The 68,663-nt window shown below is 41.7% G+C and overlaps 1 protein-coding gene across 1 annotated transcript; it reads left to right on the top strand.

The window, feature by feature from the left end:
* The first annotated feature begins 1,329 nt into the window (after positions 1 to 1,329).
* ASPG (asparaginase) lies at positions 1,330 to 45,998 on the top strand. The gene is made up of 16 exons (XM_066551798.1): positions 1,330 to 1,515; positions 6,345 to 6,474; positions 9,037 to 9,148; positions 11,825 to 11,950; positions 13,428 to 13,511; positions 14,508 to 14,634; positions 20,735 to 20,847; positions 22,337 to 22,522; positions 25,489 to 25,602; positions 28,905 to 29,024; positions 30,073 to 30,168; positions 31,030 to 31,193; positions 37,511 to 37,597; positions 43,507 to 43,606; positions 43,917 to 43,975; positions 45,574 to 45,998. The coding sequence occupies exons 1-15, from the start codon at positions 1,353 to 1,355 to the stop codon at positions 43,968 to 43,970; spliced, it is 1,776 nt and encodes a 591-aa protein (XP_066407895.1). The 5' UTR covers positions 1,330 to 1,352; the 3' UTR covers positions 43,971 to 43,975; positions 45,574 to 45,998.
* The last annotated feature ends 22,665 nt before the right edge of the window (positions 45,999 to 68,663 follow it).

Raw genomic sequence — 68,663 nt, forward strand, 5'->3', positions numbered from 1 at the left:
CTTTGTTTGTTCACTTAGAAAATTTCGTTGTGGATGTGTGAATACACACAGTGTATTCCAGCAGCTGGAGTTACTACACTGTTTGTTTCTGCTTTCAGACACTGTTGGGTTTTGTTCAATAGCCTACAGTACAGGTAAAAAATGTAAGTAGCAGCTGTGCAAAAAGGGTTTGGGGGTCCTATGGACAAGTCATATATGAGGCAGCAAAGGGTCCTTGCAGTGATGAAAGCGAAGGCTGGGCTGCACTAGCAGGACAATTAGAGCCAGCAAACAACAGGGGAATGATCACTGCCCTCTACTCTTCACTTGTGGGACCACATCTGGAATTCTGTGCCACGGTTTGGGCCCCTCAGACCAAGAGAGATATTGACAACGTGGGAGGAGAACATAGAATTTATTCCTTTTGGAGTCACAGGAATTGGAAATAGAAGAAATTGCTCGTACTATCCCACAATCCCTATTTTTACCTTCATTTCATTTAGAAGGTGCAGTGCAGAGTACAAACGACGTTCATATGACCAGGAGCCAAAACAACTCTACCACGTTGCTACAGGAAGTATGTTCTTCCTTTGCCGTACTGAGTAACTCAGGCACTTGAGTGACACGTTTAGCCTCAGGTACTTGTGCAGCAGCTACTTCTCAGCTCATGCAGCTTCCCAGCAGCTACTGCCCCCAGTAACTGGCTCACTGCGTTTTAGCCACTTGCTTTGCTGATTTTGTTTTACAGTTATAACAACAGTAATAACAAATCTTACGACGTCAGAGCTAAAGATTTACCAGATTTCCTTGAAAACAACTTCAGCCTCCTCACAGCTGCTCTCCTACCCGATCCTCAAAGGAATCCATCTGGGTGGAAGCTGAGGGTGCAGATTAAAACGCTGGTATGGAGGGGGCAGGGGTGCTGTTTTGGGAGACGCTGGGTGAGCAGGAGTCGCCTCTGAGGCCAGGTAAGCAGGAGCAGTTCCCACCTTCTTCCCCATGAAGGAAAAAGAGGAAATGAGGAAAAAGAGGGCGACGCAGGTGCTCTGGCCGGGCTGACCCTGAGCCCTGTGTCCCCTCTCTCCTCCCCGGGCCCAGAACGCGCGGCTGCTCTTGGCTTCTCCTTCAAGCATGAAGGGCTTTGCCATCCGCCCGGGCCGGCGCTGCCCGCAGCGCAAAGTGCAGGGGGCGGTGCCGGGGCTGCTTCTCACGGCCGCTGCCCCTCACGGCCGCTCCCCGCGCTCGGGCGGGCCGGCACGGCGGCTCTGCCCGCCCCCGGGGCAGCGGGAAGGGCGGCCCCGCCCCCGCCCTCCCGCCCTCTAAAACTCCCCGTTGTCCGGGCGGCCGGGAGGTAGCGGATCCTGCGACGCGGGATGGAGGTGGCGGCGGGACAGCCGCGCTCCCTGCTCAGAGCCCTGGCCGGGCCCCGGCCCCAGGAGCGCCCCGGCTGCCCCCCGGCCCCCTCCGCCAAGGCCGAGGCGAGGGTGCTGGTCATCAACACGGGCGGCACCATCGGCATGGTGCAGGACGTCAAGGGTGAGGGCCGGCGGCGGGGGTGTCGGGCCGGCCGTGGGGATGCGGCCGGGCCGGCCGTGGGGATGCGGCCGGGCCGGCCGTGGGGAGCGGGGCTGGCGGTGGGGATGCGGCCGGGGCTGCCTCGGCACGGCGCGACCGCGGGCAGCCGGCGCGGTTTGCGGTGCAGCATCGCTGCTGTGAGCGGCTCCCTCTAATCGCCGGCTCCCATCAGCTGGATCACCCGGTAGCTCAGCTGATGGGCATCCTTGTGAGCGTCACAGCGAGCGGCAGCGGCTTTTGGCAGAGGACAACGTGTTTCCTGCAGCGTGAGTCCTTTCTGCTCTACCTTGCGCACTGAAAATGAAACCGACTTCGTCGCACTAATCGTGCAGGCTGTTTTTAGCCCTAAATGAGCCACTGTCACCGGCCGCCCAGAGAGCGTGTGCCTGGCATTCCTGCTGGGAAGAGCGTGGGCCGCTGGAGCTGGCGGCCGTGACGAGGATTTTCCAGTGGTGACCTGGCAGGCGCAGCGGATGCGAGTGTGGCAGCTGCCAGGTGTCAGGATGGGCGAGATCGGATGCAGTGCCAGTCTTGGGACGGGTTTCTGCTGCTCTCCCACCAGCTCTTGGCTTCTTTCATGAAATCACTGAAGAGTTCTGCCTTGCCTTACCTTACCGAGGGAGGGGGAGGCTTGATAGATATGCCAAACTAGATATGCCAAACTCTCTCCCTGCAGCTGGAAAATGTTTACATCCAAAACTGAACACTGAGATGTGTCAGTATAACACCTGCATTTTATCTGAAGGCTTCTTAGGTACCTACAGGTATATGCTGTGTGTTTTTAGGTGCCCCTAAATGTCAGCAGATAGGTGCTCAAACTCAGCTGACACCTCCACAGGCCCCCAGTCCAGCAGCTGGTTGGAGTGGCACCTGAGCACCCCTTGATCATCACTCAGTAGACACAGACCCCAAGGGATAAGAGAAACATCAACCCATTAGTGTGTCTGGGGAAAAAATGGATTTCAGTCTGGTCTGACTTGCTGTAGGGCTGTGTGCATGCCAGCGTTGGATTAAAGGGAAACAAAGTAACATAAGGAGTGGGAGTGAGAGGGAAACAGTCCAATTTTGGTGAAAATCTCTTTAATTTCTTTCCTTGTTTACTTGGAAGGCAGTGGAGCATCCCAGGGCTTCCGCAGCGTGTGTGTCTCTAGATTCAAAAGCACGGGTACTTGTGATCCCTACGACAGAGTTTTGTGCTCCTGTCTGAAATACCCTCTTTGCTTCTTATTGTAGGATTGAAACACTTGGGGCTTCACCTTGGAGCTTCCTAGACTTGATTTTTTTCAAATACATGTCCTTTCTTCTCAGGAGATGGTGATTGGCTGATCCTTATTATTGTAGTAAAGATGCTATAAGGTGTTCTTTGTTTTTTTTATGGCTGTCATCTTTGTTTCTAATCTGTCAAAGTTGTAAAAAAAAAGTCCATATTTCAAAGCCATGTGCTGACTTGCCTTTCTCAGTTTGCATTGTTTATACTAAAACAATTTCCTACTTTTATTTCCTCAGCTTTCTAAATGCCTCTTTTAAGTGAATAAATTATAATTACGTGTCTCATTCTTTTATGAATGAACTTTATAACCTCTTCTCATCTTGTTTTTTTCCTTTTGCTTAACAAGTGTCAATCATTACAGCATGTGCAAACAATCTAACAGTTGTGATCCAATGATGCTGACTTGCTGCATCCTGTGGGGGGGTTTTGACCTGCTTTTCATACCCACATCTAGCTGCAGAGCAGCCAGAATACCTCTTTCAGAATATTTGGCAGTCTTTAGTGTTCAGACAGAAGCTAATGAAAGGGCATGGGAAAGGCAGCATGCTTCAAGGGAAGATACAATAGATGCTCATTTCTTTTATTTATCAGTGGATGGAAAGTGCCTGTTTACAACCCTTCCTAGAACTACAAGTGTTTTACTTCAAGTATGGTGAAGAGAAGTAGCTCATCTGGCAACTCCAGCATGTCTTGGAAATTCCTGTTGGAATTTCTGCACACCTACATTACCTGTGCAGGAGTCATTTTCAGAGGATGAATAGTCTGTTTCAGTTTATGTGACTTGGATGATAACCAGACTCAGGTACAGACTCTCTCATTCATGTTTTTATTCTCAAGCCACTTCAGTGCATTTTAAAAGTTTCTTACTCCTACTTATTTCCTCCTACATTAGTTTCTTTTGGCTTATCAGTAGCTCATTTCAGAAAGAGAACCTTACTGCACTCCAGAGTGAGGTTACTGTGATAGTGATCTTTCCATCAAGTTGCCTTCAGGAAGATCTTTTCCTTGGGCATGTGGGCTAGGTCTCTTTCCTAGCTTTTACCTGTAATAAGGAAAAAAAAAAAACCAAAATCCAAAAATCCAAGTAGAGCTAAGTTAAATACCCTTTAAAAGATTACTTATCTTGGAATAGTCTATTTAGGTAGCTTAGTTATTTGTCTTTTTTAGACATTCTAGATTGCTAAAAGACTGGCTGCTGTAGTCCAAACCTTTTCCTGTTTGAAATCTTTGTACCTCACTTGTGAAAGCTCCAAGTAACATAACTGCTGCAATTAATATTTTTGCTCCCTGTTCTCTGCAGCAGCACAGGTTGCAGGATATCTTGTTTGGCAGGTAGCTATAACTGTGCTATCTATAGCACCAGAGTGAAAAGCAGCGTCCTGGACTGTAGGTGAGACAAAACCATGATTGTACTCCTTGGCCACAGGTGCCTGTTTGCCATTCTGCCTTTGTCCACCTGCTCTGTGATGCCAGGGCTGGCCAGCTGACAAGGGACAGGACAGAAGGTGATGAAAGCTATTTGGACAAGTCACACAGCCTGCCCCTTCTCTGCAGGGGTGAAGTTGTTTCAAATACTTTGTCAACAAGCTTGGCTCACAAAAGCTGTTTTCCATGTGTAGTAAAGTAGAAGTGTTCTTAAAACCATTGCACTTGAGTTCCCCCGTGTTTGCTTCTTGAAGCTGTAAAGCAGAAATCACTGCTAGATGTGGATGCATGTGAGGGGCTGTCTGGGTTGTAAGTGGGTCATTTTGGATACATCTGCAGAATGCCTTAAAAACGTTTACATTCAGTGCAAGCAATTACAGAAAAATCCTGACAGATTTGTGATTAAGAGATGAGGAACTGCTGTTTATAGAGAAGGGATTAAAGAACATTAACGTACATCAGCTCTCCAGTTCCTGTGGCAAATACAAAAAATAAACAGTCTAATCCACTGTCAATATTCAGAGCAAGATGAACACTGGACAAACAGAAGAATAATCAGAAAACACCCAGGAAACACTTGAAACTGGGCTGCATTTCCGAGCCAAAATGACTCAATGCCCAGGCACTGCAGAAGTGGCCATTTGTGACTAAGCTAGGAACATCCTTAATAGGAAAAGCAGGGATTATAGCTGAATGAATGAAACATCCAAGGCTTGAAAGTGTTTTAAGTATATTTTGTAAAACAAAGTATTCTGGCAGAAATCCAAAGAAATCCACTCAAATGCTGTTGCTGTCCTGTGAGGAAGTTGGCTATGAAGAGGCCCCCTTCTTAATTTAAGGCAAGCCAGGAGGGAGATCAGGGAGTTCTTAAGGATTTTTCCATCAGCTTGGAAAGTAAATGGAAAAAGCTAGAAATACTATTGAAAATATTTTCTGGGTTTTGAGTATTTGAAATAAACCACGCTGTTTGAAGGTGAACCAAAAATAATTAGAGGTGCTAACTTGGATGAGAATCATGTTTAAATAATCAGAACTAGGAAATAGGAGAGAATTCAAATAGAAATAACTAGAACTAACAGAAGTAGAATAATGAGGTTTAATGGTTTGTTTTCCATATAAACTGGTGATATAAAACTGAGATTAAACTGAACTTGACAAAATCTTGAAGTCCAGAAGGAAGTACCTCTGTTGGAAGTTCCTTGTAAGAAAACTGTCTCAAGAAGTCAGACTTCAGAAAACCAGGGTGGCTTCTGATTCTGGATGCCAGGACTGTTGCTGTGATTCCTGAAGCAGGGTACTGGGAGATGAGTTGCAGGCTGGCTTCACAGGTGAACTCAGTTCTGTGATGCTGAGGACTGTAACATCACAACATTAGGTGCCTTTCTGGCTAACAGAGAACAACATGCAGATTCCCTTTGAAATATCTGTTTGCAACCAGGACACCTGCAGGTCCACCAAACACCAAACAAGTTCTTAGGTTAGTTTAAACAGCAGCTGTTTTAGGGTCCCTGCCACAGACAGTCCCTATCATGGGCAGGGAGAGGGAGAGCAGAGTTGGAGATGCATCCACGCTTTCAACGTTTTCTATTCAGAGGTTTAGGCACTTTTTAACCTTCTGTCAGTTCAGATGTTCAGTCCTAAACCTGCTAGGGGAAAGTACCTAGTATATATCACAACTGGGTGCTTTTTAAGTCTTTTACTACTATTACTAAGTAATAGCTATGGCAGATGTGAAAGAGAATGGTAGCTTTTTGCTACAGTTGCAAAAATTGGCTTCCTGCCCCTGCTTCTAATAAGTATTTGCAGACAAGCAACAATGAAAAATAGGTCAAAGCACAAATGTTTGATGTGGAGGAGATTTGAAACATTATTTCTCTTAAATAAAGGATTTATCTACTTCAAGTCAAGAAAAGAATAGCTGCATGAATATTTATTAGTTATGTTCATTTTTCATGGTTTTAAACTGGCAATAGACTGTTTAATTTGGAAGGATGGGCAAACTGCTGTGTAACTTGTCTTCTTCCCTCCTTACCATGCCACTCACTTCCTTCCATCCCTGCTCTTTTATTCACTTCCTTCATTCTTTGTTTATAAGGGCTTGCTCCTGAGGCCAATAAATTAGTAAGCAGTTTGAAAACGATGCCGATGCTGCACGACGAGGCGTACGCCCGGGAAACAAAGCTGAACAACTGCCATGGATTCCCAGAGAACACACTGGTGCTCCCGTGAGTACAGAGGGGTTAGCAAATACCTGCTTCTTTTTCAGGTAATTACATCTCTAGGCATTTGACATGAAGAATCTGTAATGAGATTAGCAGAAATGCTTATATTATTTTAAAAGAAAAAAGTCCACCATGTTTGTGTGATAAAAATATGTGTTTGGGTATATTTGCAATGAAGTTCCTTAGAACTGCTTGAGAAATAACTTACAATAGGCAACAAGTAACCATTCTGGGCAATCTATTCCTGGATTTTTTTTTTAATATTAATTTGCTGCTGTGCAAACATACAAATATTCTACATAAACTATGAAAATGATATACAGCTCCATGTGAATCATCTTCAGCATATGTCTGAAAAATGTAATTAATGCATCTGTGAATAGGCCTCATGCTTTAGTTCTGCAGGCCTTCTGTTTTTAAAAGCCCTAAAAGCTGATTGTTTTTCCCAAATTTATGCAACATTATGATAATAAGCAATGGGCTTATAATTAATCTGCACTGCTTCTTAACTGTTGGGCAGTGGTTAATAAGCTTATAGGTTTTATTTAGAGGGCAGTATGATAATATGAAATATTCCCTAGCTGTGATGAATGACTGTACCCCTGTAAACATGGCAACTTTGCACAAACAATGATTTTACACAGTTGTTCAAAAATAAATGGGACCATAGCTGGTTTTCTATATGAGTAAAAATGGATACTCATTAATCTTTGTGGAGAAAACCAGGATATTCAAAGAAAATTAAAGGTTTATGAATTTTTTTCTACTTTGTATTGAGGTCTCTATAAAACTTTTAAAAGTAACCCCTTAAAAGGCAGATAGCAGGAAAAGGAGTAAAGGAAAAAACTAATGGACACCTGGGTGCAGTAGTATTTATATGAATATACAGTTTGTGTTAAATATGATGCTTACATAAGGAAAAACTGAGCTCTATTATGACATGGTGCTTGAATAACTTTTAAATACTTAAGGGATTAGAAACATAACAAAGCTAGACTAATATACCTGTATGAGTCCTGAATATACTTCTCTTGGCACATCTTTCCCTGAAAACCAGAAAAGCTTAAAACAATCATTCACATAAAAAACCCTGAGGTTTAAAAACTAAACTCATCTTGTTTTTCTGGCACTGCTGAGTGCTGTTTCTGGAGGTTAGTTGTGGCAGTTTGCCATCTTGTCTTTTGTGCTAGCCAAGTGATATTTTAACTAGGTGGTTGAGAAATATTGTGACTTCCTGAGGGGAGAAATTTTTGTGAACTTTGTATATCGGTGTGTAACGTCAGTATAAGAGGAATGACATGATCGTTTTTTAGAGAGAGGCATCAGAAGCTGAAGACAGGGCTGGTTTCTGGTATCAGAATGTCATATTTTATTCAAACAGCACATTTTCAGGAGAGCTTTCTTGTCACAGATTTTCAGCTGACTTCCATAGTTACTCTTAGCACGTGTAAATGTGATATCCAGCAAGGAAGTTTTTCATGTGAAGTCTGACTTCATAGGTACAGGATGTCAGTTTAAACACATTGTTTAAATGCTCTCTCTGCTGTATGCAACAGTCTTAGAGGCTTCATAGGGGGAATGAGTCTACAGATTTTATTAGAAGTCTCAGGTGACTCGAAAAAGGGAAATACTGCACCCAACTTCAGAAAAGGATAGAAAAGAAAATCATGGGACCCACTGATCTGTCAACCTCCCCTCTGGGAGGGGAAGGGAAAGTCATGAAACAGATCTTTCTAGAAGCTCTGCTAAGGAACATGGAGGACAGGAAGGTGATTTCAGCTAGCACAGCTTACTGGGACTTCCTGTGAAACTTTGATGTTGTCCCCTACAAGATCCTTTTCTCTAAATTGTAGAGAGATGGGTTTGATGGGTGGACTGTTCAGTGGATGAGGAATTGATTGGATGGTTACAGGCAGAAGGTGGTGGTCAATGGCTCAGAGTCATGATGGACATCAGGGACAAGTGGTATTTCTCAGGGGTCTGTATTGGGACCAGTGTTATTTAATATCTCCATTCATGACAGGGATGGAGGGATTGAGGGCAGCCTCAGCAAACTTGCAGATGACACCAAGCTGAGTGGTGCTGTTGACACACCTGAAGAGTGGGATTCCATCCAGAGGGACCTGGGCAAGCTCAAGAACTGGGCCCATGTGAATCTCATGAGGTTTAACAAGACCAAGTGCTGGTGCTGCACCTGGGTCAGGGGAGCCCTGGTAACCATCCAGGCTGGGATGAACAGATGGAGAGCAGCCCTGCCCAGAAGGACTTGGAAGTGCTGGTGGATGAGAGGCTGGACATGACCCAGAAATGTGCACTCACAGCCCAGAAACCACCCATGTCTGCCTCCCAGGTTGTATTTATTATTAGATTAAATTTAGGCATTTATGCTTTAAACTACATCAAGCCATGAACTTTTAAACTTGGAATTTAATTTCCAGATTTTTCACCTAGATATGGGGGATGGGAAGGAAAAGTGTGAAAACTACTGATTTAAAGAAAAAATCAGAAAGTGATAAGTTGATATTAACACTAAGATTTTTTTTTTTCAATTCTCTTTCTTCATAGTCTCTCCAAGCAAAACAAGAGAATTTTTTACACAATCCTTGAGCTCTCGCCACTGCTTGATTCTTCCAACATGACACCAGATGACTGGGCCAAAATTGCAAAGAAACTTGAGGTTTGGGATATAAATTCATTTTTCACTTAAACAAAACCAGCAGTATATCTAGTATACTTAGGAAGATAAAACAATTCAGTAGCATTTTACATATGTATTTGTTTCTTTAAATGTAAAGTACCTTAATTAGTGACTTGCAAAGTAAGAAGTACTGTGCTTGCAAAGTTTGCAGAATTTTTGTTTCATTTGAAAATGTTGTCAACTCCTTAAAGTTATGTCGTTCTTCCAAGGATGAGCCATGCCATAATTCCATACAATAAAATAAATTTGCAGCTGTGATTGAATAAGACATGTAATATGTAGGTTGATGTGTCCTAAAACATTGACTTAAATTCACTGTCCAAAAATGTTGAATAAAATCCTTAAGTGTGGGTAACTTAGCTGAAGGTTGCTTAGTTACACATCATTTGAGTGTTCAAATAGCTTAATAGTTGGTTATTGACATAGAAAATAATTGAAGGTCTTTATGCAATTCTTACTCTGAGCACACATGGACTGGACTAGCTTTAGCTTTGCAACCAGTAGGAAAAATTGCTACCATGGTTAGGTTTTCCACAGTGGAAAATGTTTAAAGCCCTAGATATTTCTGCACAAATAGATAAACTGATTACATCCTTCTCTAGAATTAAAAAAAAAATAAAAAATCAGCATTTCTGTGCTCCTGTCCCTTGTCTGAACTTAGCTGTGTGCTTTTAAAAAAAGCAAAACTGCAAAACACTTCAAATGCTTCACACCAGGAATTCATACATAGCTGACAGAAATAAATAACTGTGGGGCTAGGAAGATACTGCTCTCCCAGTCTGTGATAGTGAGCTTTATAGTGTAAATTCCCTTCTTCCACCACGCTTAGCAATGCATGAACAGTTCAATAATGCAGGCAATGCTGCTGAAGGTTCAGCATCAGCAAACTTGGGAGGTTGCTTGTGCTATCAAATACAACTTGCCCAGGCACAGAAGAGATGGATCTGGTGTCTTCATGGAAAGTCTCTAGGATGAAGCAGGGGTGCAGTTGGGAAAAGCCCAGGGCCAAGAGAAGGCAGCAATCCTGTGCGGAACAGGAGAGCATTTACCTTTTTCCCCTTACTGGCATATTAGTTTTTATTACAAAAAAGTGGGTTTTTTCCTTGTACCCAGGTTCTCTGTATGCCCAGTTTGTGTAATCCAAATGAAAATTGCTGAGAAGGCCAAAAAAAAGGGACCCTTTTCAACTGTCCAGGTTGTGTACAGACACTGCCACTTTGTGTTCATCTTGGACACTTGCCTGCCACAGCTCTAACATGATGATTTTCCAGACTAAAACATTCCAAGATGTTTCTGTGGGATATCTCCTTAATTGGCAACCTGATCTTTTCTATTATGAACCTTAAACTAAACTATGTTCTTTTGCATCTGATAAGGTTCATAGGACTGAAGGTACTTGTGAGTGTACTGATCTAGAGAGGACAGGTGGCTATTTCTTGGCCATTCTTGCAGCCTCCTTACCTTGTTGCTGCCTTGGTGAATGGCTGCAGCACGGTTTTTGCATCACATTGTAGTTTGGCCTGCAGAAAGACCTTGCAGCACTGGCAGTTGTGTTGGCTCTTTTGTTAGAGATAAGCAGAAACCCCCTGAAACTTCCACTAGGTAGCAACAGGTAGTCAGGCATGAGTATCAGTGAAGAAATAGCAAAAGGACAAGTAGGAACCTACAAATTAGTTTGGAGATGACCTTATTATCAGGAGGTGCCAAGTGTGTGTGCCTAGTGTAACATGAGGAGTGTAATTTAAGAAAAATCTTGTTTAAACTCCTATTTTCCTCTCCATGCTGGCACTTCATATATCTGCTTAGAGTTCTGTGTAATCCTTTACATGTTACCAAGTTACATCAGAGACATCAGTGTCTCTCCCTGCAGTGTTTGTTATGTCCACCATTCTTCAAGTAGCTGAACCAATCCTTTCTCTTCCAAAAGCCAGCAGATAACTATTCTCACAGGATGAGGAGTGTGATTCATGGCTTTGCATTACAAAAAAATCCCACCTCTTGTGTGGAATTGTATGTAGATTAAAATTTTTATAAAATTCATTTTGATAGTGCATGTGCTTGATAGTGTAAGGGCATTCTCAAAAACCAGCAGGTGAATGTCTCCATTAATGAATAAGAAGCCTCTCCCCCAGGTTCTGCTGTGGAAAGGATGGCTTTCCATCAGAAGAGGGCACTCTGACACTGGCGGTTGCCTGTCTGCCATGGATTAAACGGATTGGTTTTTCCCCTATATTATGATAGCCCCGGTTTGCCTAATCTGTTCCTGTAAATGGTGTAATCCCTAAAGTAAAAGCGGCAACAAGACATCAGACTATACGCCTAATTTGCATATGTTAACATTCCTGTTTAAAGCCATTGCTAAGCTTTTCTTAATTAGGAGTCTTCTGGTTTAAAAACGCTGCATTAATATGTATACACAGAAGAATCTCTTTGACTGTTCCATAATCAGAATTACTGACTCTAGTGCTCAGTGTCCGATTAACCCTTAACTGTATTTAAACTGGAAACAGGGTAAGTTTGGGAGAAGTTGTGTGTGCAGTACCCTCTAAGGCATTGTGCTGTTGCCTGAATCAATGAAAGTCATGCCCTGTGTACCTCAGCTGCTGGTGCCAGGGCATTTCTTTAACATTTTGAAAACTGTCTCTCCACCTGCAGGAGCACTACGAGAAGTACGATGGTTTTGTGATCCTGCACGGTACTGATACCATGGCGTACACAGCTTCAGCCCTGTCCTTCATGTGTGAGAACCTGGGCAAAACTATTGTTCTGACAGGATCTCAGGTAATGGAATTAATTTGAACTTGAAGCAGGAATCCTCATTTTTTGTTTTTATACTCAGAACTTGGCTGTATCCTGATTATCACTGTACAGCTTAGCAGTGCAGGCCATGCCCCTGGCCAGGGTGGATGGTCACAGTGCTGACAGAAATGAGTGAGAAATGATTGCTCACCAGCTGAGGATCTGCCCCATAATTTTATCATTAATGACTTCACAACTCTGTACCAAATCAGACCAGGAGTTCATTATGGCTGGGGCCAGATGCTTCAGAGAAAAACATAAGAGGCTGTCATTGGCCATTGTGTACTAATCGGTTTATATGAGAAGCATTTTTCCAGCCTCAGGTGGCCACTGGTTGTCAGCTGTCTTCTTTTCTTTAAAAGCCCTGAAGCTTAGTATTTTTTACTTCATCAGTTGTTATCTCAACTTACAGCACTCATTGTTGCATTCTTTATAATTTAAAAAAATAAACTTAAATCATTAGATGCATTTTTGATCATTTCTGTTCCACAAAGCATCTAATATGGTCTGTTTCCTTTTCTCTAAAGACTACATTTATTAATTTTCATTCTCTTAGTTGGAGATCAGCCCTTTGCATATTGTCTGAGGGGGAGGGGTTGTCTTACTAGAATAGCTTGCTTGAGTGTAAAATACTGCTCTAATCACAAAGGAAAGATGAAACATCACATTGTAAATTTCCCCTCCCCAATCTCATAACTTCCCTTTCACATGTGGTCTATTTGAAGTCAAAATACAAAAGTCTAGGAAGAAGTAGGCTCCCACTTGCTGTCTTGACGTGGAGCAGCCTAGTCGTGATACATCACTCAAGGTTTTGCTTTCTTTTTGGTTTTATTGCTTGGAGATGTATCTGGCATATGATCCAGCAAGGGAGCATGTGATTTTCTTTTTTAATAATTGCTGAAAGAAGCACTCTCTTTTAATAAAGAGGCAGTCTGAAAAGGCATGGAGATCATCACTCAGCAGACTAAATTTCTGTTTTTAATCTTGCCCTTTTCTGTCAGTAATAACCTGCTGGCTCAGTTTTACTATGCTATGAGGAAAGATGGTGCAAGAGAGCTGTTGTGAAGCCCGTAGTGACAGTTCTGTATGTTCTGGGGGTGTTGCTTTTTCTCTCTATCATCACTTCTCCTATGCTCAGTTACTTTTTAACTATGCCTACTTACTAGTTTTTATATTTTTTTTGAACCAGTGTTAATATTCTTAATCACATTAGAAAAATCTCTATATTAGTTTTTAAGCACTTAAATTACATTACACTTAAATTCTGTTAAGTAGAGAGAGAAGTCTCGCCATCTGCTGCAGTCTAAAATAGTTTGGGCGACGAAGGAAAACTTTTTTTGTCATAAATCATTGTTACATAAATTATTCATGTATTTGTATTGCATAAGCTGGACTCATTTTTTCTGCTGTGTAGGCTTTACATAAGGGCCAGGGTGTAATTCCAGTCTCTGCTCTTCAGGTGCCCATTTATGAGCTGCAGAATGACGGCCGAGACAACCTTCTGGGGGCACTGCTGATGGCTGGGCAGTTCGTGATTCCTGAGGTCTGTTAGCTGGGAAGACCATCTAAGAAGCTGCATTTCTCCCTCTAGCCAGGACACAAACACTCACTAAATATCTGGTAGGCAGTAAGGAATTGCACTTAATCAGGAAGATGAATGGATTTCAACTGAGGTAATAGTGCTTGCATGGCAAAGCACGTGCTGGTCTCACATTGGTCATATTCCATTTGCCCATACGCAATCCAGAAAGACTCTCAAGTCTGAAATGTACCTGTAAGTCTGTTTTTTAACTGAATGTTACTTTGAACTTCTCCAGTCACTATAGAACTGGTAGGAGTGTCTTCTAGCTGTGTTCCTGAAGATTGAAGTGTTGAGAGTGATACACCTGGTGAACACGGAGGCACCTCCATAGTCTCAGTACCCTGCTGTGTGTGCTCTGCTGCTCAAAACTCAGAGAGAAAATGGGTCAGGTTACACCTTATTTTACTTCTGCCATGCTTTCAAAGCCAGTTCTTGTAAGACAACAGCAACAGCTGACTGGCCAAGATCTTCATAACTGATAACAGCTTTGAGGTATCTCTTTTCCTTCAAATTGACAAACTTTAATAGACTTGAGAAGGAACATAATGCGTGGTAACTCTTGGAAGTTATCCTCATTTTCACCAGGCCTTTTGTTATGTTTTGGACACTGAATTTATACATAACTGATGAATTTATTAAAAAGCTCACACTATTTCTTTCCTCCATCTCTGAAGTGGACTCAGGCAAATTTGCTGTCTCCTAGAGTAAGCCTCCTGAGAGGATTATGAAACTAGTTAGCTCTTAACTTGAACTTAATTTTGTTCTTAAATTCTTAAACCAATGTGTGACAGAAGTGCCAACACTTTTTGAAAGGGTTAGACTTGTAAACATCTACTAGCCTCTGAGTTGCTTTAAAGATTTAGAAAACACTTTATAAAGGACGGACTACAGTATTTATCTACTGCATCTTTTAATTACTGGCTTATTCATAGACCTGTTTCTTTACTTGTCTTGTAGGTGTGCCTGTATTTTTATAATAAACTGTACAGGGGAAATAGGGTGACTAAGGTGGATGCTGGGAGTTTCAATGCCTTTTCCTCACCTAACCTGCCTCCACTTGCAAATGCTGAGGTTGATATTACAAGTAAGCAACATCATCTCTTAAGCCATGTAATTTATGCTGCATGCAATAGACTGTAGCTGAAAAGAACCTGTGCTTATGTAGTTGAAACATCGTTTTTAAAGTCAAATATCTTTGAAAGTCCTCTAGCTTGACTTCACTTCATCTGCTCTGAATCTGTTTAAATATTAGTAAGGCTGAGACTTTGTGACTCAACTGCATTTATCTGTTGAATATAGATGTGAGCTAGGCTGACTTTGACTAAAGATCCAGATTAACCAGAGGGAAGTTTGCCCCTGTGTCAGAAAAAAGCTGGCTCCAAAGATAAAATGAAGGAGTTTGGACTGAAAGAACAAAGAGTTTCATCTCATTAATGACCATGCTGTGCTCTGAAATCAGGGAAAAAAGTCATTGCAGAGTACTTCCAGCTTCTACAGATTCTCTGTTGCATGTCATTGTGCAAGATGTTTTACTGGATATTTAGGACCTGCCTGAACTGCAAACACTGACAGCAGCAGACCTAAAAAGTGGTTTTTTCCCCAAACTTACTCAGGCTCCCTGTAATTTTTATGTGTCTGTTTCTTAAGAAGGGGAAAAGCTACCTGAGGGTTCAGTACCCATTTACAAAGTTTTTAAATGTTCTTGGATAAATGACACCCTTTCTTTGGAGAAGAGAGACACATTTGGAATCTAGCCAAATGAGGACCTGCCAGAAAACATTAAAAAACATGTGAGCTGCTTTTGTATGGAATAGATATTAAAGAGGAGTAGACTTAGTGACAGTCTCCATTATTAGAAAAAAAAAAATGGGAACAGTTCCTGAATTCTTCAGCCAAGTGCCATTAGTGGCAGTAGGGGACCCAGCCCTGTGCCATGCAGTGTGCCATTCTGAATGGGTTCTACTTCCAGAGAAAGGCACTCTGCAACCTGGAAAAATAAACTTCTCTCTTCCACCTAATGACTGGGACTCACTTAACAACGTTTCAGGATCAAAGTTTGCCACAGCCAGATACAAAGTGAGGAAGCCTGTGAAATACTGTAGTTGCCTGTGAGACATCTCCAGGCAGAGAGTCTGCCACTGTTGTGCTGTGTCAGATGTCTCTGAAATCAGCAGAAGTGCTGTCAGTTGATTGTTGCAGTAAATTGGGGAGAATCTTCTTCCTTGGGTTTTTATGAACTGCATCAAACAGGGTATGAATAAATTCCGTTTACTGACTGATCAATAATGAAATCAAGCTGCAAATTGCATGCTATTCCTCTCTTGGATTTGAATGAATTGTTTTGTGATTTCTTATCTAGAGTAGAAAAATGAGAACGTTATTAAGCACTTCCCTTGGCCCATATTGGGACCTGTTATCTTTTCAGTAAATGCCTCATTGGGATCAGTGGGGATTTCTGATTTAAAAACTGATGGTGTGATAGGCTCTATTTTTATTTGCCTCAGTTGATTACCCAGTTAGAGTAGCATCATTTATCCAAGATGACGGTGTCACTATTGAAGGATTGTTTCATTTTGAAAGAACATAGTTTATAGTAAGGGCAATCTACTGGTGCTGCTTTATTTTGTCCAAAGTAATTGTTTGAAACATCTCTGTCTTGTACAGTCCTTGTATGAAGCTTTCATAGAGACAAGGAACCACTTGGGCTTTTAAAAACAAAGCAAACAAATCTAGCATATTTTAACTTTTTTTTTTTTTTTCCAAATGACTGTATGTAATATGTCTTAATCCTCCTGTAGACAGGGCTGGCTCTGGCTGATTCAGCACTATAGAGAGCAGCCTGAGGATGCCAGGAGGAGTAGGCCATGTGCAGAAACTGTTCCTCAGGCTCCCTGGTTCTAACAAAGCTGGGAATGAAAATTCCAGGGAAGCAGAAGGGGAGAGATGGCAGGATGGAGGAAGTGGGAGCACAGTGGGATCATGGGTTGGTGCACAGGAATAAGACATTCTGTTCGTGGCTCAGCAAAGCATATAAAGTTAACAGTCTACCTCAGAGCTAGAGGGGAGAGGGAGAAGCTTAGTGCTCTTCCCTCCCTTACCCTTCCAGTTCTCTGCTTCATTTATGATATCCATTTCTTATCCTGTTCCCTTTTAAATGAGCCTCCCAGTGGATTTCTGATCCTGTAACTGGCTGTGTTCTCAGCCAGATCCTTAGCTTTGTTAGCACTGCATAGGAGTTGTTACCCAGTTCTAGATGAGCAAGTGTATCAACTTCCTTAGGCTTTCCAACTTAGCACAGGAAAATCCTGTAAGAAATGAAAAAATTCTAGCCCACTCCTGAGTAAGAAACCCAGTGCTGATGGGAAATACTTTTGCAACAGAATCAGAAATCTCTGTATAAAATGGACAGTATGAAAATAATTAGAAATATTTCTAAAATTTCAAAGCTTATCAGATAAAATACATTACCTGATTTCTCCCATATTTTGAAAACAGAAGAGACAAGGAAGACTATTTCTCTTGAGATCTGTAAAGATTCTCAGCATATTTTGTAATTGATTGCTTTATTCTTGATTGTTCTAATGAAGCACACATGAAACTTGCTTTGTTACTGTGGCTGGAATTATTTCATCCCACATGCATGTAACTTCTGGAGTGGTGCATGTGTGTGGGACCACATGATGAAAGACAACCTGTGCAGGGGACAGAGCTTGTGTGAGCAGATGTGGCACAGCAGCAGACAGTTAGAAGGCCCTTTTGGGCTCATCTACCCACAAATCTCATTAGAGAGAAGCTGTTAGTCACTGGCACAGTGTGCATCTTAGTTGGTAATTTATATAGAGAGCCTAGGTCATTTATGTATGAAGGCATATACCAGCTCTCTCCACTGGAGTGCTTTTGGTCCCCATCCCTGCTCCCTTCTAAGGAGGCATCTTGGTTGTTGCAATGACACCAGTCAGTTGAAATATTAATTCCCAAAGATGCATGTTGACTGTTTTATAACAAACTGCCAAGAAAGGGGGTCTGTGCTCATTTGCCTCCTGCAGGAGTTTGCAGCCATGGGTTGGCCTGTGCTCCCCACTCCTCAGCTGCTGCTGCTGTGAATCACAGTGAACTCTGGGGCAGTTTATATAATGGTAGGGCTCACCCATAGCCCTGCAGAGAGAGATGAGAAGAGAGCACTGCTGTTTGTCTGCAGCTCTGCAATCAAGAAAAGCTGTATTTCTTGTTTGATTTCATAACTCGGAATTCAGTCACCACTCCTAAGGGAGGTGTCACTCTGAGTTGCTGCTCTCCTGTTATAAGTTGAAACCTGCACTGTGTTAACAGCAGGGGGATTTTCTGCTTTCTGATCTGTGTAGAGTTACTTTTTTTTTAAAGTCAGGTTGGGAGTTTTTTTTGCACTAACCCAATCACCATATTTTGTGTATGTGTGTGAATAAAGCTGCATAAGATAAGGATGTAATTTTTTGGCAGTAATTTGGCAGTATGATACAACCATCATAAAGTCACCCCAGGATAAGAGGCTGTAGTGTTTGGTATGGAGGGAGAGATTGGAAATATCAGACTATTGTTTATGTGATGGTTTGATTTGGAAGAGTAAACAGAAGGCTTTAATATCTTGAATGCAGTCTCCCTGAATAGAACAATCTATCCCAAGCCATTATGAATATAGTCTGTAAATAGCCATTACTTCTTTATTTCATGTATACTGCTTTAGGAACGTTCTTTCTGCTGTGCCACACCAGTAGCTAGCTTGTCTTTGTTCCTCACTTTTGAATCCCAATTTACATGATGCATTGTGCTGTATCTGTTAAACTCTTCACAAGCACAGGCCACCCAAGTCAGAGCAGGTTACTGTTTTCTGTGCTGTGCCAAAACTGAGTATCCCTAATTAATCACTCTTACCCATAAGATAAAAAAGAGGTGTGAACACCAAGAGATGCAGCTTTTTGCACTTCACTTCCTTGTATATGAATTTCTTACTTAAGAACTGTTAGTTATTCTTATGTTCATGGGCTCTTTGACTTAACAAAAGAAGAAGATTGCTGTGTGACATGACACAGCAAGACAGCTGGTTTATTCAGTACAATGAAGATGCTCGAACTTACCTATGTGACATAAATACTGTTCCTTTTTGGGGATGTAAACTTTGAGATGGAGGATGCAAAGGGTGTGTTCTAATTTCTTTTTTCCCCTGCATGGTGTCCTGCCTCACTTACAGCAGTTCTGAGTAAATCTGAGATGAAATCGGTCTTCTATGTATATTTGTTTGTCTTTGGCTCTTGCATCACATCTGCCTTTTCTGCCTTTTAGATTTGTTTGGCAAATGGAAAACTGACATCTGTGGAGTCTGCAGCACCAAACACGTTATGTAGGCTGATGAGGTTCATGACCAAGTGAATGTTAACTCAGGGGAAGGGCAATCTTTATCTTCTTTTTAATATAATTTGGAATTACATCACTATACTATGTCTGCATGCATTAAATTTATCTTGGAGATGTTATTTGGTAGAGTGTACTCCAAGAGTACAGGTATAGGCCTGGTGTAGGTCTGACTTCTGAACCTGTCCTCTGATCTCTTTCCTTGGTCTTCTGTTTTTGGCAGTGTGTTAGTGCTCCATGCCAAGGCAGGTTTCCTCAGTTCATTCTTCAAGTTGGTTGCAGGCATCAGGGATGCTCACAGTTGCCAAACGTAGTAGAATTCATTTGTGAAGTTTTGGCAGGGACTCCTACCTTATGGAGGATAAAAGAAAAGCAAGCTGTGATACAATTTTATTGCCACCCCTTCTTATAGAGGAGGCTGCTTTTAAAGAATTAACCTATTTTTAGAAGGCTTAAGGAATGGATTTATTGCTAAACAGTGCTGCTTCTTTACAGTGCTCATGTTGAATGTGGTTAGCCAGGCCCATGAACCTCATGCAGAACAAATGCACAGGCTCTGCACTTCCCTGGGTTCCTCCTGCAGGTCTCTAAATGGCTCTGGAAAGCTCTTGGAAGCCTTTGAGAGCTACTTGGATAGCTACTAAGTCCAGCCAGGTGGTTTCAGAATCATGCTGGACATTTATCAGAAAGAAGCTGCAGAAATGGTTTATATTTCTGTTCTCCCGCTCCCAGGGCGGTAGGAATCCATGTGCTGAAGTGTGACTGGATGGATAAAGAAATGCCAGGCCAACTGCTTGTGACCTGGTTAATGGCTTATGGCAGTTTTTAGAAAGAAGAGACTCTAGTTGCTGACAGGGAAGAAAATTTCATAGAGTCTTATAGGAGAATGCTATTTTTTGTCCTGACTTAATGGATTATGTAGTTTTTAGTGTCTCTGGTAGTGTGGCAATAAAGCAGGGCTGAACTGAGGCTTTTAAATTTATTCTTGGTTTTTATATTTTTTTTGGAAGTGGCTGTCTGCTGATTGCAAGAAATTGCAACCGTAATTGGTGTGAGTAACTCTCTGCATGGCTGAGAGCAAGTCGGCATTATGCATGCAGATCTTTTATCTGTCTTGCTGCTTGGGAGTTTCTCCAAAATCTCAAAAGCTTAGCTCATGAAGGGAAAGCAGGCAGCTTTACAGCATGATCTATCTTCATGGAGGCACAATCCTCTGAGCTGTTGGCTGCTGTTTGTTAAAGCTCTTCCACTGCCTTGTAGGAGCCGTCAGCGTTACCAATGCTGCACTCCTACACTGAAGTAGTAAAATTTTGAAATCAATAATGCATGACTTGGCTTCTAATAATGCAACACAAACAAACTATTAGTTAAACAGCTGGCTTCTGGCTCTAAATGTATAATCAGAGTTAATTGAATCCTTGCTATTTTATTTAATCATTAATAACTACCTAATAAACTCTGGAGGTGATCAGCAGCAACAGTAACTGCATTTGTCATCTCTTACATCTGAGAAGATCAAGGTCTATTTTTCAAACATGAATCCAGGCTTGTATCAGGCCAACTACATAACAGTGAAGTTCAGGTCAGTGTATGACAAGTAAATATCTCACCTATGCCAGACCAGCTGCTAATTCTTCTGTCTTAAAAGAGCCTTCATTTCCTCTTTAAAAAGTGTGTTGTCTTTCATGAATTCCCTGCCTAAGAACAATTTTAAAAACAGAGTTGTAAGAATCAAGTACTACAAGTGTACTTAATATGATGTCTTAATATTAAATTAAAAAGGCCACTTCTCTTAACAGTAAACTGGGAAACGGTTTGGAGAGCCAATACCAAAAAGAAATTCCGAGTTCACACCAATATGAACAGGAATGTTGGACTTCTGAGGATCTTCCCAGGAATCACAGCTGCTGCTGTAAGTGTCCCCACTTCACTTTGGAAATGGCTGAAGTGATGTTCAAATATTTGTAGGAAATTTGCATTGTTTGGAGCAGTGGTTGGGGTTTGGAGGGAAGGGAAAGCATATGTCTTCTTCTGATAAGCATCTTTCTGAAATATCAGGGCATTCAAGCCTATTTCCATATGCCATAAATGATAAAAGCTTTTCAAATATCTTTTGCATAAACTGCCTGGGCTCTGGAACTTAAAATTAATTTCTTACCAGGACTCATAAATAGGTCAAGTGTGGTTTTCTAGAGAGGTGCAAGCTACAGTGACTAGGAAAATATTATCCTGGTGCATATTGAGGCCTATTAATAGATATCTTGTCAAAGAATAGAGAATATGGTGGGTGGAGTGTGATTATTTCTACAACTCTTTTTTTTTTTAAAGGTTCATTTTGTCTCACACTGCTGGTTCACATGACCCTCAGCATTCATACAGAGCTGAAAATGAAAAGTGGGATTTTGCTGCTGAAAATGAGAAGTGCAATTTTTTTCCCTTTAGAAATTATTTTGCAGGCTGTGATTTTAGGTAAATTAGTCTTTAAGTTTTTGTCTAATATTAGTTCCATTAAATTGACAGGTCTTTTGTGGCTCTTGCCTTCTTAAATTGAATCCAGTAGTTTAAGCAGCACTCCCCAATTATATCAGTATTCTTTCTAGGTGAATATGAGCAGATGGAAAGACAGAGGGGTGGTATATTTGCAATAAAACACCAACTGCATAGTTAGCCTCATGGGGGTTTACAGTGTGTTGCATTTAGCATATGTGATCAGCAAGGAAATATCTAGGTGGTTGAAAATACATCTTTCTAGGAAGAGGACTTTGCTAGGCATCCTCTGACAGCATTCTCTTACAGCGAGGCACAATATCTACTTCAGTGTCAACTGGCCCAGAATATATAAGTGGCTCTGAGTTAAATCAATTTGGTTTGGGTTTAAAAAACTTCATGCTTTGTTAGAATGTTCTTTCCTGAAAGGTGAAACACTCTGTCTCTTAGGCAGACATTGGTTAACTAAACTCTTTGCTAAAGCAAAAAAATCTGGGCAGGGGTGTGGAGTTCTAATCTCAGTTAATAATTCAACATTTATTTCATAAGTGTAACTGTACCTTTTTGTTGCACCAAACAGTGGTGCAACAGTACAGCCTGTTAATGGCACTTGATCAATAGTATCTTTTTTCACATCAGCTAATGACTGTACAAACCAGTTTATTTTAAAATCTAACCCTCCAGAAATTTTAAAGGAAGCCAGAGAGGAAAAGTCTCATTTTTAAAAAGCTTATTGCACAGTCTCAGTTATTGCAAAAGGAAGCACAGAAAGGTGTAAGAAGACTGTAAGGCATGAGAGCCTGTAAGACTATAGCAGGAACAGACCACTCTTAAAAATGCTCTGCCATACGTGAAAATGTTAAGGATGACCTAACATCCCTTTTGTCTCTGTTCCCTGTCTTGTTTATAACCAGGTAAGAGCATTTCTTCAGCCTCCCATTGAGGGCATAGTACTCGAAACTTATGGCAGTGGCAATGCCCCAGACAAGAGAGAAGATCTGCTGGAAGAACTGAGGAGAGCAGCTGAGCGCAAAGTGGTGATTCTGAACTGCACGCAGTGCTTGCGTGGGGCTGTTAAAACAGTCTATGCTACAGGGCAGGTGAGGGTGGTGCAACCGCTTCATTCCCCACTGCTGTGGAAAACAAACATCCCACTGACACTTGCTTTAAACTTCCACTAGTTACAGCGTATAAAACCAGGTTTACTAACTGTAAAGTTGTTGCTCATAAAATAACTATGTCTGAAAAATCTTAAGCTGGAAGCATTTAAACACATATCTACAAACAATATCCTGTTACTCCTGGTCTGAATAGTCAAAACAGGCAGCTCAAATCCCAAATTAGTGATTGCTCACTCCTGTCATGTGCAGCACTCCAGGATACTTTGCATTAGATCTGTAGTATCTCTCTCAGAGGGATTCCATTGAGCTAAAAGCTAGCTTAGGGGTCAGATGATCAAATAGAGTAGTATTTGATAGGATAACAGTTGCTTAGCTACAATTGTAGGAGCATGAAGAAAGCCTGTAGATGCAAGCAATATTCCAAATCCCAGTTCTTTATTTGACTGAAAGTACAACTGAATTCAGAGTGAGATTGGAGAACAGTATCTAAGGAATTGTCTGTATTGAAGAATGGAAATCAGTTTCGTTTCACCCACAGAGGTTGGCTTAAAGTAGGTTTTGTGTACATACTGTTAATATTCAGGGAATTTTGTAGTGTGTTTCTACCACAAGTTGTGTACTAAAACACAACATCACTGGGACTAATAAGAGCACAAAGCTGTGTAAGAATATGTGCTGCATGTATTAGTGTGAGGGAAGCTGGTTTAACTGGCCTTTAGAAAAGGACCAGATATTAAAGAGCCAAGAAGCACTACCAGAGGGTGACTCATCCCTCTGCCTTGGACACCTGGTTTTGTTGGGAGCAACCACTAGTCTGGCAGAGCCAGCCTCTCTTTTGACTGCATGGCAAACCTAAATACCCTGGTCTGGTGCTGAAACCTGCCTCTTTTAGCTTTGGTTTTGACACAGCTTTAGATAGTATCTGCAGAAGGACTGTTTCGAGTATCCAATACAAATGGATATTGTAAGACTTTCTTTATACCTCCTTAGTATCCAAACTTGCTATTTTCTGATATGGGCAATTATTTGGATGTTGGTAAAACTTTTGCATAACTTTATGGAGATGTTTTGAGAATTAGTGGATTTTGCAAAGATCTCATGCTTTGTAGCAAATACTGTAGGAATATGCAGATTATATAGAACAGCTCACTCAGAAGAGAAAAAGCAGTCAAGTCAATAAAAGACACCAAATTTATATTTGAAAAACAACATGAAAATGAACCCCAGGTTTTATGTGCTCTTCTGCTTGAAATGAACTGCTAAAATTTATGGAAAGAAGAAGGAAAACCCCTTTCCTATGCTTTGGTTAAAAGATTCTCCAAGTAGACACTTAAAATGGTTTTTTGCACTCTGATCCAGACTGTTGATATACTGAATTAGAAGATTCTGTACATGTATTATTGAACCACTTTAAAACTGTGTAGAAATGTGTTCCCTTCTGGCTTCCATTTTTTGTATGGAGTTTGTTCTATGTTGCTTCAGCATCAGTTGCTGGAGGCTGCCCTGTTTTCTTGGCATCTTGTGAGAAGAACACTGACCAAGGCAAGTCCTACAAAATTACTTCACACTTGTTCTTTCAATGCCTTCTCCTTTTCATCAGGAACTGCTCGGTGGAGGAAGTATCATGAGTGAATGCTGTAAAGTTGCTGTAATGTTAATTTTACTTTGATTTTTCTTTAAATGAAATATTTCAAAGGTCTTTGCACATGGCTGGGCCAGTTTTTACTCATTTGAGCTAGTCAGGTAGGTCAGCTGAGTCCCTGGCTTCCCTTGAAGTGTTTGTTTTAATTAACTGAATGTCTGGCCTCTGATCCATCTATACAGTAGAAACTTGTAACTGAGGGGACTTTAGGTATAGGAAGGAAGCTGGGAAATCCCTTCCTCCTCCTCTTTCACAAACCCACTGAAAAAGCCCTAACTGTTCTTTGGCTAGCTCTGCAGGACAGAAAGTATTTCTCACCTTCTCTGTATATGGTTTCCCATGGGACTTTAAAAAAATGTTACTCTGGGTCTCCCGGAGGTGGTTAATGAGCTAATTAGGCTCTGTATCTTGCTGAAAATATTAGTTAAGCCACAACAAGTTTTGAAGCTGAAGCTTTTATACAAGGTATTTAAAGGGAAAATGCAGTGCAAAGAACCTAGTTCAAGATGCTTTACTGTGAGGCATGACATTATGGCAAAGAAGGTGATCTGTGATTTGCCCAGGTACAGTTTAATGACAAGAGATCTGAAATCTCCTTTGTCTTTGCTGTCTTGTACACCTACAAGGCTTGCTGATCATAGCAAAGATCCTTCTTCTTTTTGCTTTTGTTCAGACATTTTATTTTTTAACTACCAGAAAGATAAGTCAAAAGGTCATCTTTTTCAGTTGTTCTTGTCAGAACTGTGTAAATTACATATTTTAGTTGTATCTTCTAAATCATACACTGCTAGCACAGCCTGCAAGAATCTGAAAGCACTCCTGCTGTGAGCATGCTGTAGTGCTGGAATTCATCCAAAGTAATGCCCCATAAAAGAATGGTAAATATGTCTGTGTGAGAACAGCCTACTTGGCAGTGTTCAAAATGCCACTGGGTTAAAACAGAGTAACTGCAGCTTTTCAATAAAGGGAATCTGACAACTCTGCAGATAGCTGATATGGACCTGTAACCTTTCCCTTTTAGCATGGTAAGCGACCGTGGCAAGCATTTGGTGGAATTCTTCAGTGCTATTGCAGGAAAAGGAATTTAAAGTAAAAGTCATCTTTATTCAGGTTTCTCTAGAATTTGCTTGGTATTTGATAACTAAAAGTACAAAAATTACAGTGGCAGTAGGAGGAGCAAGAGAGTGGAGGCTTGGCTGCACACTGCATTCTGTGTAGCTACTCATCTTCCAAACACCTTTTCTGCATGTGCAGGTATTTCTGAATGCTATGCTAATTAGAATCATTGTTCCCTTTTATTCAGACTCTCGCTGATGCTGGAGTAATTCCTGGAGGTGATATGACACCAGAGGCAGCCCTAACTAAACTCTCATACACGCTCAGCAAGGGAAACCTTAGCTGGGAGGAGAAGAGGCAGGTAAATATTTCAGTGTGACCTTGAAAGATTTTAAGTTTCACATCTACTGTGCTAACTTCTGCTTAGCTTCATACCTTGAGCTTCTCTTGCATTTAAAAGCAGTTGGTTCCAGAACTGTAATGTGAACAGCCCATGTTTTTGGTTTTTTTCTTATGGAAAGTAGTATTAAGCAAACAAATGTATGAAGATAGGGAGAGAAAAGAATTTTCTGCATAAGTCAGGTGAAGACCATAACTGAGTCATAAAAATGCCATCTTTAAATGTTAGTAGTCTAGCTTGGACACTTTGTACTGAAAACTCTATGTGGAAGTTCTTATGAGAGACAGAATCCCAACCCTACTGAAGTCAGCAAAGATCTTGCCACTGATCTTAGTGTGGTGAAGATTTCATCCCAGACTCATTCACACAAGGCTTATTCTGAAAATAAATATTGCCTACAGCCTCTTCCTTTACAGCATTACTCATAACAGTATTAGATTTTATTTCTCTAAGAGGAGATACACTTTATAATACATAAAAAGTAGAGGAGTATTCTAGAACCAATTGTAACTCTTTTTAAAATCAGAGTCCCTTTAAAAATGTTCTTACTGTTTATTGGTTGCTTAATCAGGCTTTTTTCCCTGCAGGTTAAATAGCTGTTTATTGTGTTCCCTTAATACAAGGAGCATATAGCTATGAATTAGATAAGGGAGCAGTATTCTGCAGGGATGCATGAATATCTGTGCTTGTATGTAGTGAAATCTTAATCCTGACACTTTGGGAGATGACATCATGATGAGTCACTCCAGACTTAACACTGCAGGCACATGTGTATCTCATGATGGTGCTTTGTTTTTATTAAAACCATAACAAACCTGATCATTATTTCATGCTCCACATCTTCCAACCAGTAGCAGCACTTGAGACAAACATATTTGGATACCTGTGATGCTAAGTGCAGTGGCTGAAAGTACCACTTGCTGTGCTTAGACACAGTTTCAGTCTCTGAGCTTGCAGTTGTTTGCTAAATCTGAGAAATGGGAGGAGGAGGACCTGTGTGTGTATTTGGTGAGGATGCCCAGAACATGCTCTGTGCAAGGGCATGCCTGGCAGGTGACACAGTGCTGTGAGGTGCAGGGGTAGTGGATGTGTTTGTGCATTTGTGATGGAGCTGAGAGGGCCATAACACTCAAAGTATCACCATACAACTTCAGAATGCTTAAAGCAGCCACCCTTCTTAGGGTTCTTTAGCCCAGCCTTTTATCCCCCTCACGGTTCATGCAGTGCACCTGTGTGCCCTGTGCTCCCTTTGTGGCTGGTCAGTGTCCCTGGGCACTCCATGGCTCATTGCTGTCAGTGCTGCTCACCTGCTGCTCACAGCTGTGCCCACTGGGGATGAGGCTTGGCCCAGCCGCACTCCCAGTTACCACAAACTGTGTTCCTACACATTTGCACTTCAGAAACCCCAGCTCTTCACTGAGACCCCTTTGGCACACTCATGGACCCTGGAACACACAGACACTAGCTTGGTTTCTTTAAATGTTCACTTTAATCTTCTTGCACAGCAGATTATTTGAACTGGGACAGGAGAAACCTTCCCAGTCTTGCCTGGGTGTGTGAGTTAAAACTTAATTCAAGATCCAGTTTGCTGAGATGAGATAGCTGACTTACTCAGGTGAGGATTTGATGATAAACTGTTTTAGGTACCATGTCACAAGATAATTCTGCATTATCATGTGCTGCCCTTTGGATTGTGCTACACAGTTTTTGTGTGGTGGTGTGCTGGACCTCCTTTATATGGTATGAAAAACAGAAAAACTTTTGCAATTTCTTTGAGTTATGCAGGATTGGTTTCCTCATTTGAATCATTGTACAGACCCACAAACAATTGCACTGGCACAACCAAGGGAACAACAACATGCTGCATTGCCTGGGCAGGAATGAGTTATAGAGACCAGGAGAAGAAGAAAGCCTGGAAATATGTTGTCTGTGGCAATATCTTCAGCTAAACATATCACCAAACAATAGTCTCCCAAGAGACAGAAGCTCTCCTGAAGCTGGCGTGGTTATTTTGGGATTCTTTTTCAACATGAAGAGCAAGGAATGTGCCCCCAGACACATACAAATGTCTGAAGGGCTGGTAGGACTGAATAAGCACACAGGGTTTTGTACTGGGTGCATTTAGCACAGGTGCCAATTGCTAAGGTTACCTGTGTAAAGCAATGATCTCGACCTGTCAAATTGTAAAAGTGTGCCAAAGCAGTTGGTATCCTCTGAGTTACATGTATATGGGACTCTTCCAGCAGACAGCTATGGTGTTGTCAGCTCTTGGAGGGTTTTTTTTTTTTAATAAAAGGCATGCCTAGACATAAGTAAACCTGGGGCATTCCTCCTGCCAACATCACATCTGTTTCTTGCAAACTTTCACAATCCTGCTTTTTAAAATTCTAATTGAAATAACTATGTGCTTTATAGCTGCATCAGCAACCTTTCCTGAAAGAGTGCCAGTGTGTAAAATGGTCAGAATTGAGGAAACTAGTTGCTTTTTCTTGATGACTGGCTTCTATCTGTGTTCTCCAAGTTTCCCAGAGTCTGTCATTTAGAGTACTTTCATTTCTTTATTGCCCTATTCAAGTACTCTCTACACATGAATTGGCTGACCTTTTTACATTTTGATTTGGGTTTTTTTCCCAGTTATATTGGAGGCACCCATCCTACAAATTGTTACATGGCTGTTTGGATACTGAATGACTGCTACTACTGTAGATTTTCTGCATTCAAAGCTGGATCTATGTCCAAATTGTAACAAAATCAGGGCTAATTGAGCTGTTTGGAAACCCATGGAAATACATGACTGTCTACAGGCAGCACTGGGCTTTGTTTTGAGCTCTATGTACACAGTCTGTGTAGGAGTCCTGAGGTTTGTGAATGCTGGCAAGAGGCAGCAGCATTTCAGAATATTCTGGTCTTAAGCCTCACTCTGCTCATTACTCATTATCTTTGTGTTTTTAAGCAGGCTGCAGCCTACCCCACTAGGGAACTTTTTTCCACATATTCTAAAATTTGGGGTGTTTTGTTATGTGCTTATTTTGGTTTTCTTTGCTTTGGAAGAAAGTTTTGTTTGCCTGTCTCTCTCCCTCCTTTGTCTTTTTAAACGTGCAGTCTGCATGGGACAGTAACTATTTCTTTAATCTTTTGTCTGCATTCAATTAGTTTCCATAATTCCTCCAAACAGTTTTCTAACTTGATTATAAGGTTTTTTTTATTAGACTACCACCATTTTTTTCCTCTGCTAACAAAGGGCTTGATTGCTTGCTTTTCAGATGCTGAGTGAGAATCTAAGAGGAGAAATGACTGTTGTACCCACAGGAGCCAAGATCTCTTTGAGAGATAGCAAGTTTATTCAAGTGATTGCCAAATCTCTAAGTATCAGCAGCAAGGAGGTATATACTTAAATATTTTAGAATTAGTATCATGTAAAGCTGTAAACTGAGTTAAATAAGCCTGGATTAAAGATGAACAGCAAAGCTGAAAGAAAATTGGAATATGGAGTTAGGGAGAAAGGACACAATGACAATTCTATAACTAAAATGTTTTTAATTAAAAACATATTAATGTTTTCCCCCTCTCCTTTGTAGCCCCCTCTTGGGATTACTTTCTTGGCTGGCTGGTTGCAATAACAAGCCTCAGACAGATGCTCTAATTCAGGGTATCAGTGATATGAAGAATTGCTTTATATTTTTGTGGTCAAATGTATTGACAGTTTGGAGCAATCCAAATAATAATGGGTAAAACAGCTTAATTGTAGATGCAGTCATAGAAAGCTGATACTAAGGAAGCATTACACAAGTGTAATTTATGGTGTGTAGTCCTGCCCAATTAGAAAATATAATATAAATATAAATTAGATAATAAAGTATTGGTTATACAAATACTCACTTTTCTCTTGACTTAGGTTCAGGGAGGATGGGATTTTTAATAACTAATGAATACTGAATGTATTCCTTAGTTCTTCTTTAGTAAGCATGAGAAAAGGGAGAATATTCAGGGGGCCTAGGAGGCTTGTCAGTGTAGGTTTGAAAGTACAGGCTACACAAATATCTGAGGAATAACATTAATAAAATTGATCCAGTCTTGAGGACATGGTCTTTTCCAACTCCCCCCAGCACTGTTTCTCCTACTGTACTGATGTGTAGCTATGGCAGTACAGAGATGGCAATTAGTTTGTGCACCTTAAATGGTTTATAAAGATATCAGGTACTTGTAGTGCTGCCAGAGAGGAGTATAAATCTTATGGATGTGCAACTGACAAAATGTAAGATAAACACAAGACTTCCTTCCTTCCAAGAACTAAATGCTACCATTTCTAAATATACGAATAACTAATTTGGAAACTTTACATGAAAGCAAGGGCAGTGTTTTTATGACTTGGGTGTCGATCGCATTAGACGCGAGGCTGCTATTACATGTTTAATTTTATTTGTTTCGCAGGAGTTAGAAGCCGTACGAGATGCATTAATCCCACCTTTGGCTTGTGCTGCAGCTAAACTGGGTGACATAGATGCACTAAGAGCCATAGCAGAAATGGTAATGTAGAATGAACAGCATGTACAAAACATTAATTTTAAAATAAAACTGTAATTGATGATAGGAAGCCATACTCATGGAAAGTGACAACCTAAGTTGTAGAGTCAAGGTGCTATGACAGTTACAAATGGTTTTTAGACTTCTTGGTCTTTGCCTTTCAGAACTGGTATGTTCTTGTCCCTCTCTGGTTTTCAGCTGTTTACATTTTCTTTTGAACTGTGAAAATACAGGTAGATTAAAATGCAAGTTCTTATCTGCTAACTTTGGAACATTTTAAAATGATTTGTGCTGCTTTCTTTTCGCTTAACTTTCTCTATGCATATTCATAGTATCCACCTTTTGGATGTAAATCTGTCAGGAATAAAAAACAAACTTGAAGATTATATTTAAGCAAAACACAGTGCAGTGCTAATTCAAAATTTCTGTCTCTCCCCAGAGCTCTGACTTGGGTTATACCCAAAGAAAAAACAGGCATTTCCATGTCATCTCTTTTCTTTTTTCCCCCTCTTTGCCTTGGTTTGCCCTACTATTGAGATTTTGGTAATGGGCCTCAAGAAATGATAAATATATCTTGAAAGTAGGAATTAACTAAGACAAGAACAATTAGCAGTCTACAGGCACAAAACTGCTGTATAGTGTGCTGTAATAAAGAATATATTTCAGTGGAAAACATGCAGGAGGTGGAATAAATATCTTTATTGGCACTAAAACAATGCTGCAAGATAAACTTTATGTTTGACAGGCTTAACAATTTGGTGGCAGAATTAAAATGTGATGTATACATGCTACTGTATGACGTTTGCAACAGCTTGATGTACAGCCATTATCTTTTTGGCATGTGAAGGATGTGTCCCTTTATAGGGTGGAAACCTGAGCTGTGGAGACTACGACGGCCGAACTCCCCTCCACATTGCAGCCTCTGAAGGGCACCTGCCCTTAGTTGAGTATTTGTTGATGTCTGGTGCAACTGTTTATGCCAGAGACAGATATGGATCTACCCCACTGATGAACGCCATCAAGTTCAGGTAACAATTCATGTGCTGCTCCATATAAGGTTTATAAACCTTCTGCCATTTTTGATTTCAACTCCATCCACCCTGTGTTCTGGTCTTGTCTGGTCTCAGCAGTCATGTGTAAATGACAGCAGTTAAAATAACACATATCAGCTTATTTCAAAGGATGTGACTAGCCTAAATGAAAAGATTTTTTAAATAACGTGGAATGAAAGCAAACAACTTGGTATGCATGCAGAATTTTAGCATAAGGTAATTATTGCTGTCCTCCTGCCAAGACTTTGTCCGTAATTTCAGGGCTCCACTCTTTATTGTGAAGCTTCCTTATAAAACAGAGCCAAACTGATCACTCCTTTTGATTGTCAGAAGTGAGAGTGCAGAACCATGGGCTGTCTGTTCTCTTTCTGCCCTTCCCTTTCTCATCAAGACCAGACTGTTTCAGTTGGCACAAAATATACCGGTAGGTTGACATGTTTTAATCTTCTCCTTCCACCAGTGCTTTCCTGAGTCTCTTGCTGGATGACTGGTTTTTTGATTTTCCCCTTCCACCCACTCATAATTATATGGGATGGTTGCATGGCTCTGCCTGCTTTGTGGATTTCCTCTTCCTGCTGTTACGAATGTCAGCAGTTCTTGAATGGTAGTCATGGACTTGCTCTTTACTGGTCTCTTCCATGTTGTATAGTCCTAAGGAATGGCCATATCACAGAATATAAAAGTTATCAGTAATCAGAAGTTAATTTTCTAAGATTTAGTTTGTATTGCCTGGGGATTCATAGAGCCATTGGTCTTCCAGCATGTTAGAAGCTGCACACCATAATCTCTCCTTGTCTTTGATCCACTTTCAGCTCCTTATCTCACATTCAGTCTGTATCATGGCAGGAGAAGAGTCAATTTTTCTGTAAAAGAGCTCAGATGGATTGAATTTTCATGGTCTTTCTGGGTGAATGTCGCCAGATATTCCTACAGCTTTCTAATGTTGACAGGTTCACCTGGTCTGTCAAGCTGCACTTAGCTCCCTGGGAGGTCTGACAGTCCTGGATTACCATGGGCTGCAGGAATAACTTGAAGGCTTCCTCTGTTTCCAAGAGCAGCTGCAGAAGCTCAGCAGCTCTCTGGCTGTGAGCTGGAGTGCGGCGTGGCCGCGCTGTGCTATTGCCATTCCTCCTGCATGGTCCCAAACTGCTTTGTGCCTGCTGCTTTTCCTCATGAATATATAAGCTCTGCAGTCTTAAAGCAAAAACAAGCCCAACAGCAAATCAAACAAATAACCTTGGAGTTGAATAGAGGTGGCTCTGGTCCAATGTGAGAAAATGCTAAAGCATTAGATACTATTAGATGTTCCTGCAAATCAGGCACCTACTTTTTTTACCGCACCCATCTACCGCCTGAGGAATTTCACATGAGCTTGTTGTTTGGATTCCTTAGAATTGCCACTCCTATATTAGACTCCTACTATGACTCTTAAGCTCTTTAAAACTGCACACCCATTTTGATGCAGGGAATTGTAAAAGGAAACTGCACCATAACTGTTTTCAGTTTCTCTTTTTGTTTCTACTGTTGGAATGAGAGGAAGAGTTGACTTAGAATTAATCTCATAAATGTGTATTTATGATCTGCTGTGTGCTCACACTGCATTTCACACTGGTAAGCATATAAAGGAGAATGCTAAAGAGCAGACAGCTGTATATGTGTGTAATTAGATACCCACTAAAAAGATTTCTGCTACAGAAGTATTTAAATTCTATTTATTAAACACTTGCAAGCTGAAAGGGAAGAGATTATCCTGATAGAAAGTGGCAGAGAGGGAAGGGGGGGGAACTGATGATGATGAGTAGTCAATGCTTTAAACTGTTTAATATTGTAACTTTCTCAATTTTACTGAACATTGCATCAGCTTAATCCCATTTTCTGAGAATTTATATGTGTTTAATTGGCATTTAACTGCAATACAGTATCCACTCATCTTAAAAATAGCTTTCTTCCAGTCTTTTATGTAACATTTCTCAGTGGCTTGCCTTTTAACCAGCATGCAAACCTGTATAATGATGACTGATTTCTCTCTTCCATTTATTAATTTGTAAAGATGACCAGGAGTTATGTCTCTTCTTAAAAGCTTCTTAACATAGCACTGTCAGCTGATAGACCAGTGACTTGATATATGTCAATGATAGTCTCTTACATTTTTTGACTTTAAGTGACTCTTTCTTTGTTTCTTTCTAAATAAGAAATAAACTACTGCATTTCCGCTTTTCCACTTGTAACTCTGCAATTTGCCTGTAGTCTCACTCACTTTATGCATGAGGCTAAACAGACCACTGTTAATCTAGGCCAGTTGCTTGACATATCAAAATAAGTAGCATTCCTTTAATTTCTTACACCACCCTCAAGGGATAATTAATTTTCAAAACAATAGAATAATATTTTTTTAATAACAGAAACTCTCTCAGCAGGAAAATGTCTTGAATAAAAATTGTGTATATTTTAAGTAGTAAAAGTGCTTCCATTTACTTGTAGAGCAGTGGTAAAAGGTTGAAAATGGGGAGTTGCTCATATAGTGCTGTGAGAACATCAGATTAGAGGTAGTAAAATTACCTCCCACGTAAATATGAATTTAAATACTTGATATTTTGAAAGGTTACATTTACATTAATTCAGGAAATCTAAGGCAGAGAGAAAATCTACCTACCATTGACTCCAAGAAGCACACTGCAGCCTGTCCTTACTGTGTTTGAGCACAAAATTCCCACTGATACCGTGCAGAAAACCAAATAAGTGAAACTAAGCTGATCCTGCCATAACCATTCTGGTTGCTAGGGGAGCAAGCATGAAAAAGAATGAAGCCAGTCAAGTTTGGATATACATTACACCTGCATTTCTTTAACGAGAGTTGGTGGAAGGTGTGCAGCCTAAGGCCCCAGTCCTGCAAACTCTTACATGTGTGTTAATTTCACATGTATGATTCATCCCTTTTGAAGTCAATTCACTTTTAATAAGTGTCTGCCAGGTGAGGGCCTGGGATGACAGGTACTGTACAGAACCTGGATTCCTGTGAATCCAGAGCCCTCAAGAACTGGTAAGAGTGTGGATGTCTTTACCTGGAACTCAAACTTTGCTCGTAGTGCTGAATGTTGAAGACTGCACCAAATCAGATGGTCTGCTACAAATATATTAAAAATAGTAGTATACACTTGAGTTTTAATGTCCAGTGTCATCAGCAATGGAACCTAGCAGGTAGGAGACACTAGGAACACCTTTTGCCTTTTTGTTTTTTCCTTCAGACAGGGAGGTATAACTGATACTACTAAAGAGCTGTCTCAAGTAACATATGCAGAATAATGTTGTTCCTACAGCCTGTGTCTGACCAAGAGCCATGGTTTGGTGACAGAACACAGTAAGAAAAGGGAGGGTCAGGAACAGCTCACAGGTGACAATGTTAAGCATTTGGTTTTTGTTAAGCATTACCAGGTGGGGCTAAAATGAGCACGGAGCTGTGCAAGCCAGGGCTGACATGGGGAGGTTGCCATCCCTCTGCACCTTGAGCTTTGACTGTCCAGCAGTTCTGTTCTTGGTTTTGTGCTGTCATCTCAGAACAGGAATTGCATTTGATTTGTTCCCAAGAAGTTCATGGCTCATGACATCACCTGAACTTCAGATCAGCTCAACTGTGACCCTTGTGAGGCTTTTGTAAAGCCACAGGAGAGCAGCACTTAAGGAAACAATTTCTAAAGACAAATACCTCTCCTGTGCCTAAGACATAACAGTGTCAGAAAATTCACAGCCAGCCTCTTGAGATATGAGCAGTGCCCTAGTGGTGGGTACAAGGCAGCAGAAGTGGTGCTCAGGAGAGGCTGAGGTTTGTTCAGAATGTCGATGGCGCTCGGGTGCAGGCAGGAACATGCTGCAGGGCCTTGCCTCCCACATAGTTTCCATGCTGAGTGGTGGGAATGTCACAGGTGGTCTGTTTGCTTTCTTGGACTTCACAGCCACACTTCTAAATCTGACACTTTTAAACTTTGCATTACTATTTGTCCCTAGTCCTCCTCTCCCTTGCCCTGTCTTTAACAAGCAGTAGTGCACAGCACTTCCCGTTTTTCCAAGAAATGTGACTTTGAATGATTCATCAGGACATTGTACTTCTGTTTAGAAATGCGTTATGGTAAACACTTACTTAAACATTTATTGTAAACACTATCAGTTACAATGCTTACAAACTTAATTTATTTCAAACTACTTTTATTTTTTCCTTGTTTAAATCTACTGTTTAAATTAAATGAGTGGGGTAAATGATCCCAAATCTGTCTGTACCAGGTATTTACAGAGTCCCACTCAGAGCAGGAATGGCTGTGGTGTGTAAAGGGCTTTCTGGAGAGATTCTTTCTACCAGTAAGGAGTAAATAGTTACAACAGGAAGAGAAAATCTGTCTTTTTGCTGGTATCTAGAGATACAGACCTCATAGGTGGAGCACATTGAGGGAACATACCACACATTACATGCTTTGCAGCCTTTTATCTTTTAGTGCTGTCCCATAGCAAAGCTTTTGTTTTAAAAAATGCTCATTTCATGCTGAGATTTCCTGTATAAGGTGGGAAATGAAGAACACTCCAGGGCAGTCCTTGGAGAGTAAACAGACACTCCCCATGTTCTGTTCAGTACCCAATGAGAGCCTGAGTGAACAGACATGTTCTGCTTTAATCTATTTCAGGTCAAATTTCATTTCAGCTAATTACTGCTTGGATTAAGACTAAAAACTAAAATATTCATCCATGTAGAATTCACGCCTTACCATGGATGGAGGAGTAGGAGAGGATGCCATTGTTTGCTGGCTCAAGGAGATGCTTGTGGATGACGAGCTATGTCGTCAGGGACCCACCTGAGAAAATATTTTAGATAACTGAACAAACTTGAGGTGTGTGCTGTCCCAGCAATGCTTTGCTATGAAGCAAAGGAAGAATTTTTTTTTTGGCTATCAATTGGAACAAAGTACAATTAAAAAAAATAAAATCTGTCTCCTAGGGTCAATAAGCTGTGTTTGGAAAGGTGAGATGATTCCTATAGCACATGTACAGTTCTTTGGTTAGTTTGGAAGCTAAAGCTCTTATATGGAACATATAAGCTTACATAGGCTTCATATGGATGACTGTAAAGTAACTTCTGATTGAAGATGGAGTTTCCTAAAAACAGGCAGAGGGATTAGAAAGTAGTCCAATTCAAAAATGGAAAGACGCATGGCTGCCACCAAGTGCTTAAGCAGAAAGTGCATGTGAGCTCATTTTGTAATTTTTAATTACTACAGATGATATTTCAGGTTATTGGTTGGAAAAACTCATATATTTCCTATTAAATGATAAGCCTACCTCTTTATTTTGAAGTATTATATTATAGCAATTTACTTAAAATAGGAACTATGAAACTATTCCTGATCTACTGGGTCATCATGCTCTTTCTGGAGGAAAAAAACCTGTGTTTTGATTTGTAAACTAGATCAGTTGTTTAACACAGGAGCATTCTGTCATCTCCTTTTCAAACCTAGTTCTAAACCTTCCACTAGGTTAGTTATGAAAAATGTATTTTGCAGATATTTTACTTGTCATGTTATTTTCGATCCACAATAGTACCTTTAGAGAGGAGCCTTTCCACAGAGTTTCTTAAGCATCTGACTAAGGTGTAGGTGTTGGCTGGCAGTGCCATTTGTCCCTTTATCTCAAAGGAAAGGACAAGGAAGACCTCCTAAAATCTCCAGGTAGCAATCAATAATAAAGGTATTGGGAGGAGGAAGTTAGGAAAAGATCTGCTTTTTACAGAGGTTCATAAGAATACTTACCATCATTCTGAAGCCCTAAAAATCTGATTTGCTTCTCCATTAACATAAAGATTCATTGCTTGTCTGCAAGACACAATGTTTTATTTAAGACTGATATGTATGGGCACTGTATTCTTTAAAATACAGGAATGATGCTATGTAATAAAAATTCTGCCTATTTGCATGTATTTCAATTACTAATATTTCTACTGTTAAATTAAACTAGCACTAAGGTTAAGACACTAAGAACTCTTGGAAGAGAAGGGTATGCATCCCTTTCCTTTTCAGAGCTGAACTTAACACTTCCTTGAGCTTAGTGTGTGAATGAGTTTTTGAGAGGGGGGGAAGCTCTGTCTACTACATCTGTCACCTTGGAAAAGATTCATTGATTCTGTGATTGTGGAATAGGGAATGTGAGAACTTGCCCTGACTGTGTGTGTATATGACAATGTTGGATTCAGGGAGGAAATGTCACTTTCAAGGTTAAGTCACTCAGTTTCTCATTTTTTTCTATTCCTCATAAAGGCACATACCAGTGATTAACTTGTTACGAGAAACAGGAGCACACCTTTCAAGCCATGACTTGGAGGACATTGGAACAATACTCTGCAGGTAAATGTGATCTGGTAATTGAGGTGGCCCTAAAATGAGTGTGGAGAGGGATGGCGTTTCAGAGGAGACTCAAAAATGGAGCACTTTAAATAAACAGTTGGGTCCCTGGCACATGAGGGAGTTCTTTCTGTGATAGATGAATAATAAGGCAGCAAGTGAAGTGATGAAATTAAGAATCAACTCTGTTTCAAAGCACCAATAACTCAAGAGAGTTCCAAAGGAGAGAGGATGGTGGGGATGAGTGAGCTGGAAGCAAATAAATACCCCATTTCCCCCCAAAGTCTCTTATGGAGGAAAGGTGAAAAAAAGCTGTTCAAGGTGGGATTTTCTAACACCTCTCTTTAAAAATAAAGCTGCACAAATCATTTTTATCACCATTTTTATTGTCTTAAAGTCCACTTTTCACTTACTTTGGAATGGCTTCTATTCTAATTAGTAGGTAGTATTGTTCTTAAAAATAACCAAATCAAAGAGACAAATAGGTTTAACCCCAAAACTTGTGAACTGCTGCTCACCATCTCTATAATTAATTTTAAGAGGATAAAATTCTCTTAGAGCTGGCTTTCCATACAGTTACTTTCAATATATAGCAATGTGGGTATGTGTTATAAAAAGAAATAGCTGTTAGATTCCATTTTTTCAAGTACTGGTCCTGAATTACAAATTACTCTGAAAATTGTGAGAAGGTTCCATGTATTTTCAAAAATTACTTGTAATTTTTACTTAATTTCCTCTTCTCTCTTCTTTTGAAAAACAAACAAAAAACCCCTGAGCACTGGCCTCTATATCAGGACTTGGCAGGAAATCATGATACTTGCAGGGACCAGTCAGTGCTGTTATAATGTCCACCAAACAAGGTCAAGGTGAAGCTTATGTGTGTTCTGTGTGGAGACTGGACTCTGTCCTTGGAGTAATTGTGGAATTAAGGAACACTGTCTGGAGTGTTTCCATTGTCATAACATGCTCAGAGGAGACTGGCTAATAAGACTTTTACCATAGAGTCAAAATATGCAATTCACAGGGCACTGCAAGTAACAGGACAGAATTAAACCCTTGGTTTGTGCAGTTTGCCTCTGCCAAAAGGTTTAGGGAGTGACATTCCTCTGCAAATAAACTGGCCTGTTTCTGGTGGCACGTGCAGAACCAGTTTGGCTAGCTGACCTGGCAGTAATATGTCCAAAACAAACAAAAAAATACAAACCAAGAAGAGGAAAAGAGTTCTTCACACAAAATAACAAAATGGGGTTCTCATGCAGTTTGTTACAGCTTTTTAGGGATCATTGTGCACCTGGATGTGTATGGCCTGTACCAGCAGCAGAACCAGGCAGTGGTCAGACAGTGCTGCAGAGTGGCTGCTCATGCCCTGCTCCTGCAGAGCTGAAGCTCTTCATTTGCTCTGCTGTTTAGAGGGTCTGGCATACTCATTTCTAACAAAATGGACTTTTTCCACAGTGTTACTCAGCTGCCTGTAAGTTACTAAATCTGAGGTGCTGGTGTTTGTCTCTGATATTTCCAGTGTCCTCAGATGACCTTAGTGATAGGCTCATTTTTCCAGCATGCTCTGGCTCACTTCTCTGTCCTCTCTCTTGTTTAAGCCCCTCTTTGCAGGCACTGGCACCTTCATGGCACAGCTTGAACATGGCCACATGGCCAGCTGTTTATAGAACCAGCTGTTTATAACATCTCCCTTCTGTCTAATTTGAACTATTTTCCCATGTTTCTTCTACCTTGTAATGTGCCTTAAGCTGCAATTTCTACAAGTCTGAGTTTGTCACCAAGGCAATATGTCAAGTTCTTGGGGTTTAGAAGGATAAAGCTGCTTGCTTTCTGATAAGCTCAGTGTTTTTGCACTTAGATAACTAAGCTTTTTCCCCCATGCAGTTCTCTCTAAATTAAACTATAAGCATGTTTTCCCTCTGCTCCTACCAGTCCTCAAACAGACTGTTGTGAAAGAACATGAATAGTCTCCTCAGCCTCCTTCTGTTTAGACTCATGATTTTAGAACAGAACAGAATAGAATAGAATAGAATAGAATAGAATAGAATAGAATAGAATAGAATAGAATAGTTCACTTGAAAGGTTATGGAGATAAAATGAAAATAAATGTGTTCCTTTGGCACTGGTGATGTTTGAGAGGGAAAGGAGTACCAGCCAAAACTGAGGGTTGAGAGTATCAGTGGGAACTCTTGTGTAGGAAGTGGAGATGCACATAGTTATTTAATCTTTCATGCTTTCATTTGCTGGTGTCTTTTTTAAAGTGAGAGGTGTTAGTCTGGTTTTAAAATCACTTTGTTGATGTTTGGTATCTGGTTCAAGGCTTTGTTTGGAAATGAAATCTCAGTGTTAGTAATCTGTTAAAAATGTCAGAATATCTTCTCATATTGCAGTAGTATTGTCATCTGTCTGAAAAACCAAACCATGATGAGATAAATTGGGACACTCTTATTCTGAAAGCTTCTGGACTTCTGGAGTTGGTAAACAGTTGATGTGTGTTTATTTTTTAAAGGGAAAAAAGCTTGTGTAGAATTAAGGTACTTCAAGTCTGTACTTCACAAAATTAAACAGGGGCACAAAGCCAAACCAGCTTTCTCATATTCTTAGATTTCATAAAATGATATGTTATATTATGATATATACAAAGACACAGCCTTTCAAAATCACCACCTTTCAGAATAAGATGCCTCTTCAATTGAACATAAAGAGGGGGTAAGGCTGGGGAAGGAAGGGTAAATATCCCTCTGCAGGAATAAGGACCAAGCTTCTACTGCTTGTTGTCTTTCAAAGAAGTCTGTCTGAGCTGAGATGCGGAGACACAAGCTAAGAACAGCACTCCCAAATCTGTTCAGGACAGAGCAATCCATGCCTTGTGCTGGACTTTTTTTTTTTTCCTTTGGATCTTCATCTTAAAAAAATAAGAAGAAGAAAAATTTTTTTTCTCTTCTCTCAGGGTATTGACACACCTGAAAAAAAGAAAGCCTGTCCTGATTACTTTATATAGTCATGGATAAATGAAAATTGCTGATAAAGCACAGCTTTGTGTCCCAGGAAAAGATGAAATCCTAGCTCATGAAGAGGCAGGAAGGAACCCCAAGGTGTCATTTCACTGTACTTTTTAATTCCCAAATCTACAACTGTGTTGGCCCTTGTCCTTATAAACCCTCTGAGCCCTGACAAGCTTTGCTCCTGGTCTCCTGGCAGTAACAGAGCACCCCTTAAATTGCAGCTTGATGTTGGTGTGATTGTTGGCACAGACAGCACTGTCACTGTTCTTGATCTTAGCTCTGTCATCATCATGGCTACATTAGCCCTGCTGAAACTGTGAACTGGATACATAATCATCTTTCTGAATGCAAGAGTACTGATAGGCAGGATGCCTGGGATTATCAGCTGTCAAAGGTATCAGAGTTTAGTAAACTGTGGTAGATAGTTCTTTATCAACAAAGCAGGTTTTAAACATCATGGGAAGTGTATATTGAAGATATCTTTGTTCCATTTCATTATATAACAGTGATGGACTTGCTGCTTGGAGGTTGCACTTGTAGTTGGAATTGCTGGCATAAATATCTGTGAGATAAATACAGAATCAGGGTTCATGTAGTGTAAATTGAGAAGTCCTCTGTATATATTTTAACACTTACTGTATATAAAGGAAATCCAGATGTCTATGGCTTGACTATGGAAATCTAGATTTGGAAAAAATGTTTTGTGGTGCTCATGATGCTGATCAATCTACTAAATAGTAGGTATCTTGTGATTAGACTGGTATCTACATTTTCTCACAAGCTACATCACCTTTTGTTCTCTGGTCACAGTCCCCATAGAATAAGGTTCTCACTTGATCAGTAAATGGCTGCTGCAAAATTGAAGATACTTCTGTGTGTTTGGATTGCTCTAATGTCACAAAAGGAGACCACAGTTTTGCCCTCTGCAGGGAGGGTTAAATTGCTCTTTCTGAATGGTGCTGTTAATAGGCAGTTAATTTTCGAGTTAGCACAGCTGTCCTTGTTTGTTGCTTACAGAGATGTAGCTGAGGTGCCCTGGGTGTGGGGGTTGGTAATAATTCTGAAAGTCTTTGACCAAAGTGGTTTCCACTTCACACATGGCTGAATGATGTGATTCTGTTTGGCAAATACAGTGTGCTGTCCTGTCCAGTGTTGGTGATGCTCATAACTCTCTAGGTAGGCTTTTTGTTTCTTCCTTTAACCTGTGACCTTACAGTGTTAACAGCAAGAGACTAGGCTTTGTAAATAAAGATAATTCATGTGTTCCACAAGTGGCTGCTAAGCAATTTCTTTGCTTTACTAATGCTTACACTTTTTCTTTACTAATGCCTACCTCTTTCCTGCAGTTTCCTTACCAACCTCCCACTGAGCTTCCTGTTGGACCTCCTTTGCTTTCCTCTGTTTCCTTATTGCTTCTGAGGGGCCTTTTCTTTTGTGATGGCAGTTTTCATTAATGATTTATTGATCCTTTCCTTCATGATGCCAGACTGAAGCACTGTTAAACCTCTTAGTACCCCACTACCACTTCCCTGTCCCTCTGGGTCATCTGGGGCTTGCATGGAGGATCACAGAGACCATTTGCTTTCCCTTTTCATGCCCAGCCTCTGGGACTGCTGCAATTAGAGATGTCCACTCCCCTGAAAACATATTTTCAGGTACTTAAGTGATTTAATCAACAACAGAAGGGATTTCAACCTAGCAGGGAAGTGAAGGTTGCAGCCCTGCTTTCATGGTTTCTTCCATGACTGCCCCTTGCATCTTGAATGAAGATGCATCTTGAACCTTCTCCATCCCTCACCAAGTCTGCCTGGCTTGGCCATCACCCCCAGGAGTTCATCACCATCTCCATCCCTGCTGCCAGCACAGTGCTTGTCACCACAGCAAGCTCTGGTTAAGGCAGAAAACTCTGAACTTAATAATGTTGGGGAGGCTTCCCCTCTTTTAATGAGATTCAACCACACTTGATGATTATCAGCAGGGTTCTGCTGAAACAATCTGCAAGCTCATGGGCAAGCTTAGGTCTGAAGCCTCCGAGATGCTGATATCCTGAAAAGACTGAAGGTCATACTCCCAGCCTTCCCCTCAGTTCAGCCTGTCTTCAAGCTTGGTACAGACTGACATGATTTTGCATATGCTCTTAACCCTTTTACCAAAATGAGAGTTAAAAATCAACTTTAAGTATTGTGGATGCGACTGCCAGCAGGTGTGCAAAGAAATAACTTGGTGTGCATTCCTCTGAAAACTTTAACTAATTTATTTGTATAGGTTTCATTCTGATCCTTTCTATTGCTTGTTACATGTGGCACGCAGAGGTAATATTTGAAAATATTTTTTTTCTTTTTTCTATTTGCTGCCCGTTTAAATTCTACAAATTGTTTTGTGAAACTCAAATATAGCTGTGCTATTGTCCAAATAATATCACATAAATGAACTTAATGTCTAGCTACTAATAGCAAGCACAGTTATGCAAACTCGTGAAGGGGGTTTCTCAGGGGTTTTAAATAAGTCCTGTGGATTGCTGGCACATCTGCTTGTGCTCTCACTCAGCTGCATCTTGATTTAGCCATTGCCCTCTCCCCAACTCATTTCATGAGATAAATATTGTGTTGTGAAATATGAAACTGCATGACTTTTTTTTCCCCTTTGGTCATAGTCACACCCACAATGTGAAACTAGCCTGTTGTAAGTACTTATAGCACAGCCCTAATAATTTAAGGAACTGATTCATCAAGCTGTGTTGCTTGCTCAGCTATTCAAAGCTGTTGTAATATTGTTCCTTACCTCTCTACCCTGGCAACTATGTTGAGCCTGGTTCAGCCTTCACCTGCTGAGCTCATTGACAGGACCCAGGAGCTCACTGAAATTAACTGAAAGATTTAGAACCACTATTAATTATTCTTTTTCCAGCCTTACAGCTAAAGGTGATTTGGATGGGCTGTATGCCTGGTACCTGGCTGGTGCAGACCTGGAGCAAACTGGTTATGATGGCAGGAATCCCCTACAAGTAGTAAGTGTCCATACAACTGTGCTCCCTTGGTGTGCTTGCTGAGTAATAACACATGCTCTTGGATAATATTTATTTGGGAAAAATATATGTTGGACTATAAATCAGATTAGAATTTGTTACAAACTCAAATCTGGCGCTATTGTGAAGTAGGAAATAGTTGGCGCAAGAATTTTCTCATCTATGTTGGAGGAATTAAAATTTAAATTGGATTTTAATGATTTGGTGGTAATGTAGTCTTAATTCCCACAAGTGAGTATTTTCATGTCCTGGTGCACAGGATGACAGGATTTATTCATGTTTCTACTTACAGGCAGAGGCTACAGGACAGAAGGAGGTTCTTGACTTCCTTAGACAAAAGCAATAACAAAGGTAAGATTTTGTTCTCAGGTGCTGGAGTACTGAAATGTATCATCAGCACAAACATGAAGAGGGATCTTGTATTTAAGCCCTAGTACACCCTGGGACATCTGGGTTCATCTGCTGTCTCTGTCTTGGTTCCTGATGTGACTCTGACTACTTAAATCCTTCTTTGTAGAGTGGGGCTAATGTTTATTATTCTTTCTGCCTGAACCTGGAAATGCTTTTTTGTGCATTCCACAGTGTAGTTCTGAACTTGGTTGGGAATGTAAAAGCTACTAAAATAAAACCACTGAAAGCAACAATGTGATGTTTCATCAGCCTGTTGCAATAAAAAGCTCCTCTGTCTTGTCTGCTTTGGAGAGGAAATGCCTTTTATCGGGCACGTTGGCCAGGCCTGGCTCTCAGGGTGCTGTGTCCCAGCACAGGAGTGTTCCCTTCCCCAGGACAGCTGCACAGCCACCACAGGCATTCAGGAGGGGCCACTGTGCCACCTGCAGTACCTCCACCTGCCCTCTCCTCCTGGCTTTCAGTGGAGCACCCTAAACTGGACAATCTCCTGGTGTGACATCATCAACCATATGGGAAATTCACCTTTGTCACAGAGCAGAGTTAGCTGTACTCCACAGGAGGCCTGCAGACAGCTCTGTCACAGAGAGCTGGGCCCAGGGCTGCTCCTGCTCTGGGCCCAGCACAGGGCAGTGCCACAGCCTCCCTCTTCCTCAGGCCAGGGGGCAGCTGCCTGGTGGTGCCTGGCATGAATCCCTTCTGTGCTGCCATCATCCACAGCATGTGTCCCTGGCCCTGGGTGCGTGTGCCTCATGTTCAGAGCATCAGATCTGGCAAGTCCCTCTAAAGGGAACTTGTTGGGGCATTTGACCTTCTCCAGTGCTGTGCTGTTACTGGAAACATTTAAAACACTCGCCTTTCATTTCTCAGAGCTGCTTTCTGATGCAATACATTGTTGATTTAGATATCTCCAATATATTGGCAAGTCTAATCCAAATTTAAATACTGGGAGGAGATGATCTCCTTTATTTATTAAAATTAGCACAAAATGTAGTTAAAGGTTTTGCTGCATCAATGGTTATCTGACCACTTGTGTGTCCCATTTGAGAGATGTTAGAAGGGACTGCAACTGGAATTTTTTATTTTCTCTATACTGGTATAAATTATTGAAGGACATAATCAGGCAGATTTCTTTTTGCTTTGCATTAAAGTTTTGGGATTTTCTTTGGTTTTACCTGATATAGGAGGATTAGATACAATCACAATCTTGAGCATTTAAATGGAAGTTTTCCAGCAGTCAGGATGGCAATGCTAAAATATCTTTAGAATGTGAGTTATGCTACAAATGGATTTCCATTTTCATTGAAATAGGTCTGCAAAAATCACTTTTCTTTTGCAAGTGAGGATTGAATGTGTTAAATCCTCAACTCCTCATGGATCATCTCATAATTCCTTTGGACTGAACCACCAGCAGTGTAGGCGGTCTGAAGGAAGTCTTCAGCACTGCATGAGAACTGGCTTGGCAGGCTACAAGGGGCATCTGTTCTCAGGAAGGCTTTGGATACTGCCTGGGTCTAAACATCCATTCCCTCTTTCTCCAGGGCTGTAGAAGATGGTCACTCCTCATCAGGAATACCAGCTTGAAGCATTAATGATGTTAAGCCATTATGGGAGGAAGAGAGGAAAGAAACAATGGTGGTGCTGCTTGGGGCATACAGGACAGCTACAGCTCAGCTTTAAAGATTCTTTATTTAGGAACGCACTGATTGTCTGAAAATCATTTGCTGCCTTTATTTTTTAATCACTTTTCTGGAAATAAATTCTTTTAAGGGAGTGAGGCTGGAATGCGTGGCTGTTCCTGCTACAAGTTCGGATTTTAAAGAGGCCTTTTGAATGTTCTTACATTAAACCACTGAGGACAGTATTGCAGGCATAGCAAATGGAAATGCTGTGGTGAATTCATACCAGGCAAAAACAGTGGATTGTGCATTTCTGGGTTTCAGCTAATAAAATCTCTGAGGAACAATGTTGATTTCACTTTGTCTGTTTTTTTGCAATGACTTTTATCACTCCAGCTGCAATTACAGCAATTGTGAGTGTCAGTGCAAACAATTGAATCAGTCATGGGCATCTGCCTGCAGTTGTGTACTAATCTTCACCAATGTGTCACTGTAAACCCTCACTTGAAATGAGTAGGAGGCAGATGCCATAAAGCATGTTTGTGGGACTGCCTGAGTGAATTGATTGTTTTGTTTCTAATAGCATCTTTCCCACATCCTGACCGGAATATAATCAAGATTGCTACATGCTGGACACATAATTCTTTGGACTGTAAATGGGATCTCACTGTTAACAGACCCCAAATTTAAAGTCCCAGCTCTTGCAGACTAAATAAAGAAGGCGATATGTATGTTTACAGCTGTGTCTGCCCTAGAATATGTAAACAGGGAATACTTCAGGCAAATGCATATATTGGAGATGGCAACTTTTAATTTCACCTACAGCTTCTGCAGTAATCTGTGTGGATTTTCTATCTGCTGCATCTGAAGGGAATCTTTGAAGTGCAGATAGTTTTTTCTTTTTCCTTTTTATACTACTCAACCTTCCCACAGCTATTCTTATAATGGAGAAATGACTACTTGCTGAGCCTGCTGGCATTAAAAGATTCCCAAGGTATACAGCATGTCAGATCACACCAAAATAAGGGAGCTGTGCATGCAGTCTGAGAAAATGCTGTATACACTCCAGTTAAAAACAAAATGGTAAAAATACTTGATTAATGTGAAGAGTAGTGCACATCTTCACTGTGGTCACAAAAATCACAACTAAGCTGCCTCATTATTAAATAACTGATATTACATAGCAATGAACATGCTTTAGATTGAATAAAATGAATACAGAATTAAATAAATGAGATCTAACATCAAAAATCAGGCATCAAATTTGTAATATTTTTGGTATCTTATTTGTAAATACATAAAGTTGATGATGTATGTAGCAAAGTATTGTTTGTGAAAATTTTTACAATCCAGAGTAAAATCATGCACAGAGTCTTCTTCCTATGGTGTTCAGAACTATTATCTTGCCTCTTCAATAGTCTAAGTGTTGATGCACCGAACCAGGAAATCCCCTGATAAACTTCTCCACAACTGACTTTCCTGGCATTAGAATATTTTCTATTTTTTAATTATTCTCAGATGCCATCATTTGTTCACAACAGCACCCATTCTTTATTTCTGTACCAAAATGACTGACTGCAGCACGGACAGAAGCATCAATATTTTCTTCATACTTTTCAATAAAGGCTGATTTGATCTACAGAAAAAGTTCTAAATAAAAACATATTTCTAAAATATCCATCTGTAGTACAAAAAATACTTTTTCTTTTGAACAAAAAATTATATTCTGATCTGAACTACTGAAATAATAGGTCTCAACAGTAAAACTGAAGGAGAGGGAAGAAAATAGCCAACCATTTTGGTCCTGCATATAAGCCAGTTAAAGACACTAAGTACAACATTTTGAGATGTGATCCAGTAAGAAGACTTTTAGTTAGAAGCTCATAAAGCTAAAATGAAATTTTTGGGTCATGTTTAAATTAAGAATAAAGCAGTATTAGCTACTTTCTGACAAATCTTTACAGAAATATATATATCCTGTTAATATATCATCTTACCTAAGAGTGTTCCTGCAACTTTCTAGAAAATTTGTGATTTGCCTTATAAATAAACCAGTGTGTTTTAATGGCAGACATATGAATGCAAATTTAATGTTTATGTGAGAAAGAACTGTATCTCTTTTATATATATCAGAATTTCATTCGGGAACTGTTAACAGTCTCTAAGTGTTAAGAGAAACTTGACATAACTTAAATGTACAGGGTGCTGTGGCAAGAATCACCCAACCAAGGCCAGAAACTTCAGCTCTTGACTCAATGTTGGAGATGAACTTCAGTAACACTTTGGAGATCCTGTGTTGTCTTGTTCGTCTACTACACCCTTTGCTTCATGCTGGATTTAATAATCATAATTATACTCTCTGTGATAACTCCCAGTCTTATGATGAATCTATTTGTGTGTAGTAACTCTTAAGTTTTGCATAGTTATTGCTCAAAAGTAAAATCTAAATATTAGTAAGGAATAAAATTGATCCTATTTGTTTCAACCTATTTGTTTCAGTTACTATGAGCAGCTGACAGTGTCTTTCATCAGTTGAAGTATGCTAGATATCCCAGAGGCAGTTTAGTCTTTTTAAACATCCTAATTTTTCTCCTTCAGATCATTCCTGAAAAGATCCCATGCACTCTTCTTTTTATCCAGCAATCTTCTGCTCAGTAAAGGGTTGCAGATTAAGCAGCCATACAGGGCTATGAGTATTGCAAACACACTCATTCCATTGCCAGCACTAACTGTGGGTACATCTCATAACTCCTCAAGCAGCTCCAGACATCCATGATGTGCATGTACCCTTCCACAGCTACATCCAGCTGCAGTTTGGGAGATCTGGCCTGTGAGGATCAGCTGCAGATCTGTGCTTGGTATTTTATACACAGTACACATTGAAATGGCATGGTGGAAGCTGGATAAAGTTACTTCTGGGTTTTGGTTTGGGCTTTTTATTTTTCTTTTTGTTTTTTGGTGGGTTTTTGTTTGTTTGGGTTTTTTGTGCAGAAAAGCTTGTGATATGGAATATAAAGTGGCATTTTAGTTTCTGCTAGGAAATGGCAGTAGCTCCCATTCTTTTCCAGCCTCAGTGTAATAATGCAAGGGTTCAGGCTGTAGTTTTCCTTGCCCTGCAGAATCACCACTGGGTCAAATGCCACAGCAGAAAAGTGCACAAGCTCCCAGCCTGCACCTGTGTGAGTGTCAGAGAGGATCCTGAGGGTCTGGACCATCCTGTTGTACAAAGTTCCAGCAGGGACCATAGAACAGCATAAAGGCACAATCAATAAGGTGACACTTGTAACTGCTGCACAAATGTTGGATTTATTTCCAGTGTTAAATGTTTTAAGTTGCAGTGATGTTCTGGGAATGAATGCTGGTGCTGGAAGCTCTGCTCCTCTCCACGGAGAAGACACTGAATGCCTCCTCTAAAAGTCAAACATTACATCAATTCTACAGCTTTCCTCACTTGAAAGACAACACCCAGCTTCCACTTTGTTTCTTTTTCCTAATGATCCAGCTAATACTGCCAAGGGATAGGGACTACTTGGCCTATGTCAGCACTTCTCTTAACACTGCAGAAAGCAGAGATTTGCACAACTAACATGTCCAAGTTCCTGTCTGATTTGAGCTACAGCTTTTCTTTCCTGAATGCAATCACTTTCTTTTCTACTGATGGCTGAAAATATGAAGTTTCTGTTTGGAGAGTCTCTTATAAAACTTTTGTCACGGAAGGGCACTGTTAATTATTTGAAAAATCAGCGTGTGCTTGCTCTCCTACTGAAAGTTGACATAATAAACTGTTGACATCTGACAAGGCTGCCTGACCCCCGGACAGACTGACTGTGTCTGATCAGTACTTGCTGAATTAATCATGTCCAACAAGGCTTCAGTATCTGTTCCTTCTACTTAAAAAGCTAAATATCTCCAGTTTTGCACATCTTAACTTAGAATTACTATACTGTAGCATGTCTCAGTTGCCTCATACAAGGATTTTGCTGTTCAGTAGTGAGTGATCATGAAGTCCCTCATCTGAAATTAAACCCCTCCTTGCATCAGAGGACCTTTATTTGCAGTCTTCTGAACAGTGTGATCAACTGGAATTCTTCCAAAAGGATTGTGATCTAGTTGGAAGATTCCTCCATTTTTAAGGCTTGTTCAAGTAGTGAGATAAGTAGGAGGTAAATGCATCCCTGGTGCACAGAAGACAAAGTGAGCCCAGTTCCACTTACACAAAGCACTAAGGGACCCAAAGAGTGATCAAATGCATCCACAGGGGTAATCACCTTCTCCAGGCACCAATGCTCATCCCTCCATAGGACCTATTACAGCAGTTAAGAAAAAAATCCTTTTAGTTCCCAGCAATGCAATTTGTTAGATCACTGAGATAAACCTGAAGTAATTGCATGGTGAGTGAAAACAAGAAATTTATAAAGAACTGATCAAATGTGTGCAGCATATATTATCAGAAGCACAGCTGATATGTTTGTGTCTTCCAAGTGGACTCTATCAGCAGTATAATCATCTTCTAGACTAGTAAGACTAGTCTTCCATGATTCTTTAACAATGTTTTATGACACAGTGGTGTTTGATTGCATGTTTCTAGCAGCACTTTAATTTTAGTGGCTCTTTTGGAAAAGCTACTAATGTAGAACGCTTATAAGATATGTAAAGTCCCATACAAATGAATCTGTGGGACTCAAATGTTGCCATCTTAGATAGTCCATGAGTCAGAATTAAATCTCGTACTACCAGATTTATTATTTTGCAAAGTGTCTATCTGGAAATTACTTTAGAGACTTCATTATACATACATTTGTTTACCTGTGATCAGCTGAATGGGAAGAGGCAGAAGCCTGTGTCTCGAAAGTGTAGCTGAGACAAGAATCCTGAACCATGGCAGCAAAATGTCTAGTGTGAACCACACTAAACAGCACTACTTAACGTGGCTCCACTTGGGAAGAGTTGATTTAAATCTCAGGGGCAAAAGATTTGGTCCTTGATGTCCAAATCTGCCACTGATACACCAGGAGGTTGTAACAAGTGGGGGCCAGCTCCTCACAGGCTGGTAGGGCAGAGGCTGTGCCCCTTTCCCCCTCAGCCTGCCCTGCCAGGGCTCTCCTGTCAGGACATGCTCAGCCCGTGCATATCTTGCGCACTCCCACTGGCGTTGTGAGCTTCACACCAGCACCTCCCTCCCACTCCAGGATGCTGCACATCACAGGGAAGCCATGGGAAGGTGCCAACCAACAACATCCTGCAGCCCTGCTCCGCAGCCTCCTCCGTAGGCAGGCCCTGCCAGGCCTCGGCGTTGCGCGACCTGATGCGTGGCACGTTGCACAACGAGGCAGGAAAAGGCTGAGATATCATTCCTGTCTTGCAGCAGCAGTAAATACCACAGCAATAAATAACCACTCTCTCAAGCCACAGTATTCCTTCACATCTCCTCAGCTTCCACATGGGATCAGAAGAATGGTGGCCAGGGGAGACATTGCCTGGCCAAAGCTGCCTGCTAAGTATCCTCAGCGGCACTTCTGAGCACAGATAAGCCTCATTATTACATGTTTATGTGCATAATTAATGTTCTTCTCCTCTAGTGCCACTGTTGCAGATCCCATTAGGCTCTTGTGCTTGGTGTTCAACAGTCCCAAATCCTGGTTTTAAGGGCTTAAAAGTGAAATTAGATGGGACTTCATGCAGTAAAAGGTGCTAAGAAAGGGGCAAGAGAATGACAATTATGTTTGTTTATGCCAGCTGATTATTTCTACATGAAATGATTAATTATTAGCATAGAAGGGAAATGACAATCCTGGCAATTCAGTAGAAAGAAAAGAATTTCAGGGTGAGAAAAAAGGAATCTTAATGGCAATCATTTGCTGAGAGATATGAAGTTATCACAATTAGAACAGACAGTTGTCAATTAATCTTGTCATGCAAGAAGCTGCTGTGCTGGGGACATTCTCTGATGAGGATTGTCTGTGCATGAATAATTACACTTGCATCTTCCAGAGGGTGTGGCTTCCTTCCTGGGTATGTTTTGGAATGGATCTTTGTGACCAGGGCCCAGTAAAGCTGGGATTTCAACGCATTCAATTCTTTCTGCGGCACATGTGAATTTCTTATTCCCACTGAAGGGTCAGATTGGGATGACAGGACTCCAGCACCCTTGAGGCACCCAGCAAAGATCTTTGTTGAATCCTGTAGAGCTCCAGGGCTTCAGGGCACAGACAATTGGCCTGTTATCTCTCTGTCTGACAAGAGTGTAATGTGAAATAAGTCAGTTTATTTACTTGGACCACTTTGACCAAGCTCTCTGCCCACAACTATGTCACCATTCACCACTGTTGTTTGGAAAGTTCTATATTCCAAGGACAGAAAACCGGAAATATGAGATGTTGCTAAAAATTACCATGCTACGTCAGTGCAAAGTCACACTCTGACTCTGCATGTTCAATAGCCTGAACCAGCAAAAGCCTAGGAAATCTTGATAGAGGGTCAAATAATTAGTAATTACTTCCTTTCTCATGGTTTTATGGGACAGGACACGTAATCCTGCCAACTCTGAAAAAACAGCTGGTTGGTGAACATGAAAAATCAAGTTGCTACAAGGTTTCTGATGGCTATCACAATTAAGCATTGCAATCAATTATAAAGTTATTGAAGCAGACCTAATGCATAGCAGCTAATCTTAAATAGGAATTGCTTGGCTGAAATATTCAGAAAAAGTGAGTGATTTCAAGTGTTAGCTTCCAGGGTTTAGCCAGAAACTTCATGGTAGAGTAAAAGGTGCCTGGCATTTAATGAAAGTCAGCTAAAAAGAGGGAGAGAGAGAGAAAGAGAGAGAGAGAGAGAGAAAGGAGAATTGATTGTGAGGAGATAAAAAAGTAACCATGAGACCATGCTTTCCTGAAGTTTGAAATACTGCAGGGAGAGCTGATTGCAAAAGAGGGCTCAGCGGACTCCTTTCTCATGCACATCTCTGTGTCCAGTTCTGGACTCCACAGAAGAAGACAGACAAGGAGCTACTGCAGAGGGTCCATCAGAGGCCCCAGCAGAAGACTGGAGCATCTCTTTCATGAGGAGACTGAGGAAGCTGGGCCTGTTTAGTTTAGAGAAAACTCAGAGAAGGATCTCATTAATCCATACCAATGTCTCAAAGGTGAGTGTCAGAGGATGGTGCCAGACTCTCTTTTGTGGTACCCAGCAACAGGAGCAAAGGCCATAAAATAAAACACAAAAAGTTTCACCTCAACATGGGGAGGAAGAACTTCTTTATGTTGAGGGTGGCAGAGCACTGGAACAGCTGCCTGGAGAGGTCTCCCTGTCTGGAGACATTCAAAACCCACCTGGATATGTTCCTCTGTCACCTGCTCCAGGTGACCCTGCCTTGGCAGCGGGTTGGACTAGATGATCTCCAGATGTCCCTTCCAACCCTAACTATTCTGTGATTATGTGATCTCCAGCTCTCATCTCAACACACTGCTGGGACTCCTGAACTTACAGTGGAAAGTCATGGCAAAGTATAATCTACACCAGGGCTGCGGAAGTACCTCCTTGTTGTTTGCAATGTGCTTTTCCTGATGTTTTTTAGGGCCAGAGTTGAAGCTTCTCCTTCCTATCAGGGTCTCAATGCAGGGATGGATGGATCTCCCAGGACACATCTGCTTGATAGCTCACACACCATCTCTGCAGCACAGCCACTGCTCTTCTCAGATTTTTCTTTTTGCAGCTGCTGAAGCACAGGCAATCGTACCCACAGAACCAGCCTGGAAGTGTGCAAAGGTCTCCTTATTCTAGACTTATTACTAAAAAAACTGATGTGTTTAACAGTTAAACTGAAAATTTGAAATAGAAACCAGAAAATTTGTAATCTGCTGCTTGCCATTGTGCTACTTGAAAAATTTTCCCAAAAAGGGAAAAACTACATTTATTTGTATAATGTAATTTACACAGTTAGCTTCTGGAATTAACAAAATGTTAAGTCAGAACAAGGAAAATGGTGAAAAGCAGTATTACACATTAAATTGGTATGTAGCCTCTGTAGTGCACAGGGACACTGAAATGCATGCTTAGGTAACGCATTTGAGATACAAATCTCTCTCCTGCTCAATTGGTAACTTTGGATTTAATCAAAATTTTGTGGACACAATAGTGGTATTTCCAATAAAATGTGAATTCTTGGAGAAGAAGCTGCTAGCCATACTTTAATTTCTAAAACTTCTTTATTAATCTACCCACTGAATTGCAAACCCACAATCTTTCTAAAAGTTCTTGGTTGGAAAAATATCCCACCTCATCCATTTATCTATAAATGACTTAATGTTATTTAGGCAGTAATCTCAAAAGGCTTCCTATTTATATGAGGAAGCATTTGGCTATCTCTCAGGGTGTTTATTACTGCAAATCAAGTTAGTATCAAGCTATTATTATGCTCACATGTGACACATAGTGGGCTGCTGTATTGACAAATGAGTTTAAACCAACTAAAGTAAACATGAAGTTGCCCCATCACTGTTTGCTATGAACATATGGAATGCTGATTTCCCAGGGTGGGATAAAATCTACTTGCAGAGATTTTTTTTTTTTCCTGTGTACCAGACCCAAAAATATTAAAAGTACTTTCCAGGACATGTCAGATTCCAGGTCTTTCTTTAAGAAACTTCCAGGCTAATTTTAGGTAAGCATTAATGAGTAAGAGTAGGAAATTGGTGGGGAAATAATAAGGAATGTAGAAACAATAAGCAGAGACAAGCTCCATGTCCATGCTTAGTTTTAATGCTGGATTTAAGTCCAGATTTGTCAGATAAAGCATGTCATACAAGGAATAGTACTTTGGGTTGTCCTATGCCCTTCCATCATGTTATCTGTGGAATAAGGAACTAGCAGGAAAGTATTGGGAGCTTTTGCCAAAGAAGTGTGGGGATATTGACTGGTAATAATGTAATAGCATCTTCCAGTCATTTTTCATAAGTCCATTTTTTCAAAGCAGAACCTCCCTGAAATATAATCCTCCCCTCATTACCAAGCATTCATGATCTTCCATATTCTGCCATGCAAACATCACAGCCTTTTATGTCCTCCCACAAGCTTGCCCTTCATCTTCACTTCCTCCCAGACCAGCTCTTTGTCTCCTGCAACCACCCCTGGCATTATGTCTCCTTTTGTGCTGCCCTCTCTCTTTGACACCATAAGGTGACTGGTATTTGCTTCCCCCATCCAAGAAAATTCTGTCCAAGGGGCTCAAGCCATCATGTTCCACGTTACAGTGTGCTGCTCCTCCAGGTTTCAGGAGTGTTGGTGCAGTCAGAGAGCTCTCAGCACCCAGTGTGGGAGGCCATGCTGGGGGGTACCACAGTCCTTTTCATTTGGGTCCCACTGATATAAACAATATTTAGTTTAACCATCAGTAAAAACAATGGACTAATTACTATTCCTTCTAATACTCCTCATTTCCTCCCTATCTAATTTCAGAACAGATTCCATTATTTTAATGCTTCAATCACCTTTCACAGAGGAAGAACACAACATTGCTCATGCCTTGGCTAGTGCTGCCTGTCCATTTCCACTTTTGGGCACCTCTACTCTTCTACCTTCCAAAGCCTTCAGCCTGTTCTCTGAGACTCTACCTAGTGAAGGGAGGAAGCAGGCTGTTAACTTTCTTACTTCCATAATTGAGGGTATATGGGTGAGAAACAGAACCTACTAAATGCTTATATAATTAAATGAAAGGTATATTTACCCATTCACTGTAAAACCACTGACACTTACTCAAAAGAAGTTGAAAGCAGGAGACGGTTCATCCTGCCTAAAGACCATACAGGTTCTGGTATCTCAGAGAAGCCTGGCTGCCTCAGACAGGTCCCCCCTTATTGCTCAGAGTCCTTTAGGGACCATCGGCCATGTGTGTGTGACCCAGGACCAGAACAGCAATGAGATCCCTGGGGATTATATATCTCACCAGTGCAGGAGCAGGTTCTGACTGGTTTGGCTGGAAAGGACTCTTGAACCAAGCCAGTATGGACAGTAAGGTTATTATTTAGTTGGGTGGTATTGTGGAGCTGTGGGTGTGGGTGTGAGCTTGTGTTTGTCAGAGGGAGATGAGAGTTGCCAGTGCAGTCCATGAAGGATTATATATAAAATACAGCCCATGCAGTCATGCTGCACATGCTGTACACATCACTGGCAGGAGTGGATGACCTAGAACACTGTGTCATAGCACAAAGGCCTCTTCTTACAGGGTGTAAAGAGCAGTCTTGCTTCCACAGATGTCCATGGATGCCAAGGACAGAGGTGTCCTTTGAGTGAACACACAAATAGTGCCCTCTTCTCTATCCAAGGCAAGCAAATATCCTTTTGGGAGAAAGAGAAGGTCCAGAAAGCCCCTATGGCTTGGGCTATCTGGAAGAAGGCACAAAATTAAGCTCTGGGTTTGAGTGTGAGAGGACAGAGCAGGAGAGCAGGAGCTGGCTTTACCAAAGCAGACTAAAACGCCTCCAGCCTAGATCCAGGGAGCTTCCTCAGCATGAGGTTTGCATAGGCTCTAGAGCAACCTGTTCTGGTTCCAGCACTCCAGCTTCTGGTGCAGGACAACGTTCACATGAGCTGTGCACAGCCAAAGGCCTTCTCCCTGCTCTGCTGCTCTGGGATGCCTCCTGTACGGGCATTTCCTCTGGGACCACTTGAGTCTCCTATGTATTTTTAAAGGGCCAAAGATCATAGGATCTGGAGCACCAAAATGCATAAACAGCGCTCAGTTCTTTAAACATTCAAAGCACTATATAAACATTAGTGAAGCCTCATAAGATGAGGTAGGTAAGCATTATCTCCCTCTCAAGGTGTGGTAAAGCAACTTGGCTGAGGCCGGAGGCTGAGTCACTGGCAGAGCAAGGTTTACCATCCACATCTTTTTTAAATGGTGTCTCCTGGGCTGGCTGGAGAGAGCAGCATGTGGTCAGGCTGTGCAGGCAGCCTGGCACCACCAGCAACCAGCATCCCCACTGCCACCATGGGGAAGCCAGCTGTGGGGTTAGCATAATCCCCACCCTAAGGTTACAGGGCGTGAGGGCCTTGCAGCTCACCCCAACAACATGGCTCGAAACCTTCGTGAATTGGATTTCACTGCTGGCCTGTCAAAGTTCAGGGTGTCCTCCTTCCCTGTTGGCTGTCCAACACCTCTGAACATCAGAACCTTTTCCGTATTTTTCAGTTCTGGCTTCTTAGTCCTTCCTTTCTGAAACCAAGGTCAGGAACATTCAGGAGCAGAAAGTGACCTCCGGAAAGGTCTGGTGTTTCCCAGTGGTGGCTCCTCAAGGCACCTGAAGAAACAGCAGCAGTGCTGTGGGGATACTGGGGGAAAACAGGGCAAACCCAGTCACTCATGTCCAGCAGGTGTTTTCTCACGTCATTTACTAAAAACTCCCTCAAACTACACTCAAGACAGTCAATCTGACAATGAACATTCCAGATTAGAAATGGGTACCTGTGCTACCCGTCAGGAGAGCTGGGCAGCAGATGGCAACGCTGCCAGCTCACCCAGGGATGTCTGAGGGCTTTTATAGAATTCCTTCCCATCTCCGAGAATACTGGCCAGGGGGAAAAGAGGAGAATCCCGGCTCAGAATGCCGCGGAGGGCAGGCAGGAGAGCAGAGCTCAGGCCTGTGGGGAGCCGGCCGGGCGGGAAGCAGCCACGCTCGCCAGGCGCGACGCCACAAGCACGGATCCCGGGCCAGGCCGGGCGTTCACACTGCGGCGGTGAAATCCCCCGGAGAACGTGACGTGCCGGTTTAAGGCTTTTTTGTTTTGTTTTGTTGTTTTGTTTTTCAGGGCTGCCAGCCAGGCGAGGGGGGCCGACAAGGGTGCGAGGGCAGGCGGCCCGTCAGCGGCAGCGCCTGTCGGGAGGGCGCAGGGTGGAGTCTCTTACTCACCCCCGGAGCCACCTCCAGCTTCGGCGAAACCTGTCGAGCAGTTTCCCCCGGTGGCAGGGCGGAGGGCAGGAGGGCGGCGGGAGGAGAGAGGGAGGGAGGAAACGCGCCGCCTCGGAACAGGTTTGTCCTTCTCTACCTGCTGACGTTCGGCCGCCCCAGATGATGGCTGGAAACAAAACCGCCCCGTCAGTGCGAAGGCAGCCTGGAAAAACTGGTCGTGTGAGGGGCGAGGGCAGCATTCCTGGCTGCCGCGCAGGGGACGGCTCATCACCGCGAGGTACCGCGCGGGTATAAAAGGGCCCCGCACGGCCAGGCGCGGCAGAGGGGCGGCCGCGGCACATGGGTGGCGGGGAGCGGCCGCGGGCGCCCGGCCCGGGCTGCCGCCGAGCTGCGGCCACTCAGGAGAACGGCTGGTTTTGTTTCGCTTGTTCTTTTTAAACTTTTTTTTTCTTTTTTTGTTTCTTGGTTGGTTGGTTGTTTTGGTTGGTTTTTTTTTTTTTTTTTGGTTTGGTTTGGTTTGGTTTTTTTTTTTTTGTTTGTTTGTTTTTTCTTTCCACGCTGTAAAGAGAGCGTGTTGCCGTCAAGCTCTCCCAGCCCCAGCGCAAGGCCGGGGATGCTCGCGGGACGGTGGCCATCAGTAAGTGGCGGCGCTGAGCGAGGAGTGCGGGGCGGGCGTGCGGGGCCGGGCCGGGCCGGGCCGGGCGCTGTCCCCGGGCGCTGTCGCCGCCCGCCCGCCAGTCCCGTGTGTTCTGTCTCGTCCCCAGGTCCGCCGCGGCGAAAGGAAGAGCCAAGCCCGGGGCAGGAGCGGGCGGGGAGCGCGCCCCCGCCCCGCTGCGCTCCCCGCGGACCCTCAGCCTCCTTGGTGCAGTGGTTCTTAACAGTTCAACAGTTCTCTAGCATAATTGTGAAATGTTTAGGACCACTTGACCAGCGAGGCCCGGGCATCGGCCGGCAGCGGCGGAGACCTGCAGCGCCCGCGGCGGAGCGAGCCGGAGCGGGGGAGCCGCCGGGCCGGCCCCGGGAGGAGGAGCCGGAGCCAGAGCCGGAGCCAGAGCCGGGAGCCGGCGGGAACGGCCCGGCCCGGCCCGGCCCCGCAGCCCCTGGGACGGGCGGCGAGGAGAGGGAGGGCCGGAGCCAGCACCCACCGCCGGCCGCGGGTCCCGCTCCGGGGATGGCGGAGTGAGCAAAGACAGGGCAAGTGCTTAAAAAAAAAGATTATTGCGTGTCCTGTGGGAACTGAGGAGTTTAATAACTTAAAAGGAGCAGGTAGGATAAATACTGCTGCTGCAGCTGCTGTCATCTGGCTGTGCTAGAGGCAGGCTGATACACTTTCTGCATAACCATCTGTTCTCTCCTTTATCTGCACCATACACTCAGATGCACAGATTAAAAAAAATAATCAGATTGACTCTCTAGGCTGCATTCTCCGGAGGCTTCCCACCTTTCCACTGGTAATAATATGCAAGATGTATTCAGTGATAGCACTTCTTTGTCTTTGAGTGCCTTTTTACTTAGGGCAGCATAGCCTTTCTCTTGTGCTCTTTTATACTGTATTTTCTGTATGTGCACTTACTGCAGGCAGCTAAAGGACATCTGGACTTTCTGTCCTAACTTGACTTTCTGTCCTAACTTGGTTGAATTACTTCAGAGGATATCTGCTCTTAGAACTGTGGCAATGATGGCCTGGCTTGAAGGTCTATGGACTTAATCAAATCAACCTCAGAGAAAATTCTGGATCTTTCAAAATACAGCTGAAGAATTTTGATTTTTTTAAAAGAGGATGGAAACAAGTCTGAAAACTGCAATTCTTCCAACAATTGATTTTTCTTATAGAAGTGTAGCAGCCAACCACTTTAGCTTGGTAAATGAGAGGTTCTTCTTACCCGTGCTCATTCTTCTCACCCGTATCCCGAGTATCAAACTGAAAGTAGCAATGTAATAGTATGTTTCTTTTTATTTTTCTTAACTTGCAGTTAAATAAAAAGGGCAATAGACTAATTCATAAAATGGAATTTTACTGCTTTAAATTTGACCAAGAAAACTTAGTGGCCTGCCTATGTGTATGTTTTAAACCTTTAAACCTAAAGATTCGTATACACATATTCTCGCCATCACCTCTGTGGAATTCCCATGTCCTCCAAAAACATGCCATCTGGCATGGACATGAGGTGCACGAGTAAATTTGCAGGGGATTCTGCCCTCTCTGAAGTCAAGAAGAGTTTTGATGTCTGCAGTTGGACTGTGATCTTCAGGAGAAGAACTTCCAAGAGTAGCTGGAAATACTTGAAGAGTAGGCAAGTCTGATACGTAAAAATGCTTCTTGGGTACAGCCTAGTAAAAGCATGATTTTTACCTGCTGCTGTAACTCAGAACAAGTTAGGCAAGGTTAATTACAGCATAATAGGGTTTAATTTAGCTGGGAATGAGGGTATGGTGGCTGCTAGCAGTGTTTCTCAAACTGCAAGGCTGGCCTCCTTAGGCAAGCTTACACAAGCCCAAGGCAAATGGAAAAACACATTTTGTCTGGGACTTGGCAAATGTAGAACCCCCACATCTATTAATGATGAATCCTTATTTGCCAAGGCAAAAATTGAAATGCTCTCCCAAGGAAAAGATTAATGACCTGTCCCACTTAAGGGTCTGATGATTCAATACCATTCTGTCTGGGTTCTAATATATGATGCTCATTATCACAGTGTCTGAGCACCTCCCAAATAGTTAAAAAGTAATACTAGTGTTCTGCACACACAGTTCTCATTAATTTCAATGGGTGTTGTGGATGTTTAAACAGAGCTGAGCCCTGAAGAGTTGAAAATGGACTTGCAAAACACACTGTGAGTTAGATCCACAGCTGGCTTAAATCGGCACAGCCCTCCTAACTTCCGTGGAGTTACACTGATTTACCCTAGCTGGGATTTGACCCAGTGGTTTTTCTCTCCTGCCTATCTGCAGTTGTAAGTCTGATCCTCTCAGCTGGCTCTATCCAAGTTGTCCACTGGCTTCAGCAGGAATACTAGCTGTACAAAGTAGAATTTCCTCTTTTGAGGGAATCCTCTTTGCTTTTCTTAGTACAGCTCAACATGATTCAAGTGTCTGAACATGATTCCTGTGTCTGAGTGCAATGTGCCCTGGAAAAGTTTGGAAGAAACCTGTTTGATAAGAAAAGAGTTTTGTTTTTTAAAGGATATTGTTAATCATGCAAACCTGTGGGGGAGGTTGTGCTTACACAAAGACAAGATCTTTAATGTCTTGTACTGGGTTGTCCATGTCAAACCTCTTCTGACTGCTTACACAAACTGATGTTTCACTGTAGTCCATTGCTGAAACAGGGGAGTGTCACAACGTTACTGAAATGTCTCTTCCACGTGTGTTTTATTCTGTCACATTTTAAAGGTATGGTATCAGGTTGACTTCTAACCATTGTTTTTCCTCTCTGAGACTGGGTGAACTCCTGATGACAGGCTTGTAGTTTTCTTAAGCTGGCAGTAAGCCATGTGGATGAACAAACAAACAAACAAAAATCCCCAACAAATTCGCAATGAAAACCTCTGGGCAAACAGCCCTTCCTTGTGATATTGTCTAAGCTAAGCAGGAGCCTGAGGGAATGAAGGGAGGAGACTTTTCTGCCAAACTTAGTAAAATGTTGCCCCGCAGTTGCAGAGCATGCTCTTAGCTCTTACTATTAAAGTCCCAGACAAAATTTCAGTTGCTTATCACTGAAATCTTGGCCTTTGGATAATAACATTTAATTTTTTTGCTCCCTTTTAAAATGACTAGCAAAGGTAGTATGACCAGACTGGAAGGCTAGGTGGATTAAACCTGGTTTTGGACTAACCTCTGGACTAAGGATGTCTTTCTTTCTGTCTGCTCTACCCAAGAAGAGGAAGTAGAAGCACATTCCTCCCTCCCCACCCTTTTCTGTAGGCTGCTTAATGCTTTGGCAGCATCCAGGAGTTTCAGTGCACACACAAATACATTGGGTGGGATGCTGATTGGTCAGAGATTCAGGTAGCAACACCGAGTAAAGTACACATTCAAATCAAATGCGCATTTGAATTAAGAAAGAGCAACCTGGAACACACCTTCCTTGGTAATCTACTGAATAATGCCCTTCTGCACAGAAGCAATCTAGATACTGGTGCTACTAGCTATTGAGTAATGCAGTAATCAGGGCATCCTAGGCACCACACTTGGGCATCGTTCTTACATTCTTGAACAAGAAGAGTTGCATCTCTGAACAAGGTAGTTGCATTTCTAGAACTCTTTAAAAATAACAGTAAAAGTTCTATGAAAAACTAATACCAAATAAACAGTGTATATAGATATCAGTAGGAAGCATTCACAGGGGGTAGGGGGCTTTATGCTTAACTTCTGGGATTGTATTTGCAGTGTTGTTCACACAATAACTTTCATGCTGAGAGACCACACATCTACTACTTTTAAGTATCTAAAATTATTAGGCCTTATCTCACCATTTGCTTTATTGACCTGGGGGACACAAAAGACTCACTCACTGCTGGAAGCTTCCAATCCTCTAGGCATGAATTAATGACCATTCTTTCAGCTTGTACAAATTGGTGTAGGATCTTCTATTTCTGTTTAGCTGTAACAGCTTACCCCAACTCAGGTGCAGGTCTTGAAATTATTTCTCCCTGTGAGTAATTTTGCTCAAAACTGATGATGGAAAATGCAGATAATTTTTGAAAAATGTATTTTCCAAATACAGTTAATTGCCCATATCAACAGTAATAGCATCCCCATAAGATAAATGGGGTGACAAAGTCTCTGCTTTGTAACAATGAAGGCATGAATTCTTTGCTAACTGGTTTGGTTTTGGTTCTTTTCTTTAACTAAAAACTGGAAACCTGTGATTTAGAATTCACATGATGCCCATTTAAAGGCTATTCATGGTATCCAGCAATTTCTGAGAATAAAATTTTTCGGTTGCTACGGTGTTTGTGGGAGTCCAGGATGAGAGAGGTGGTGCTAGGTTAACAGTTGGACTTAATGGCCTCAAAGTCTTTTCCATTCTAAACAATTCTGTGATGTTGTGAGTGCTGGTGATCATCTCACTGACAGACACCAGTGATTGACATCTCCCTTTAGCTTCCATGGCTTTGTGTCATTTTATGTCTTAGATCCAGCTCACAGACAATGGGTTTTGGAGTTGTGGGTTTGGTTTTTTTTAATGGTATTTGGGAATACCAGTAAAGGAAATGGCTTTTGAGAGCACTAATTTCTGCCAAGCATATTGGCAAGGTATAATATCGGCTGTTTGAGCTTGTTTTCTTCCCCTCCTTTTTTGGTGACATACTTGAGTCCCCTGAGGTGGAGGTGTAGCTGTATTTGTATCTGGAGTAGTGTTCTGCCAATTTACCCATTATTGGACACTTGAATAATACCTGAAAAAAAAAAAGTAAATAAAATTTCTAGTTGCCCAAACGAATTACATGGTTGGTGCAGACAAATGGCTATTCTCAGGTGTGATTCAACTCATCATCTTAAACTGGGTGACTGAACTAAGGGAGTCCCATTCTGCACTAAAAGTACCTGTTTCTCTTAGTTTGCCAGAGAGTGGGGCAGCATCACTAAATCAGTAACGAGATTTACACACTGGGAACCATGGCAGCTTAAACCCCCTGAGAGTCCCTCCTCAGCCTTAGGCCAGTATGAACCCTGTAGCTATTCTGCTAACATAACATCAGTTATGTCCATCTAGTATCCTCAGCTGCCTGGGTTTATGTGAATCACCTTTTTTCTTGCTTCTTGGAGTGCAGCAGGAAGCAATTTTTAGAACAACAGGCACTAAAATTAGAAATAATTCAGTGACACTTTTAGAGTAGCCACATGCAGGAGTACTTGTTCCATAGTAGTTTAACCTTCACAGTATCATAAAACAGCTGTAGAGCTGGCTCTGGTGTCAAGATGAAATAAATTAATAATAATTAATGTGGTTTAGTTACCACATTTTGAGAGCCTTACACAGACCTATTCCTGCCCATAGCTTTTTTCCTAACTCCATAAGATACCTGAACTGGGAGAGCTGGCATAAAAACAAAGCCCCAACTGGTTTTTTTGGGAGTGGGTTTTGTCTGATAATTTTTTTTTTCCCCTAGGAACATTGTCCATAGTTGATCTGGGTTAATACCCAAAATGTAGTATGTTGGCCCTTTTTTCACTTCAGGCATTTTAAATCTGTTCTTGCAAATGTCATCTTTTCTGGGTTTTGCAGCACAGCCAACCTTATGAACCTGCTCAGTGTTGATGGTTCATTAATTGCTCCGATATTTTCATCCCTATTACCTTCTTAGCTTATTTTTGTTAGATGTTTTTCCCCCCAAGACTGCAGCTTCAAGATTTGTGTGATTTAAAGACAATGAGAATCTTTATTTAAGACAGTTCCTAGCTCCCATTGTGGCAGAAGTGTCTGAAATAGTAATCTGACGACATAGAAATGCTCAGAAACTGGTAAACAAATGGAATTAAAGCCATTTTTACTCTCGTGATTTTTGTTGAAGGGTGGGGATGAATGATTCATTATGTCCTCTTTTTTTTTCTTTCATTTTCCTAACACTTGGAATCGGCAATATTGCATTGTAATAAGGCTCTAAAGATGTTCTCTATTAATATTATGACATCCAAACAGAAAGCCAAATCTTTTCTCTTTCACATGGGCTTAAACCCAGAAAAACACCAGTTATTTGTGTACACTGATGGAACAGAATAAACAGACAGAAGATGCTAAAACTGCTACAGTCATCTGTGGATTTGTCATTTCAGGTGAAAGCAGGGGTTCCCAATCCCAAATTCTGTCTTGCCCAGTCTGTGTTTTGCTGATCTATTACCAGGTCAGAAGGCTTGTGAAGCTCAATTGACACATGGAAAAAATACTTTTGGTGAGCTGTTGAGAAGGGCAGTGTAAATTTTGGCAGCAAGAGATAGGAAAAGGGGTTCCCTTGATGACTCTGTTGCCTGGGGACAGAATTCATAAGTACCTGGCTCCAGGCAAAGGTGGGTTTGTAGCAGGAATAAGTGACTCTGTGCACCACAGCTTTTCTCTTTCCAATCTCTAGAGCTTCCTTCTGGATTTTCTTCCCTGAAGATCAGCTTCCTCAGGAGTATGATGACTTTTGTGAATCATGTTCCCTTTAATCTCCCCAACAGAAGGATAAGATCCAAAAGGTGATTTAGAATTAAGAGGAGGTCAGACAGGTTTGATCCTTCCCCTCTCACTGCAGCCTGTATGTAATCTTGCCTCATCAGGCCATACTCTGCTGTGCCACATTCACACAGCTTGGTGTGGACTCAGCAGAGCTGTGCAGGTTTCTTTGGGATCACTTTTGGCTTTGTACCTGAGTAGCACAGTGCCAAGACTAAAGGTCAAAGCACCCCAGGCTCCCTCTAACCAGATTCAGATGCACAGTCATAAAAGGCTGTTTTGTGCTCATGTCAAATTAAAGAATAGTGTTTTATTTTTTTCATAGACTCGAAGTTTGTAAGGCCAGAAGAGGATAGTCACATGACACCAGTTTTAGATGGCATGTGTGAGAGGCTTATCTTCCCAGACATCTCCAAAGGGAGGACACAGGGCTTGTAGGAAGGCTCCTGGACAGAATCTCCTTTGCTATGGACAGAGTGTAGAAGACCTGCTTACATCAAATGCATGTCAGGAGGCAGTGTGAATGCTTTCCATTGGGACAATCTAGTTCCTTCTCTTTCATAACACTACTAATAGGATGCCCTTGGAATATTTATGGTTTAGGGTGGAACACATCTTCAACAAGGACATGTGGTCCAATTGAAAAAACGAGGCAATTTCCAGACTCTCTAAAATAAACAGGAGATTCATCACATATAATAATGTTGTTCACGTCTTCCCTCTATTTTTCTTTCCCTAGTAAATACAAACATATTTTTCCTGGCTCTTCTTATGCATTCCATTTGGTAATGAGGGTTTAAAGAAAAAAACAGAGTGACCACACTACTTTGAAGACAAGCACTGGATTTTAATGTTCGTGCAGACTGTGTATTAAGGACCTAATATTCCAGGAGAGGCCAGCCTCTGCCTTTCCAGACCCAAAGACTAAACTAAGCTCCCAAATTAGTATTTAGACTTAATTTTAAGTGGTCTAGAAAGTCAACATGGAAGATACTGCATCTTTCAGCCTCCAGGAGCTGATGTCAGCATCCAGGAGCACAGGCATTTCCAGTATTCATGGGCTGTCCAATACTGATCACATCTGGGCTGGAGTCAGTCTGAGCCATACAACTGTGACTTTAGATGCTATTTAGTGATGCAATAGTGATCAGTGAACAGTGTTTCTATCACACAGTCTGTGGACACGGCTCCATGAAGTTATTTAGTATCATTACTTATTGTTTATTGATCAATAGAATCCAGAATGTGTTTACATAAAAATGTATTTTTTTGCCAGAAAGAGAGAACTAATCTGGCTTCAGGTGGCTTTCTACTGAGATAATCTTCCATGTACCACAAGTTCCAGAAAGAGCAAAAATATTATAGTCAGCTTTTTATATAATGTCTCTTGAGAAACTTTCTAAATGTAATGATAATAATAATAAGTTGCTGCCCATCTTCCTTTAAGAGCTGATTTTCAGCGTGGCTGAGCATTGTGCAAGAGATACCCTTTGCTGCTGGTAGCAGCTGCTCTGTCCTGGGACAGAAGTTCACTCAGAGACAGGAGGAGACACCTGTGAGCCCTGTGTCCCTGTAGCTGCTTTGCCACATTCAGCTGTGCCAGCAGCCATATAACTGAGGCAGTTAAGGAAAAAAACCAAGATTATGAGCTGACCTAATTAATTGTAATGGCAAACCATCCACTCCTGTGCCTCTCCTACTCATATGTGGGTTGTTAGTTAAAAAAAGGAAGTAGCAAAGGGCCATTTGGTGGTAGCATGTGTTGTGTCACCCTATTTGTATAAGCTGGAGAGAAGATGGAACCATTGAAGTCCCAGTGCTGTAGGCTCTAATCTGGATGCCTGAGATCTTTCATTTGAGTGCTTTCAATCGTGACTTTTGGGTTCCTGATGTTGATAAAATGGAAACTATCATCATCTTTGCCAAGGTAAATAAGCAGTATAACTAAAGACTTCACTGTTGTGACCATCCTGATAGGTGTGAATGACTCCTGAATGGTTGGCAGTCTGGGAGAGTATGTGCACCCTTGTGTAAACTGGGGTTGTTCCTGACTGTGTACTGGAAATTGAGCAAGATCTATTAGAGAGCTGAAAATAATAGGTTATTGTGGGGCCAGGAGAGCTGCTGTGTTGCCAGAGCAGCTGAAAGCTCTTGCTGTTTGTGGAGCAGATAAATGGTGGCCTGGCAGTGGGTGGATGGGCATCTCACTGCAGGATTGGTGTGGGGAGGTGCTGGCCTAGGAAACAGTCAGGCAATGTGTTTATTGTGCTGCATTCAGCTTGTGCTTGATAAGAGAGGTGAAAGAAAGGCAAGAAGGGGATGGATGCCATGGTATAGGATTTAGGATGAATCTGTTAGCAAAGGGGTAGAAAAGAAAGTGTCTTAGGTATTCATTTATTTTGGGGTCTTTTCCAACAAAGATTTATCTCTCTCCCCCAGTAAGGCATCTTCCTCTGTGTGGCAATGCTAACTTTTTGCACTTCATCTTTGCTTGCTTTCTGTTTCTTTCTCTTTTCCTTCTTGTCTCCTTTCATCTTCATACCTCTTCCTCCTCTGACTGCATTCCCCAAATCCCATTCCACTCTAACCTCTTCTTCCACTCCCACCTGCCAGAAGGATCATCAGAGGAGAAGGTAACCTTTGTTGCTCAAATCTCTTACTCGATTTTCCAGGTTAGACCCAGTTATAGTTTAGTTAGCAGAATCAGTGAACCAGGGAGATGGCCTCTCCCAGTTATTGTTTTAGTCTTTTGGAGATGTGTCTGAATTCTGTCCTTCCCCACTGGAAACAAACTTTTCCTTTGTTTGAATGATCAATTTGCATCTGTTATGTGATGGACTGTTTTGTCTTGATGTGTTTAGCAGAGCTGGCTGAAAGCTTCTCAGCTATGCAGGAAAAAAGAACGAAAATTTGACACGTTGTCCTATAAATAAGGATATTGACCAGGTGTCTTCTGCAATAGGAAAGAAAAATACTGGGGAGGCCATTCTGACTTGGTGTCCCTACAGTTGTGGTGGAAATGTGCCTGTATGAGGACCAAAGAGGTCTTCTCTTTTTCCACAGCAGGGTCCTTACCTTCTGGCCTGGTTTGCTGGAGCGTTGGCAAAGGGAATAGAGGCACTGGAGCTCGTGGTCATTTGGCCATGTCTGGTTGCCTGCTGCTCTAGACAACTTCTTGCTTTGCCAGTGGCTGTAGCTGGTCCTGCTCTTCATTTCCCCCCAACTATGCTGACTCCTGGCTCAGATGGCCCAAAGATACATTGGTAAGGCCATAGGAGCCTCATGTGCCAGTAGAGTATTTGTAGCCTGAAAATGTCTGGGTCAGAATGGTACAGAGGGAGTGCTTTTCCAGTTTAGGGAACCATTTGTAGTTTAACTGTCATATTTTGCAAGAACCTGTCATCACTTTTTGTGTCATAGGCTCTCCAGCAATGTTTTCCATGTGCAAGACTGATTCTCTCACACCCCTTTCTGCCTTGTTTCACAGAAAACTGCATCGATTCTCCTTTTCTTTCTCAGGCTGTCGGCACCCTGACAGTGATTCAGGTCTTCACCCTTTCTATCCTAGGACAGAGAAAAGACCAAAAATTCAGTGCCAAAGATTAATAACTAGAAAAAGAAGGTTTTTTTCTGAAGATAAATCAATTAATTGATTAATTAATTAATCTAGCCACTTGATTTTTAAACTTCCTTTGCAAAGCACCTTCACGCAGGATGGGGGGTGGTGAGGGAAAGAACTATTGATGATCTGCTGTTTATTTATTGTGGATTGAGAACTGGCTAAATGGCAGGTCTCAGAGGATTGTGATCAGTGGCACAGAATATGCTGCTGTGTCCAGTTCTGGGTTCCTCAGTACGGGGGAGCCATGGAGTTCCTGGAGAGAATCCAGTGGAGGGCAATGACAATATAAAAAGGACTGGAGCATCTGTCTTATGAGAAAAGGCTG

The sequence above is a fragment of the Molothrus aeneus genome, chromosome 6 (assembly GCF_037042795.1).
Source record: "Molothrus aeneus isolate 106 chromosome 6, BPBGC_Maene_1.0, whole genome shotgun sequence".
In the NCBI taxonomy this organism is placed as follows: domain Eukaryota; kingdom Metazoa; phylum Chordata; class Aves; order Passeriformes; family Icteridae; genus Molothrus; species Molothrus aeneus.

What these genes read in the sequence shown, in the direction of transcription:
- ASPG (XM_066551798.1), top strand. Translation starts at nt 1,353, where the DNA reads ATGGAGGTGGCGGCGGGACAGCCGCGCTCCCTGCTCAGAGCCCTGGCC. An exon ending in CATGGTGCAGGACGTCAAGG is followed by an intron (nt 1,516 to 6,344) that starts GTGAGGGCCGGC and finishes TTTGTTTATAAG; the next exon opens with GGCTTGCTCCTGAGGCCAAT. An exon ending in AAATTGCAAAGAAACTTGAG is followed by an intron (nt 9,149 to 11,824) that starts GTTTGGGATATA and finishes CTCCACCTGCAG; the next exon opens with GAGCACTACGAGAAGTACGA.